This window comes from Nycticebus coucang, chromosome 12, assembly GCF_027406575.1.
Source record: "Nycticebus coucang isolate mNycCou1 chromosome 12, mNycCou1.pri, whole genome shotgun sequence".
NCBI lineage: Eukaryota > Metazoa > Chordata > Mammalia > Primates > Lorisidae > Nycticebus > Nycticebus coucang.
Window position 1 is genome coordinate 20728344 of NC_069791.1, and position 72089 is coordinate 20800432.

At 38.6% G+C, this 72089-nt stretch overlaps 2 protein-coding genes across 3 annotated transcripts; one reads left to right on the forward strand and one right to left on the reverse strand.

Annotated features, from left to right (window-relative positions):
* Positions 1-23237: 23237 nt before the first annotated feature.
* On the reverse strand, positions 23238-24503 carry LOC128561604 (collagen alpha-1(III) chain-like). The gene is made up of 2 exons (XM_053556051.1): positions 24255-24503; positions 23238-23564 (listed from the first exon to the last, which is right to left on the reverse strand). Exons 1-2 carry the CDS (start codon positions 24471-24473, stop codon positions 23238-23240), a joined length of 546 nt encoding a protein of 181 aa, XP_053412026.1. The 5' UTR covers positions 24474-24503.
* Positions 23561-56938, forward strand: DBX2 (developing brain homeobox 2). Of its 2 annotated transcripts, XM_053556049.1 has the most exons (4): positions 23561-24274; positions 40251-40346; positions 49220-49407; positions 56307-56938. In XM_053556049.1, the coding sequence occupies exons 1-4, from the start codon at positions 23860-23862 to the stop codon at positions 56637-56639; spliced, it is 1032 nt and encodes a 343-aa protein (XP_053412024.1). In that variant the 5' UTR covers positions 23561-23859; the 3' UTR covers positions 56640-56938. The 2 variants fall into 2 exon arrangements, with proteins under 2 accessions (XP_053412024.1, XP_053412025.1); XM_053556050.1 differs by lacking the exon at positions 40251-40346.
* Positions 56939-72089: the final 15151 nt, after the last annotated feature.

The following is a 72089-nucleotide window of genomic DNA, read 5'->3' on the forward strand; positions in this document are numbered from 1 at the left end:
GCTTACTTTTAACCACATTTAATAGAAACATCATCAATTCTTAAAAAATGAGTAATAAGGGAAGAAGTTAATTCCTTTTTTTAAAACTAGAGTATTTCATTAAACTATTTATTTTATTTTATTTTTTAGAGAGAGGGTCTTGTTGGTCCCAGCCTAGAGCATAGTGGTGTGATCATAACTCCCCACTGCCTTGAACTCCTCGGCTTAAGCAGTCCTTCCACCTCAGCCTCCTGAGTAGCTGGGACTCTAGGCTAAACTATATACTTTTAGAGAATAAAAGTTGTGTTGTTTTGATGACTGAAGAAATAAGGACTGTGGTTTATGTAGAATAATTTTGAATCTACATTTTAAAATGTATAAAAAATCTGATGCCAATTATTCCTATTATATAAACATATTACTAAGGAGTATGAACAAGCTGTGGTACATGTACACCATGGAATACTATTCAGCCATTAAAAAGATGGAGACTTTACATCTTTTGTATTAACCTGAATTGAACTGGAACACATTCTTCTTAGTAAAGCATCATATAATTGTGCCCACACAATTATAAGAGGGACTTTACGTAACAAATGCAACCTTTGTACCCTCAATGAATTCCATACAATTAAACAAAAAAAGAGTGTGGTATCTTTCAATACTACCTCATACTGCCTAATGGTTGTGGTAGACAAGGTAAGAAAAATCTAGATCAGTGGTTCTAAACCTTCCAAATGCTGTGGCCCTTTAATACAGTTCCTGTGGGTCGCAACCCAGAGGTTGAGAACCGCTGATCTAGATGATTAATAGAGGTGATTAATAGAGGTATCTAAATAAATAATTTAATTGTATTACTAGGAGGATTTGTTATTACTTACCTGAATCAAATATAAGTCCTTATATGATAAAACTGAATCTATTATATCATTATATTTTCTTTTGATTTTACAACCTAGTAGTAGTGCATTTATGTTTTCTTTTTTTTTTTTTTTGCAGTTTTTGGCTGGAGCTGGGTTTGAACACACCACCTCCGGCATATGGGGCCAGCGCCCTACTTCTTTAACCCACAGGCACCACCCTTATGTTTTGATTTTTAATTGATACAGTATTTTCTATGGTTAGGACACTATAGTATATTCTATCACTGTTCAAAATGAATAGCTCCCCTTCCCATGGGAAGATTTTATCTTCCCCACCCCCTTTACTGAACTCAAGACATAGCCATGTTACTTGCTTTGGCCAATGAAATGGCAGCAGAAGTGATATATGCCACTTCTGGGTAGACACTTTAAGAGGCTGTGTGTGTCTTGCTATACTCTCTTTTCCCCTGTACCCAAAGGCCAGAGTGTTTCAGACAGTAATTAATTCATTATCCTTGGGCCAGGAATGAATCCAGTGTGGAGGGAGAGCTGTAGTTGACTCAAGATGGACATAAACTTTTATTGCTTTAAGCCATACAATTTTGGAGTTGTGCGTTACCAGAGCATAACGTAGCCTGTTCTTGTCCCTGAACATTATATACATTTGGAAAAAGTACAGTAAAATCTTCCATCAATCAGGTTTTAACTAGAAGAAGGTCATGTTGAATTAGTAGGAAGGCAAAGCTGTAGAATATTTTAATGAAGTCAAACTTGTTATTTTCAAATATAACAAGAACCTAAAATGGAAGACTAATAAATGGACATTATACCCTAATAGAAAAATAAGGCATTGGGAGAGTCTGTCTATTATAGTTAATTCAATCTGTTGGATGCAAATTGTAATCTAATAACAAGTGAAAGATACTAGTGTCCTATTGAACAAGTTCATTGTTGAACAAATCAAGGTGTTTAGGCTAAAGGAAGAAAGTGTAGTCAGGGCTGAGGTGTTGGATTGGGGCTGGGTGAAGTTAGCAGATGAAATGATGAAGAGGAGGGTGAAAAATATATATATAAAGATAAAACAAGTGAGGATATTTGAGTAACATAAGGAATATCATTTGAAAATTATGTCATGCAAGTTGTATGGGATCCGAAGCTTTGTAATATTACTCTAGTTTCGAACCAAATTGAATTTCCAAATAAATTAAAGCTGCAAAACTCAATAGAGAATTAGGGGACTGGGAAAAAACTGTAGAGAATAATTTTTGTTTATGAACCTGAAATGCCTATTGTATTTCACAAGAGATGAATTCCTACCAGAGAAATGACACTAGTCTAATGAAAAGAGAATAATACAATTCATCGCTTTAGATGCCTACATTCGAAAAACAGAAAGAGAGCGCATCAACAATCTCACAAGCCATCTTATGGATTTGGAAAAAGAAGAACAATCTAAGCCTAAACTCAGTAGAAGAAAAGAAATATCCAAAATCAAATCAGAGATCAATGACATTGAAAACAAAAGAATCATTCAGAAAATTAATGAAACAAGGAGTTGGTTTTTTGAAAAAATAAATAAAATAGATAAACCATTGGCCAGACTTACTAGAAATAGAAAAGTAAAATCTCTAGTAACCTCAATCAGAAACGATAAAGGGGAAATAACAACTGATCCCACAGAGATACAAGAGATCATCTCTGAATAGTACCAGAAACTCTATGCCCAGAAATTTGACAATGTGAAGGAAATGGATCAATATTTGGAATCACACCCTCTCCCTAGACTTAGCCAGGAAGAAATAGACCTCCTGAACAGACCAATTTCAAGCACTGAGATCAAAGAAACAATAAAAAAGCTTCCAACCAAAAAATGCCCTGGTCCAGATGGCTTCACACCAGAATTCTATCAAACCTTCAAGGAAGAGCTTATTCCTGTACTGCAGAAATTATTCCAAAAAATTGAGGAAGAAGGAATCTTCCCCAACACATTCTATGAAGCAAACATCACCCTGATACCAAAACCAGGAAAAGACCCAAACAAAAAGGAGAATTTCAGACCAATCTCACTCATGAATATAGATGCAAAAATTCTCAACAAAATCCTAGCCAATAGATTACAGTTTATCATCAAAAAAGTCATTCATCATGATCAAGTAGGCTTCATCCCAGGGATGCAAGGCTGGTTTAACATACGCAAGTCCATAAACGTTATCCACCATATTAACAGAGGCAAAAATAAAGATCACATGATCCTCTCAATAAATGCAGAAAAAGCATTTGATAAAATCCAACATCCTTTTCTAATTAGAACACTGAAGAGTATAGGCATAGGTGGCACATTTCTAAAACTGATTGAAGCTATCTATGACAAACCCACAGCTAGTATTTACTGAATGGAGTAAAACTGAAAGCTTTTCCTCTTAGAACTGGAACCAGACAAGGTTGTCCTCTGTCACCTTTACTATTCAACGTGGTGCTGGAAGTTCTAGCCAATACAATTAGGCAAGACAAGGAAATAAAGGGAATCCAAATGGGAGCAGAGGAGGTCAAACTCTCCCTCTTTGCTGACGACATGATCTTATACTTAGAGAACCCCAAAGACTCAACCACAAGACTCCTAGAAGTCATCAAAAAATACAGTAATGTTTCAGGATATAAAATCAATGTCCACAAGTCAGTAGCCTTTGTGTACACCAATAACAGTCAAGATGAGAAGCTAATTAAGGACACAACTCCCTTCACCAAAATTTCAAAGAAAATGAAATACCTAGGAATATACCTAACAAAGGAGGTGAAGGAACTCTATAAAGAAAATTATGAAATCCTCAGAAAGGAAATAGCAGAGGATATTAACAAATGGAAGAACATACCATGCTCATGGATGGGAAGAATCAACATTGTTAAAATGTCTACACTTCCCAAAGCAATCTACCTATTCAGTGCCATTCCTATCAAAATACCAACATCATACTTTCAAGATTTGGAGAAAATGATTCTGCATTTTGTATGGAACCAGAAAAAACCCCGTATAGCTAAGGCAGTTCTTAGTAATAAAAATAAAGCTGGGGGCATCAGCCTACCAGATTTTAGTCTGTACTACAAAGCCATAGTGCTCAAGAAAGCATGGTACTGGCACAAAAACAGAGACATAGACACTTGGAATCGAATTGAAAACCAAGAAATGAAACTAACATCTTACAACCACCTAATCTTTGATAAACCAAACAAGAACATACCTTGGGGGAAAGACTCCCTATTCAATAAATGGTGTTGGGAGAACTGGATGTCTACATGTAAAAGACTAAAACTGGACCCACACCTTTCCCCACTCACAAAAATTGATTCAAGATGGATAAAGGACTTAAATTTAAGGCATGAAACAATAAAAATCCTCCAAGAAAGCATAGGAAAAACACTGGAAGATATTGGCCTGGGGAAAGACTTCATGAAGAAGACTGCCATGGCAATTGCAACAACAACAAAAATAAACAAATGGGACTTCATTAAACTGAAAAGCTTCTGTACAGCTAAGGAGACAATAACCAAAGCAAAGAGACAACCTACACAATGGGAAAGGATATTTGCATATTTTCAATCAGACAAAAGCTTGATAACTAGGATCTATAGAGAACTCAAATTAATCCACATGAAAAAAGCCAACAATCCCATATATCAATGGGCAAGAGACATGAATAGAACCTTCTCTAAGGTTACAGATGAATGGCTAACAAACACATGAAAAAATGTTCATCATCTCTACATATTAGAGAAATGCAAATCAAAACAACCCTGAGATATCATCCAACCCCAGTGAGAATGGCCCACATCACAAAATCTCAAAACTGCAGATGCTGGCGTGGATGTGGAGAGAAGGGAACACTTTTACACTGCTGGTGGGACTGCAAACTAGTACAACCTTTCTGGAAGGAAGTATGGAGAAACCTCAAAGCACTCAAGCTAGACCTCCCATTTGATCCTGCAATCCCATTACTGGGCATCTACCCAGAAGGAAAAAAATCCTTTTATCATAAGGACACTTGTACTAGACTGTTTTTTGCAGCTCAATTTACAATCGCCAAAATGTGGAAAGAGCCTACATGCCCACCAACCCAGGAATGGATTAACAAGCTGTGGTATATGTATACCATGGAATACTATTCAGCCATTAAAAAAAATGGGGACTTTACATCCTTCGTATTAACCTGGATGGACGTGGAAGACATTATTCTTAGTAAAGCATCACAAGAATGGAGAAGCATGAATCCTATGTACTCAATTTTGATATGAGGACAATTAATGACAATTAAGGTTATGGGGGGGAGGAAAAGCAGAAAGAGGGACAGAGGGAGGAGGGTGGGGCTTTGGTGTGTGTCACACTTTATGGGGGCAAGACACGATTGCAAGAGGGACATTGCCTAACAAATGCAATCAGTGTAACCTGGCTTATTGTACCCTCAATGAATCCCCAACAATAAAAAAAAAAAGAGAGATTAATACATCCAAATTTGGTTCAGAAAATCGGAATTCATAGCCTTGGAGGAACTTCATGAGGGATTAACTCCTCTGTTTGTGTTTATAATTTTAGCAGTATCTGTAAAATGCTTAGAGTTCATCTGAGGGGACTATTTTGGTATAAATATTGGGGAATACGGCAACATTCATGATGCCGTGTGTAATTCTTGCTTTTGTCCAAAGCTGTCATGCAGGTTGAATTAAGTAGCACTGTCGGATTTCAATGTGCAAGAGAGGCATCTGTGACCTTGAGGACCCTGAGATAAAGAAAAACAGTTGAGAAGATCTCTGCACAGTATTATCAGAACAGTTTCCTCACAATCTTTCAGTAGTCTCACATTTCCCTTCGGGCCAAGCAGAAGTAGAAAAGTGGTTAGAAATAATCAATGAGCAAGTCATGCCAAGGAGATTGAATGGCCTGGAAAGAAACTGGGAAGTCTCCCAGTCACAGAAGAAAGTCAGTAAAATAGAACTTGAAGGTAGAATGCAGGGCACGGAGATGAACAATGCCTAAAACAAGGCAAAATCACGCAAAAAGCCAAACCGGGCTGGCCGGGAAGGACATGTGCAGCAAAGTAGGACCATAAGAGCATGAGTCCTGCCAGGGCAAAATGGAAAATACGTTTATAAATGTCTCTCAGAGGTGAGCCAGGCTGTTAGACTTTCTTTAGAAAACCCAAGAGTATTTGGGGGTTGGGGTAGAGTGGAGGGAGGAGAATGTTTAAAAGTATAGAATTATATAAATTTGATTGAATAATGATTATTTTTATTATTATTTTTTTGAAACAAGAGTCTCAATCTGGCAGACTAGAGTGCCATGGCATCATACCTCACAGCAACCTCAGACTCTTGGGCTCAAGCAATTCTCTTGCCTCAGTTTTACTATTTTTAGTTTAGTGACAGGGTCTTGCTGTTGCTCTGGCTGGTCTCCAACTCCTGACTCAAGCAATCCACTGGCCTTGGCCTCCCACAGTGCTAGGATTACAGGCGTGAGTCACCACGCCCAGCCTGAGTAATGATTATTGAAATGGTTGGATGTACCTTTTCATATGTTATTGAATTTTCTTTAAAATTAAAAAAAAATTCTCTTTGAAGGGAAAAGAACTCTAGCATTAGAATCTAATCTGTCCACAGGTCTGAGTCTTGTGAGAGTGTTGGATTGTGGAGAGAATCCCACAGTCAGCATTGTTGGGAAATGCTTGTTTCTCCTTGAGCAACCATGTACCAGCTGGATTTCCAGCAGGTTACTAAAAAGTCTACAATAATTCTCTTGAACCTTCCCTTTTCAGTTGAGAACAGAGCCTAGCTCCACACAGTCTCATTTTTTTTTTTTTTTTAAAGATGTGTGATTGGTGGAGCAGGTGCCCAGAGGCAGCCAGTGAAAGATCAGTTATTCATTTTTGAAGTTCTGTCCTGAGTCCATATTGCAGAAACCAAAAAACAGAGATGTCTCCTCTTCAAAGAGATGAATTCAGTTGATCATGGAGGAACAGGGAAGAACTTCTTCAGACTCCATTACAGAAGTCAGTTTTTAATGGAACTATTATAACCATGCACTGTTATCAAAAAAAAAAGATCTGCTTGGTGTATTTAAAAAAATTTATATCGGGTGGTGCCTGTGGCTCAGTGATAGGGCGCCGACCCCATATACTGAGGGTGGTGGGTTCAAACCCAGCCCCAGCTGAACTGCAACCAAAAAATAGCCGGGCGTTGTGGCGGGCGCCTGTAGTCCCAGCTGCTTGGGAGGCTGAGGCAGGAGAATCGCTGAAGCCCAAGAGCTAGAGGTTGCTGTGAGTCCTGTGACATCATGGCACTCTACTGAAGGCGGTAAAGTGAGACTCTGTCTCTACAAAAAAAAAAAATTTATATCATTTTTGTTGACACATAAAATGTGTAAAATTCATGGAGCACATCTTATATTTGTTTATTATTTACAGGATTCAGGAGGCACACTACATGGATACGCATATTACAGAATCATTAAAATAAATAGAAAAGATATAAAAGTCAAATAGAGAAAGGATGAAGATGTGAAAAATATAGTCGAGAGTTACTGCAATTGAACTCTAAAATTAATTAGATTTCTTGAAAGCCAAAATAGATCAGGAAATACAATGGGCTTTGTAGTTCTCATGATCTGACAAAGTGAAACACACTAGGTCCTCAGGAACAAAATTTCCTCTGACTCTAAATTCACAGAAGAATGGATTCCATCTTCTTGGAAAGTCTCAAATTCTTCTGTTTCTATCATCAGTGCCACACACCAGTCCAAACTACAAGCATCTCTCGTTCAGATTACTTTTGCAGTCTCTAATCAGTGTCTTCAGATCCCAGCACAGTCTTCACACCACAACAGGAGTGGTCTTTTAAAATTCAAAAATGATCATATTTCATTGCTTTGAAGACAAAGTTCAAAATCCTGAGTGATGTATACGAGACCCAGCATGACCTGGCCCCAGTCTATTTCTCTAGCCTCATGGCAAGATACCTCCCAGCGCATGCTTTGCTTGGCAGGCTCTCTTCTCTCCTCCCTTCCTCTTCACATATGATCCCTCACTACACATAATAGCCAACTCACATTCTTGATTATTTTATACTTGGCCACCCCTGGGTTTGACCCATACGACCCTGAAGGTATTTGACTTTTTTTGAGGTGAGGTCTCCCTCTGTTGCTAGAGTACTCTGGGCTAGAATACAGGCTGTCATTATAGCTCACTGTAACCTCAAACTATTAGGCATCCTCCTGTCTCAAGTTCCAAAGTACGTGGGACTACAGGTGCATGCTACCATGCCTAGCTATTTTATTAAATATATATTTTTCAGAGATGGGGTCTTGCTATGTTGCCCAGGCAGATCTTGAACTCTTAGTCTCAGTCTCCTCAGTCTGCCAAAGTGCTGGGATTTTGTGCCCTCCTGTGGCCTCACATTTGACCTTTTGAGGATGATCTTTTCTGGGGACACATTTTAGCACAGGCCAAAGTAGTTCTTTAGGGAACTGCAGCAAAATGGCCAGAGCCTATTTGGGCATTCTCAATTACTAGGTTCTTTTTCTTAAATAACTCTGACTACTAATTAAGGGATATAGAGCTATCCACATAAACCTACCACGAGGTGTGAAAACAAGCGTCAAACTAAATTCCACAACACATTCAAACATGTATGTGCAAGCAAGCACAACCATCATATATGTTTGGTATGTACAGGGATGTCCTAATTCATGGTTCTTCCAAGTTCCTGCCCTGTGTGCAAGATTCATTTAAGGAAATGTTTCAGTCCTGAGATGCTAAGGCCATTGTTGGTTTTAGGCAGCAATGCTCTATGTCAGTGACTGTATATAGGACTATTTTCAAAGTAAACCTTGGGCTACATTCTAGAAAGTACAGGCTTTTATGTAAAGGGAGGAATGCTTTTTTCCACATCTTAAACACCATTTTTTTTTTTTTTTTTTTTGCAGTTTTTGGCCAGATGTCAGGTTTGAACCTGCCAGCATGTGGGGGCCAGCACCCTACTCCTTTGAGCCACAGGCACCACCCTAAACACTTTTTTTATTCTATGAAAAAATTAGTTATAATGATTGTGGTAACTAAAAAGCTCTCTGGTGTTGAAATACTTATGATAGCCTCTTCTGGATTCTTGGCTGTTAATCAACCACTTCTCAGGTATGTATATATATGTATAATCTAGAACCACATAACACATCTTCACAGATCCCAGATTCTTAGGCTAAAATATTTTAAAGTAAATTACTGACCGCAAGACAGATAACAGAGCATTTGAAAGAGCTAAAACTACTCTGCAAGATAACTAAAATGTAACTTAGAAAATACAGAGAAATGGATTTTTACATTTTAGACATGCTATCAAATACATTTTTTTCTCAACTACATTTTTGACAATTTTTGGAGACATTAGTTTAAGATTGAATTCTCAAGTAGCTATTTCCCTATGGAGGCTGAAAGATGATTATTTTGCTTTATATGTCAAATATGCTGATGGTTACGTTGATACTTAACTCTAAAAATCCAGGAGAATGATGCAAGCTTTTGGGGGAATAGAGTGCTGAATTGCAAGTTCCAGGATTTTCCTAGAGTAGTATGTTGACACTGCTTGAGGCAGCACAGAGATTGGACAGTTCAGGACAGGGATATTTCAAGGGTAAATGTTCTTGCTTTATCTTGATGAGAAAATTTTGCTGTTTCCAGACTGTCTTGTTTTGAACATTGCTTCTAACCAGATGATTTGTTATGAAGTTGATTTTGCCCTTCTGGTTATTACATAAATTATTTAGGACTTAAATTTTAACATCATCAATTTCATCATGACCCACGGCATAGCACATGCAAGGACATATTTATCAAATGATTCCAAGTATAAAGCCATTTATTGATTTATATGAGAGGCCTTCAAGAATTCATGAAAAATGTGTATTATGAAAGAACTATGCATGAATTAAAAATATTTCTTTTGCACCCAAATAAACTCATACTAATTTGCTGTAAAACATCTGAACGGGATCTACTTGGAAGCTAAGACATGAGTTTGAAAAGAGCCCCTATCAGAGAAACAGGAATTCTGCTAAAATGGATGCAAGAACAAACGTCAAAATTATGGTAAATCTTGGGTGGAAGAATGGTGAAATCACTGATCCTTTACAAAAAGTTTCTGGGGAGGATGCCCGAAAACAATCAGTGGTTTATAAGCAGGTAAGTCATTTTAAGAAGGGACAAGACAGTGTTGGAGGTGAAGTATGCAAGTGGCAACAGAACATCCCCATCAATTTGTGAGGAAAAAATTAATCTTGTTTGTGCCTTAAGGACTGATGACTAACAGCAGAAACAATAGCCGACACCATACACACATCAGTTGGGTCAACTTACACTATTCTGAGTGAGGAGTTAAAGTGGAGCAAGCTTTCCACTTGGATGCCAAAACCATTGCACCCAGATAACCTGTAAGTGAAAGCAGGGCTTTCAGTGGGAATTTTAAACAGTGGGATCAAGATCCTGAAGCATTTCTCCAAAGAACTGTCATAGCAGATGATCATTAAATAATTACTTAATGGATGATTTAAATTTCCCCAATTATCTCACATCTTTTGACTACTGATTTGTTCCAATCAGGATCTAAGCCAAGTTTACCTGTTCCATTTGATTAATCTGTCTCTTAGATCTCATTTTAATCCATAACTGTTTCCCCTTCCTCTTTTCTTGAAATTTATTTATCAATGAAATCCATTACTTGTTGTGTACAATGTCTCACATTCTGGATTTTGGAGATTGTGTCCCTAAGGAGCCATTTAACATGTTTCTCTACTTCCTGCAGTTCCTCTACAGGGTTGATCAGATTCAAGTTTTATTTCAATTTTTTGGCAAAAATATTTCCAAGGCTGGGATCTCGCTAGTTCAGGGATGCCTTGGCTGGATCCACTCCATTCTGTTCCATGTGGTCTCTCGTCTTTCAGCAGGTTACTCCAGGTTCATCCTCATAGAGATTTCAGAAGTGCAAGAAGGAAGAAGAAATTCGTAAGTGCCTTTTCAAGCCCCTGCTTACTGTCCACAGGCCAAATTAAGCCACATGATTGAGTTGAAAGAGTGGAGTACATGGATAGGGAGAAGCCCCTCATTGGGGCCTTCGTCAGGAAACATCCAATGTTGTGTTGTTTGTCTTGTGGTATTAAGTTAATCAGTGCACTCAGGTGCTGCCCGCCTCCTATCTTTCAGGTGATGATGATACACTAATTCTATCATTACGTCTCATTCATAGCGCCTCTCTCTCATCCCCCCCTTAAATATTGGCATCTCTTAGCATTTTTCTTTTTTTTACCTTTTTAAGATTTATAATTCTTTTTAATATTGGAAGTCTTTAAAATTAGTCTTTCTGCATGACCATATGATTACCTATTTATTTACCTTTCTCTCATTTTAGTCACTTGTGGACAAAACTAGGGAATGAATGGAATTAGGATTTGTTCTGTTCTAGCAGTTTTTTTTTTTATTGTTTGGAGTTCATTGAAGGTACAGAGAATTGATTCCTTTTATTAGGTAAAGTCCCTCCTTGTGTCCTGCCCCCAAGAGGTGTGCCATACACCGTCACCCTCATTCCCCTCCATCCTCCTCTTTCCCTACTCCCTCGTTCCCACCAATTTGTCCTCCACCTTAAATTGAATTGAGTTTTTCTTCTATGAGGGTATGTCTTAGATAATTACTGCCTTCACATTAGAATTCAGTACATGGATTCTTACTTCTTCACTCTTGTGATACTTTAATAAGAACAATGTTTTCCACCTCCATCCGGGTTAATACAAAAGATGTAACGTCTCCATCTTTTAAATGATAGCATGGAATATACCATAGTTTGTTCATCCATTCCTGGGTTAGTGGGCATTTAGATTGTTCCCACATCTTGGCAATTGTAAATTGAGCTGTGATAAACAGTCTAGTGCAAATGTACTTACGATAAAATGTTTTTTTCTTCTGGGCAGATGCCTAGTAATAGAACTGCAGGATCAAGTGGAAGGTCTAATTTGAGTTCTTTGAGGATTCTTCATATTTCCTTCCAAAAAGGTTGTATTAGTTTGCAGTCCCACCAGCAGTGTAAAAGTGTTCCCTTCTCTCCACATATGTGCCAGCATCTGCAACTTTGAGACTTTACGAGCCATTCTCACTGGGGTTAGGTGCGATCTCAGAGTGGTTTTGATTTGCATTTCTCTGATGATCAGGGACAATGATCATTTTTTTTGTATGTTTGTTAGCCATTCATCTGTCTTCATCAGAGAGGGTTCTGTTCATATCTCTTGCCCAGTGATAGATGGGATTGTTTGCTCTATGTTGATTAATTTGAGTTCTCTGTAGATTCTAGTTATCAACCGTTTGTCAGATTTGTAACATGCAAATATCTTTTCCTATTCTGAAGGTTGTCTATTTGCTTCAATTGTTGTATCCTTAGTTGTACAGAAGCTTTTTAGTTTAATTGTCCCATTTGTTAATTTTTGTTGTTGTTGTGATGGCCCCGAAATCTTTGTCATAAAATCTTTCCCCAGTCCAACATCATTAAGAGTTTTTCCTCACACTTTCCTCTAACATTTTTATTGTTTCGTGTCTTAGATTTGAATCTTTTATCCATCTTGAGTCAATTTTTGTAAGTGGTAAAAGGTGTGGTTCGAGGTTCAGTGTGTTACATGTGGTTATCCAGTTCTCCCAGTATCGTTTATTGAATAGGGATTCTTTTCCCTCGTGTATGCTTTTGTTTATCAAAGATCAGATGGTCAGTAGAGACTGGTTTCACCTCTTGGTTTTCTATTCTGTTCCATATGTCTATGTTTCTATTTTTTTGTGCCAATACCATGCTGTTTTGAGGACTGTGGACTTGTAATATGGCTTGAAGTCTGGTAGCGTGATGCCTCCAGCTTTGTTTTTATTACTAAGAATTGCCTTAGCTATATGTTTTTTTTTTTTTCTTGTTCCATACAAAACGAAGTACTATTTTTTCTAGTTCTTCAAAGTGTGAGCATTTTTTCTTGGTTCATTTCTCTTCTCACTACATACTCTCCCTGGAAAACTCCAAAAACCTGTAGATGTATCTCCCATGTTTTTGTTCAGACCTTCATGGAAATCCTTCTGTCTTCCTTTATGCCCACCCCACCCCCACCCCTCAGTGGGCACCTACAAGTCACCAAAGCAGAAACTGAAGAAATCCTCCATTCCTCCCTTATCCTCTACACATGACATTTTGGGCAAGATCCTTTTTGTTGCAGGAGATGCCTTGTGCACTGTGGGATGTTCAGCAGCATGTCTAGCTTTCTCCTGCTAGATTACAGTAGAACAGCCCTCCCCACGTGTAGACAAAAAACATCTCCCACAGTTGCCACATGTCCCCTGGAGGGGAGGATATTGCCTCTAGTTAAGAACAGCTCTGTGTCATCACCTAGTCCTACAGATTCAACCCTGTCCACAACTGTTTTCTTCATTTAATTCTTTTTGTTATTCAAAATTTCCTATCATTTTTAGTCTGGATGTTTCCAATGGCCTCTTGTTTGTCTGTAGCAGGCAAGTTGTCTGATTCGACAAGTCATTTTTGACTTAACTCTTTCTCGCTACTAGTCATCAAAGAAAAATAGAATACTTGTTTCTCAGCCTCCCTTGCATCAAGATCTAGCCAGGTGACACAATTTAGCATGGAAAATCAGGTTCATGAAGGTGGAGAGTCAAACTTTCAGGTGAAGAGCAAAGCTTTTTTTTTTTAATTTTTGGGTATTCATTGAGGGTACAGAGAACCAGGTTACAGTGATTGCTTTTGTTAGATAAGGACCCTCTTGTAATTGTGTCCTGCCCCAAGAGCAAAGCCTTGTAATCATCCAGCCTGTGTTGCAACTCAGCCTCATCATTCTGACAGTTAGGCAGCCTTAGGAAAGTTACTTAAATTTTGTGTCCTGTCAGCAACACTGGGATAATAGTACTACCAACCTTATATTATTATAAAGATAAATTAGTTACTAAGTATAAAGTGTTTAGGACAAGTATACCTCATTTTAACATGCATCACTTTATTGTGCTTTGCAGATATTGCAATTGCATTTTTTATAATGCAACCCTGCATTAAGCAAGGGTATCAGTGCCATTTTTCCAACAGCATGTGCTCACTTTGTGTCTGTGTCACATTTTGCTAATTCTCACAATATTTCAAAATTTTAAAATTATTACTATATCTTCTGGTGCTATGCGATTAGTGATATATGTATATTTTTTGTGATTAGTGATATTTGATGTTAATTACCATTTTTAATAGTGTTTGGGGGCACCCTAAACAAAGTCTATATAAGATGGCAAACTTAATAAATAAATGTTTTGTTGTTCTGATGGCTCCATAGATTGTTTCCTTGTCTCTCCATCTCTGCCCTTGAGCCTTCATATTCCCTGAGACAAAACAATATTGAAGTTAGGCCAATTAATAATCCTACAATGTCTTTCAGGTGTCCAAGTGAAAAGAAGACCTGCATGGCTTTCACTTTAAATCCAAGCTTCTTTATAAAATAAAGAAGCTTAATGAGAAAGATATATGGACAGTAAAGATAGGCTGAAAGCTAGGCCACATTTTTAAGATCTCAAAGTATTAATTAAGGAGGTATAAGAGTTTCTGTTACATTGATACCTTGTTAAATGTTTGTCAGGCTTTTGGTGTGTCCATCACTAGAAGAGTGTTCACTGTACCTAATAAGCTAGTTTTTATCCAAAACCCTTCCTTCCCCTTTCTTGGTTTCTCATGTCCTTTTCTTATATTGCTCAGTGCCTGGGTGTACCCGTTTATTAGCTCCCACTATTAGTGAGAATATATGGTGTTTGTTTTTTCATTCCTGAGATACTTAGGATAATGGTCTCCAAGTTGCAACAAATAACATTATTTTATTACTTTTTATGGTTGAGTAGTACTTCATAGAGTGTGTGTGTGTGTGTGTGTGTGTGTGTGTAAAATACCACATTTTCTTTATCCACTTGTGAATTTATGGGTATTTAGATTGATTCCATATCTTTGCAATTGTGAAAAGTGCTCCGATAAACATTCAAATACAAGTGTCTTTTTGATAAAATTACTCCCGCTGCCCCCACTTCAGGTAGATACTCAGCAGTGAGACTGCTAGATTAACTCAGATCTACATTTATTTCTTTGAGGCATCTCCAGACTGTTTTCCATAGAGTTTGTACTAATTTGCAGTCTTACCAACTGTGCGTAAGCATTTCCTTCTCTCTGTATCCGTTACAGCATCTATTTTTTTTTTTTTTTTTTTTACTTTTTAATAATGGTCATTCTAGTAGGGGTAAGTTGGCATCTCATTACAGTTTTAATTTGCATTTTCTTGATGATTAGTCATGATAAGCATTTTTTTTCATGTTTGTCTACCTTCTACTGAAAAACTTCTGCTCATTTTTTGATGGGGTTGTTTGTTCTTTTCTCACTGATTTATCTGAGTTCTTTGTAGATTTTGGATAGTAGTGCTTGGTCAGATACATAGTTTGTGAGTATTTTCTCTTACTCTATACGTTGTCTATTCACTCTGTTGATTATTGCCTTAGCTGTGCAGAGGCTTTTTCATTTAATTCTCATTAATTTATTTTTGTTGTTGTATTTGCTTTGGAGTCCTACTCATAAATTCTTTGCCTAGGCTGATGTCTTTGCCCAAGTTTTATTCCAGAATTTTTATGGTCTCATGCCTTACATTTAAGTCTGTTATCCATCTTGAATTAATTTTGTATATGGTGAAAGATAGGGGTCCTCTTTCATGCTTTTGTATGTAGCTATCCAATTTTACCAGCAACATTTTTGAATAGGGCTTCCTTTCATCAGTGTACATTGTTGTGTGCTTTGTCAAAGATCAGTTGGCTGTAGCTGTGTGATTTTATTTCTGGGTTATTTATTCCATTCCAATGGTCTATGTCTCTACATACCAATATCATGTTGTTTGGGTTACTATAGCCTTATAGTATAATTTGAAGTCAGGTAATGTGATGCCTCCAGATTTGTTCTTTTAGGTTAGAATAGCTTTGACTATTTGTGCTGCTCTTTTTTGGCTCCAAATGAAACTAGAGTTATTTTTTCTAGATCAGTGAAATCCGACAGTATATTGATGGGGATTTCATTGAATCTATAAATGACTTTGGGCAGTAATGACATTTTAACAATGTTGATTCTGCCAGTCCATGCGCAAGTGATGTTTTCCCACTTGTTTATTTCCTCTGTGATTTCTTCATCATGTTTTTTTCTAGTTCTTGTACAGATCGTTCAAGGTATATTCCTAGGCCCTTCATTTTCTTTGTAGTATATTCCTTGGTAAAGTATAACTTAGGCACTTTATTTTCTTTGTAGCTCTTGTGAATGGTATTGAGACCTTGATTTAACTCTTAGCTTGACTGTTATAAGTATGGAGAAACACTACTTATTTGTGTATATTGATTTTGTAACTTGAGACTTTACAGAATTTATCAATTCTAGGAATATTTTTGTGGAATCTTTAGGGTTTTCTAAATACAACATCATATGATCACCCAGCAGGGATAGTATGAAATTTTCTCCTGATAGAGATGTCCTTCATTTTTCTTGCCTGATTGCTCTGGCTGGGACTTCCAAGACTATGTAGAACAGAAGTAGTGACAGTGGGCACCCTTGTCTCGTTCCAATTCTTAGGGGGAATGCTTTCAAGTTGTTCCCATTCATTGTAATGTTTGCTGTGGATGTGTTCTATGTAACTTTTATAATTTTGAGGTATGTTCCTTCTATGCCTAGTTTGTTGAGGTTTTTTTTTAATCAACAGAGGGTTCTAGATTTTACAAAATGCTTGTTCTGCACCTACTTAGATAATTATATAATCTTTTTGTTTCTGTTTATGTAGTGAACTACATTTATTGATTTGCATATGTCAAACCATCTTTGCATCCCTTGAATGAAACTCACTTCATCACATAGTGGATTATCTTTTTGTTGTGCTGCTAAATTTGGTTTGCTAGTATTTTGTTGAGAATTTTTGCATCTAATTCATCACGGATATTGGACCCTATTTTTTTTTTTTATTGTCATGTCCTTTCCTGACTTTTTTATCAGGATGATATTGTCTTCACAGAATGAGTTAGAAAAGATTCCCTTCTTGTTGATGTTAGGGAATAACTTCTGTAGAATAGGTACTGTTTCTTTTTTGTACATCTGGAAGAATTCAGCTGTGGGAGATATTTTATTATCACTTCAATCTCTCTGGTCATAATTGGTCTGCTCAGGATTTTTCTTTCTTCCTAATTTGGGTGTAGGACATTATGTTTCCAGAAATTTGTCTATTTCCTCTAGGGTTTTTAGTTTGTATAGATCTTCCTTAAGTATCCACAGATGACATTTTGTTGGTCTGAAGTATCAGTTGTAATGTCTCCTTTTTCATTTCTGCTTGAAGTTATTACAGTCCTTTCTCTTCTATTTCTGTTTAATCTGGTGAGTGATCTATCAATTTTATCTTTTCTTTGTTGATTATATACACACATATATTTTTGTTTGTTGGTTTCTATTTCTTTTGGTTCTATCTGAGCTTTGTTATTTCTTTTGTTCTGCTGGCTTTGGGTTTGGTTCTTTTTCTAATTCCTTTAATTAGCTTCTTAATTTGTGATCTTTCTGTCTTTTTGAAGTAGGCATTTAAGACTATGAATTTTCACCTAAGACTGCTTTTGCTCTATCCCATAGATTTTGAAAGCTTATGTTCCCTTTGTTGTCCAGTTCGAAGAATCTTTTAATTTTCATTTAATTTCATCATTGATCCAAGTAGTAGGTTAATTTCATGACTTTGTGTAGAGTTGAGTGCTTCTGTTGGAATTGATTTCTAATTTTATTTCACTGTGGTCAGAGAAGGTGCATGGTACGATATTTTTTAAAATTTGCTGAGACTTTATTTGTGGCCTATGACACAATCTTGGAATATGTTCCATGTGCTTATGAAAAAAATGTATATTTAGTATTTATTGGATAGAATGTTCTGTTAATGCCTGTTAGGTTCATGTGCTCTAGTGTCCTCTTTAAGTCCAGTGTTCATTCATTTTCTGCTTTAATGATCTGTCCAGTTCCACCAGTGTAGGGTTTAAACACCCAGAAATTAAGATGTCATTATTTATTTAATAGATGTAAAAAATTTTGCTTTATGAAATTGAGAGCTCCTGTTAGGTGCATATATATTTATCTTATGTTTCCTTCTTAAATTGTTACTTTTACCTTTATATAATGACCATCTTTGTCTTTTAAAAAAAATATTGTTGATTTAAAGTCTGTTTTATCTGGTAGGAGAATAGCTACACCTGCTCTCTTTTGGTGTTTGCATGTATGAAATATTTTATTTTTAGTAAGTAGAAAGAGATAGAAGACAGAAGATCAAAGCTGCCATAACATTCCTTTGAGCCAAAGCCTAATCAAGGGCAAGGCTCTAACTCTATTCAATTCTATGAATGCTAAGGGAGGTGAAGAAGCTGCAGAGGAGAAGTTTGAAGGTAGCAGAGACTGGTTCATGAGGTTTAAGGAAAGAAGCCACCTCCATAACATAAAAGTATAAGGTTAAATAGCAAGTGCTGACTTTTTAAAAAATTTCCAATTAACACAAGGATACATACAATTAGGTTATATTGTTTGCATTTGTAAGGTAAAGTCTAAGTTGTAGTTGTTTTCTTCACCCAGGAAGTGTTCCATACACCCCCATGTTGTTACCCCTAGGAAGGAACACTACTGTGGTACTTTAGTTAGAAAACTGTTTTTCAAATCCATTCAAGTTGTAGTAAAAAATCCCAATCTTTTTCATGGCTGAATAGTATTCCACGGTATACATATGCCATGGTTTATTAATCCATTCATGTATTGAAGGACAGTTGGGTTGTTTCTACATCTTTGCTTTGATAAAGAAAACAAAGGCAAAAAAAATGAAAACAAAGGCATACATTGAGGGAAAGAATCACTATTTAACAAATGGTGCTGGGAGAACTGGTTAGCCACATGTAAAAGGCTGAAACTGAACCCATACCTCTTGCCACTTAACAAAACTTAATACAACATGGGTAAAAGATTTATACTAAGACACAAAACTAAAATGTAGAAGAATGTGTGGGAAAAACTCTTAACAATATAGAATTTATGAAGAAGACCCCAAAGGCAATTTCAGAACAACAAAAAAAAGATACCTGATAAAATTAAAGTTTCTGCACAGCTAAGAACACAATCAACAAAGCAAAGAGACAACCTTCAGAATGGGAGGACACATTTACGTGCTACAAATTTAAGAAAGGGCTAAGAACCAGAATCTATAAACAACTCAAGGAAATCTGGAAAAAAAAAAAAAAAAGAGAGCAAAGACAGGAACAGAATCTTTTCTCAGCAAAGGTTGAGTAGCTTTAGCAAGTTATCCAGAAGATCTAGCTAACATCACTGATAAAGGTGGCTACACTAAACAACAGATGTTCCATGTGGACGAAACAGCCTTCTGTTGGAAGATGATGGAATCTAGTGATACAGGTTGCCCCTGTTCACAGCTGGATAAGGATCCCATTTTCTGGGCGTAAACAAGCTCAAAAATCAGCTTAATCACAGACCCTAAACAAAAGAACAAGTATGATCAAGCATCCCACCTAAGCCACCATTCCCAGAGCAGAGACCACACCCTAAATAAGACACAAGGGCAGTTTTAAAATTAACTTCTGCTCATGGGTCCCAGGCACCAAATTGTTGTGACATATTTTGGAAATACATTTCATCTCCCCAAACCCACTTGCCAGCAGGGTAGGAAAATCTACATGTAAGCTCCTAGACAGCAGGCCCAAATGGGCTACTCACTTGGGATCCCCCTACTGCTGCACCTGAGGCTGTTTCTTTCTTCTCACTTTGTCTATCAATGAAATCTATCCTTTCGCTTACTTGTGGTGGTCCATGGAGTCATTCTGCAAATCTGTGAGACCAAGGACTGGCAGAGAGAGAGATTCTGGTTCCACTAGGATGTCTATAGCTAGAAAGGAAAAGTCAGTGCCTGGCTTCAAAGCTTCAAAGGACAAGCAGACTCTTTTGTTGGGGGCTAATGCAGCTGGTGATCTTAAGTTAAAGCTAATGCTCATTTACCATTCCAAAAGTCCATGGCCACTTAAGATACCTTTCAAAATATTATTGCTCATTGACAATGTACCTAGTCACCTAGGAGCTCTGATGGAGATATATAAGGAGATGAATGTTGTTTTCATACTGCTAACACAACATCCATCTACAGGCCATAGATTAAAGAGTCATTAAAACTTTTCAGTCTTATTTAAAAAGATACATTTTGTAAGGTCATAGCTGTCAAAGACAGTGATTCCTCTGATGGATCTGAGGAAAGTAAACTGAAACCCTTCTGGAAAGGATCCACCATTCTAGATGCCAAAGAACATTTGTGATTCATAGGAGGAGGTCAAAATGTAAACATTAATGAGTCTGGAAGAAAGCTGATTCCAATCCTCATAAATGACTTGGAGGGATTGAAGACTTCCATAGAGGAGATTAATTGTGGATGTGGTGGAGACAGCAAGGAACCAGAATTAGAAGTGGAACCTGAATGTGATTGAATTGCTGAAATCTCAGGATCAATTGCTGAGTTGCTTCTAAGGGATGAGCAAAGAAAGGGGTTTCTTGAGATGAAACCTACTTCTGATGAAGATGCTGTGAATATTATGCAAATGACAAAAGGGATTTAGAATAGTATGGAAATTTAGTTGATAAAGCAGTGGAAGAGTTTTGAGAGGATCAGTTCCAATTTTGAAAGAAATTCTGTGCGTAAAATGCTATCAAACAGCATTACAGCTAGAGAAATCTTTTGTGAAAGGAAGAGTCCACAGATGTGGCAAACTTCACTGTTGTCTTATTTTAAGAAATTGTCACAGCTACCCAACCTTCAGTAATCACCACCCTGATCAGTCAGTAGTCATCAACATGGAGGAAAGACCTTCATCAGCAAAAGATTATGACTCACTGATGGCTCAGATGATTAACAGCATTTTTAAGCAATATTTTAAAATTAATGTAGTATGCTTTTTAGACCATACCATTGCACACTTAATAGACCACTGTATAGTGTAAACATAACTTTTATGTGTTCTGAGAAAACAAAAAATTCGAGTGACTCACTTTATTGTGATATTCACTTTAATGTGGTGGGCTGGCACTGAACTGGCAAAACCTCTGAGGTGTGCTGTATTGTGTGTGCGTGGCTGCATGTAAGCATGGGGTAAAAATGGCAGCTGTGATATGGTGATTATGGTGGTCACGTGATATTTCTTTTTCCTGCTTATTTCAAATGTTACTATTTCACATCCTATCCTTAATCCCAGTTCAGCTTTTAAGACTCAGTTCAGGGGAGATGTCCTTTAGGAAGTTTTCTGTCACATTTTCCCTTCCTTAAATAGCCTTCCTCAGATGCTACTTGTTTTTCTCCTATCTCCCCAGTAGGCTGCTACAAGGACCAGATCTTTCTTCTCTCTTACTCTTACCTGAGCAAAAGTGCTCGGTAAATATTTAAACGCCCAGTAAACTTCTGTTGACTAAACCAGTGAATGAATGAATATTGAATTGATGAATGAATAATGAATAAATGAATGAATAATGAATGCCCCTGGCATTTTAGAAGGCAATGACACTGTCTATTGGCTTGGGAAAAATCCCAACTTAAAAAAAAAATTCCAACTTTATTGACTTAGCTACCTTTGCTCATCTTTGAAAAGGGTGGCCCTTTAAAAGCTTTGGATGCAGCTGGTACAAATGAAACATAAATCAACCAATTCCCCAACAGGTGAATTTAAAAAGGAAATTTATCTCCAGCCAGCTTTTAAGTAAATTGAGGACAGAGACCAAATTATTCTTAGGACAAAGAGGAAAATGATGCATGTGACTCCAAACTTTGCAGACATCTTAAAGAAAAACAACCCTAGTCTAAATAAATTCATCTAAATTTGGATGGAAGAGTAGCAATGGTTAAGTGTTAATTGGCAGAGAAGTCAGTTTAACACTCCACTATTCTAGTTCCCAAAATGAGAAGCTTTTAAGGTTGCCTTGTATTAAAAAAGCCTTTTAATATCTCTCTCACACACAGACACACACACAGAGCAATGCTTTTCATTGGTTCAGCTCTCACTTAGCAAACTTAATAAATTTAAAAAGACTTACATTTTCGGGGGCTGGGGAAGAGCAGTTGTCATCCTACATACATAATGCAGTATTTTCTTTTCTTTTTTTTGTAGAGACAGAGTCTCACTTTATGGCCCTCGGTAGAGTGCTGTGGCATCACACAGCTCACAGCAACCTCCAACTCCTGGGCTTAAGCGATTCTCTTGCCTCAGCCTCCCGAGCAGCTGGGACTACAGGCGCCCGCCACAACGACCGGCTATTTTTTGCAGTTCAGCCGGTATTGTCATCCCACTCTCTCTGTAGAGGAGTACCCAACCACAGATGGCTAGGTGGCTTAGTGATGAATTTTCTTCCTGGGGTTTTGGACCAAAACATCTCTCATTTGGCATTTCACCAACTTCTACCATGATCTCCTTCTCTAGATCAAAATTTATCAGATCATGTCTTCGTTTTTTTTGAGCCAGAGTCTCTCACTATGTCACCCTCGGTAGAGTGCTGTGTCGTCACAGCTCACAGCAACCAACTCCTGGGCTTAGGTGATTCTCTTGCCTCAGCCTCCTGAGCAGCTGGGACTACAGGCGCCTGCCACAACACCCGGCTATTTTTTTTGTGGCAGTGTGGCCGGGGTGGGTTCGAACTCGCCATCCTTGGTTTATGCGGCAGGTGCCCTACTCCCTGGGCCACAGGCGCCGCCCTAGATCATGACTTTTTGAGTGAAGAGAGCTGTAGGCAACTTTCTCCACAAGCCTTAAAACAAATCTCATTAAAAGGTAACAGGACACTCTGGGAAGCCAAGGCGGGTAAATTGCCTGAGCTCAGCCTGAGCAAGAGCTAGACCCCATCTCTAATAAAAATAGAAAAGCTAGCCGGGCGTTGGGGTGGGCACCTGTAGTCACTGATACTAGAAGTCTGAGGCAAGAGCCCTAAGCGTTTGAGGTTGCTGTGAGCTATGATGCGACAGCACTCTACCAGGGCAATAGAGATTGTCTCAAAAAGAAAAAAAAAAAGGTGACTGGAAGTGAATCACCGGAAAGTGTGAAATTTGTTTACAAGCGTGCAAGAAAAAAACATCTCCCTTCTCCTTATAACGCTGGTGCTTCATGTAACATGCAACCTACTCTTCAAAAGGTACGTTTTCAATTGTCCAGCCACCACAGTCTCAGTGTCACTTTCGACTTTCCTGGATAACAGCCCCGCAATCCATTAGCGACTCTGTTATTTCCCCACGGATGCCGATCAGCTCCTGCAGAAGTAACCACCGACTACGCCGGAGACCCCGGGCTTAGCAACAGGTGGCCCGCGGGCGCTCTCCTTGCACTGGGGGCGCGCCCCGTCGGCGTCCACCGGACCTCGCGTCGCGGCCACTACGCTGCAGGCCCCATGGCCAGGGCCTCGGCCCGGCACAGCCGCCGGGAAGGGGCCACCACAGCCACCTCCTCTCGCTACGAGTCCCCTCCCCTTGCCACAGCACGGACTCTCGGGGCTGTCCTTATTGTTGGCCGCGTCTGTCACTATGTGGGTCGTGTGACAGGAATGGATGGGCTGGACACACCTTCCGTCCTTCTAGAAAAAAAAAAAAAAACCCGTCCAGATCTGCATAGAAAGCGTGAGAGACTCCCCCGGCGCTCCCAGACCTACGCGGTGGGCCAGGGGAACGCGGGCCTCCTCCTCCCCCCATACACTCCTCCTATCCCAGAAAAAACGCGGAGCGCAAATAAATAATATCGTCCCGAGCCTGTGGCCGTCTCTCCGGTGCCCGCTCCTCCCCTCCCGCCTCGGCGCGCTCCGGCCTCGAGGGAGGCGGCGGCGGGACAGCGGCGGCTCCGACCCGGTGCGGGGTGCGGGCGGGCGCCGCACTATGCTCCCCAGCGCCGTGGCGGCCCACGCCGGCGCCTACTGGGACGTGGTGGCCTCCTCCGCGCTCCTCAACCTGCCCGCAGCGCCAGGCTTTGGGAACCTGGGCAAGAGTTTCCTCATCGAGAACCTGCTGCGCGTTGGCGGCGCCCCGACGCACGAGCCACAGCCGCCGCCGCCGCCGCCCCCCAGCCGGGCGGCCGCCCTGGGCACGACCGCCGCGGGCGCGCAGCTCCGGCCCCTGCCCGCCAGCCCGGTTCCCCTCAAGCTGTGCCCTGCGGCCGAACCCGCCAGCCCCGCCGAGGCGCCCTACGCCACGCGATGGGCTTTCCAAGTGCTCAACCCCTCCGCGGACGGCGCAAGGTTGCCCGGCCGGGCTCCGGGAGACCGAGACTGTACCTTCCAGCCTTCAGCCCCAGGTGAGCCAGCTGCCCCCTCCCCAGCCGCGCCTGCGTCCCCGACCGGTTCCGGGATCCCGGGGCGCGGCGGTGCGCACGGCTCCGAGGGAGCGCGGGCCTGGGACCTTCCCGGAGCGTCTCGAGCTTCTGCGGAGATGCCATTTCGGGAGTAAGGGCGGGGGGCACCACTTTCTGTAATTCCTTTTTTGTCGGGAGCCATCCACCACCTTCTTTCCGGTCTCCTTGTTTCAGCACGTGTTAGGGCGACCGTGACTTTTGGGCCTTAACAGAGAAATCCTGGAGGCACTCCTGGACCGAAAGGGCAGCGCGGTCCCTGGGCTGGCTGGACTAGTTTCTCGGGGTTTCACAAGTTCAGCGTTTCTCACCGGCCGCTTTAGTGCCGAGGCCGCGCGACTCCGGCTCTCGGGAAAGTTCTCGGCAAAGGAGACCTTCGCGCTGCCCGTTTTGGTCCTTTTGCCACCCAAACTGCTAAGGACTGTCGGGGTCAGGGACGCGCGCGAAAGAAGGAAAGTTCCTCAAAATTCTGGCTTTCTCCGCTCAGAGTTTTGAATCACTCAAGGCGCAAGGAAATCTGGGCCGACTTTGCTTGTGCTGAGCTGGAAAACAGCTGGGTTGGCAACTGGGATAGGAAGTTCACAAGTAAATAAGAATTTACCAAAAGTAGGGTAGTTTGGTTTAATTACGTGTAAAAACCTAACTAGTGGGTCTGAGAAAGATGCCGACAATTTAGTAAAATATTAGCTAAAGCTGCTGAAATTGGTGATGATTAAAGGGAAAAGCCTCTTAGAGATTCATAAACTGAGATCCAGTTGGATTAATTTTTTTTTTTTTGGCTGCGTCCTTAGATGATCTTAACTCATTCTTTTAATCCCGATGGGTTTGTCCAGAATGACTAATAGACGCCTTTTCAGCAGTTTCCATTGTCCCGGCAAACTGCTGGATCAAATTTATTGCTAATGGCTTTATAGAATTTAACATGTTTAGAACCTGTCCTGGTCTTTCAGTTTGAAACGATTGCTAACAGAATGGAACAAATATAATTATATGAACACCGGTGCCATTAACCTAGTGTAAAACTTAAATGCTAGGGAGTTTTTTGTACTCTGGGAAAGAAACAAATACAGTTAGGGCAAAGTTTATGTGCCTTGGAAATTTGGGCACTCTGTTCTTTTTGAAGGATTAGGAGAATCATTTATATAGAGAGAAAGCAGGTTCATGTAGACAAGAGTTAGTAAATAATTAATGTCTCATAAAAGTAAATTTTCAAGAAATTCGGTAATATGGCATTGTTTTCATAGACATTTTTGAAGATTCTTAAATTGTTCCTAATAATAAATGGCTATTCAACCATGAAAAGTTACTTAATTTTAACCTCTGTGGATTTTGCAGTTTAAATTTAAGTGCATTACAAAATGAAGATATTTCAATACCCCTTAAAAATAATTTCACATACCTATCCGTTTCATTCAAAATATTGCCAATTTATGTGGTAGTTTCCTAACTATATCCTTTTTTGTTTTTGACAACATAGTCATTCTTACAGTTGTTAAAAACTTATTTTTGGAATAATTAAGAGGATTGTAAGAATTTACATTTCCCTTTGAAGTATTCTAATACAGTGTTTTTTCCTAAATATTTTATTCAATCCTCATTGAAGATTTGATGTTCTTCTAGGTTAATTTTCATTTGAATGAACAACTTTTTGCCTCCAAAAAGTTATTATTGTCAAGAATACATTTAATTATTGAAACAAGAAAAATATCTGAAGAAAATTGAAATAACTATAAATTTGTCCCCACAAATATACTGTAAAACCAGCATTCAGTTAACTTATTTTTATAATTTGACAGAGAATGTAGTTTTATGAACATTTTCCCAGTTTTGTTAAAAGACAGAGTCTTGCCTTACCAAAATGTTATGGGAATTCTATACAGTGTAGAATTACAAAGTTATAATGAATGCCAACAATTTTAGTAGAGAGCATAAAAGAGAGAAAAGTTGTCATTTTCAGGAAGATGACAATTCTATATCCCTTTCTGAAATGTCAGTGAACAACCAGTTTCTGATCCTTTAGACATTAATTTGGGAGTGGATTGCAAATTATGATTTTGATAATTATATTGACTACCCACTTTCCCCTCAACCTTAATTTGTTGAGTGTGTTGTGTTTAATTGTTGAATAAGAAAACCCCAGAGTTATTTTTAAGCAAAATACACCTTAATTTGTTGAGTGTATTGCTATTAATTGTTGAATAAGAGTTATTTTCAAGCAAAATACACTATTTAACTAGGGGATTTATGCCTCTGCATGTATTTTTGCTTCACTATTTTTGTTACCTATTATGAATTATACCACGTATTTCATTCAGCAAATGCTTACTTAGTGTCTCCCATGTGTCAGGCCCCCTTCTAAGCCATTGGCACGATCAGTGAACAAAACAGCTAAGTGCTGTGCTCTTGCAGAGCTTACATTCCATGGTCTATGCTGCCCTGGAGATTGCCAAGCATTTCCACAATTGTTAGCTTTTTTAATCCTCATAATGGACCAGCAAGGTAGCTATTGGAATTGTTGTTTCTATTAATAGGGTGATTATTTCACTTGTTCATTTTGGTTTTGTTACAAGCATCATTCTCTGACTTGCGACAGAGAAAAAAATGCCCCAAACGTTCAGGCTCCTATCTTTAGATTAGCCTTTCCTTGACTGTAAGGAACTAGTAGAGAGATAGTGACATAACTAATTACATAGTATAGGTATCATAATAATGCATCACATTGTGATTTTTGTAACTCATCCCCTAAGAAAGAAATTGACTTTCCCTCATTTCACCTTGTCCTAAGACATGTCTGAAAGGTGGTAACAGATAAATGGTTATGTGAATTTATAGGTCGTGGGGGTCCTCAAACTTTTTATGCAGGGGGCCAGTTCACTGTCCCTCAGACCGTTGGAGGGCAGGACTATAGTTTAAAAAAAAACAACTATGAACAAATTCCTATGCACACTGCACACATCTTATTTTGAAGTAAAAACAAAACGGGAACAAATACAATCACACCACTGCATGTGGCCTGCGGGCTGTAGTTTGAGGACCCCTGCTCAGAGTGTTTCCTGCCAATTGGCAAGTTTGAGTATTTACAGCAAGAAAAGGCACCCTTCACGGGTGTATGTTGGCAAGGTATTTATATAGTTTTAAAACTTTACTTTAAAAATCAAAGGGCATTCCTCAAAGCTTGACAGAGTCATATTTAGCACAATATTGGGTAGTAAGTAGGTCCTGTGTTAGGGTTTATACACATTTATCTGAAAAAAAAAAGTTGTGGATCTGTTATAGTTTCTTAGTAGAAACCAGGACGTTTTGTGAGTACATTTTAATTATTGGAGATACTTCCTTAGAAGTTCACTAATGTCATTATTTAATTATGAAAATATATATTGTGCTAGATGGAAACATCCATGTCTTTGTATATAAAAGAGGGTCTTGAAATGCAAAACGCTGAAAAATTGAAATTTCTCTTGGTTATAGAATGACATCAGTTTTTAGGTGATGGTTATGTTATCAGTTCTCTTCAAAATAAGTGGAACAAAGAGTCTTTTAAAATAGCATTTGTTATTTTAAACATTCTAGAAAATATTTGGCTTAAAATCAATTTCTTAATATCATTTTCTTCATTATTTATTAAATCTACTCCTTGTGCTCCATAAAAAAGAATTGAGAAGCATCCTAGCACTCTGGGAGGCCAAGGCGGGAGGATCACTTGAACCCTGGAGTTTGAGACCAGCCTGAGCAGGAGGAAGACCCTGTCTCTACTAAAAATAGAAAAGCCAGCTTGTGTTGTGGGGGCACCTGTAGTCCCAGCTACTTGGGAAGCTGAGGCAGGAGGATTGCTTGGGCCCCAGGGTTTGAGTTTGCAGTGAACAGTGATGACATTACAGCCCTCTAGCCCAGGTGACAGAGGGAGACTCAGTCTCCAAAAAAAAAAAAAAGTTAGAAAGCAAATGTTTATTCTGGATAGGTGAGTTGAATTGTTCTTTTTTTTTTTTCTTAAGTAGTTTTGCCAAGTAAGTTATATTGTGTAGTACAAAAATGAAAGATACATAATATTTTTTTTTCTCACATCTAGTTAGCGTTGCTTTGAACTTAATACTTAAGGTGAACTCTAGGTTTTTTGGTCTATTACCTAGTCCCAGGTATTGTTTACTCATTAATTGTTGACTCTATCTGAAACTATTTGCATTTATGTTTTGTGCTGCACATGGTAGCTTTTTCCTCCTTCACTGAAATACAATGAAAGTGTGAAATAGAAATGATTCTAAACTTTGAGGCACTTGGGAGAGGGAGGAAAATGGATTTGTGCTCAAAGTGGGGACTTTAGTCTAAGTGAAAACTTTGTGATCTTGTTTATTAAGCCAGTGTTGGACATTTTTGTCCCTAACACTATGCTCTATATTTATTTTGGCAAATTAAAATGACAGAATTTTGAGGATTGTTTCTGTTTCTTCAGAACCAGGATAACAATGGGGAATTCAGAACAGGATAATGATGAGACCTATTCTAAATGGTTCTTTGGTTAGACTATCACCCCAGTCATCCTTTTGTGGAATTTGTGATACCAGAACCATATTTTCTGTGACTTGCTTAACATGTCTTTGTATTTAAATTGACTTTTACATGGTACCTGAGTAATCAGCTTTGAACAGATTGTTCTATGGTTCCAAAGTTAATAAACATTTTCAGGTTCAAGAAGTTATTGCAGTGAATAGAATCCATGGAATTAATAGTCCCTTTACATTTGGCAGTGATTAAGCCACACTCTTTATAAAATAATGTCTGGGGCGGCGCCTGTGGCTCAGTCAGTAAGGTGCCAGCCCCATATACCGAGTGTGGCGGGTTCAAACCCGGCCCTGGCCAAACTGCAACCAAAAATAGCCGGGGGTTGTGGCCGGCGCCTGTAGTCCCAGCTGCTCAGGAGGCTGAGGCAAGAAAATCGCTTAAGCCCAGGAGTTGGAGGTTGCTGTGAGCTGTGTGAGGCCACGGCACTCTATCGAGGGCCATAAAGTGAGACTCTGTCTCTACCAAAAAAAATAAATAAATAAAATAAAATAATGTCTGGATTACAATGGGGTAGTACTTTAAATATACTTCATTTGCCTCTAACTTTAGCACCTAACCCTACCCTAACACAAGCTTCTCTGCTTTGCTGTAACAACAAGAAAATCTTAATCTGGCAGCATGTATTGAAACTATTGAGGTTTAATTAAAAAAACAGAGTACAAGCAATAGGCAAGGAGGATCATTTTACAACTTTCCACTGAACTCTTATTCCTTTTAGGAATTTGAAGGTTACTGTAAGAGGTACATTGGTTTGAATGTCCAGAAATTGACATACAAATTTATGTATGATTCAATTTAGGATTCAGAATGTTCAGGGTTATTCTACATATATCAAAGGATCCATGTTTTATGGGCAATTTAAATGATTGTCAATGGGGATTTTATCTATAATTGGTTGCCATCAGCGTGGTTTAGATGTTGGAACCTAAGCTGGTTGTTAGATTCCTTTTATTCTTCTTTGGGTGTCCTTTGTGTCTACTGGAAGGTAGGTCCCTTTCGCCTGGGCAGAGATCTTTTATGATTAGGTTTGCTGCTGACCAATGATAGAAATGGTAGCGACTTGCAAGTAAAGGACACAACATCCATGGGTAATTTCTGTTTCATAGTTGTGTTCATAAAATGTGAAATGTAAACATTTGAAAAATATTTCAATGTGTATCCTTATATTAGGCTGGGCCATAAATATCTCATGTACTCCTCACTCACCCTGTTTCATGACCATGTTTCTTTTGTCGACAAGGTCCTTTGGCTGACCTTGTTCGTAACTTAGAATCCATCTTGTTTTATCTTTTGAGGGGCTTATTTGTGGCCTTTAATACAGTGTTTGCCCACTTATGCTTGAGTTAGAAGAAGTCTAGATAAAGTTGTTTCTTTTTTTTTTTTTTGAGACAGAGTCTCACTATGTCGCCCTGGGTAGAGTGCCATGGCGTCACAGCTCACAGCGACCTCAAACTCTTGGGCTTAGGCAATTCTCTTGCTTCAGCCTCCCAAGTAGCTGGGACTAGAGGTACCTGCCACCATGCCTGGCTATTTTTTGGTTGCATTTGTCATTGTTGCTTGGCAGGCCTGGCCTGGATTCGAACCTGCCAGCCTTGGTGTATGTGGCCGGTGCCCTAGCTGCTGAGCTACATGCTCTGAGCCCAGATGAAGTTGTTTCTTAATTACAGTGTTTAAAAATATGTATATAATGAAAGTACACACATTTTAAGTCAGTTTATATAATTAAGTTTTCATTCAAATGTGCCTGGAGTCTGCCAAGAATAAAAAAGCAAATTGTAAAATGAAACAATATGATTTTTATCTAGGAATGCTTGTTAGAGTCGTCATTTAAGGCTTCATTAGATTACGTTTCTATTTTATACTTTCTTGGTAAGAAATTGGATTTTTGCCTTAACATATAACATGTTTACCAGACCTTGTGTATTTTATTCCAACATACTTTATTTTACTTTTAGTAATGTTTCCACTTTTTTTTTTTTTTTTTTTTAATTTGGCTGGGGCTGGGTTTGAACCTGCCACCTCCGGCATATGGGACGGGCGCCCTACCCGCTGAGCCACAGGCACCGCCCAATGTTTCCACTTTTAATAAAATCTCTCCCTCTCATTCTTTTTAGCCTCTGGTCCATATTTAACTTAGCAATGGTGAATGATTCATCCCTTTATACAAGGTTACCATAATGGACTTCATTTTTAATAGTGTTATTCATTTTGTCAACCACTTGTTAGTTGGGAATATTTCAGGGGTACACTTTTGTGAGTTATGTGACCAGTAAAATTAAGGCATTAAAATTTTCTATGAAGTCAAAGATCAAAAAGCCTGTGTCAGGTTTTACCTTAGTAAATTTACCTCAGAACCAAAGCATCCAGGAAAAGGAAAGAAAGAAAAAGAGAAAAAGTTCGAGTCTTTCTTCATATATTTCTGAATATTTATTTGTTTTCTTGTTCATCCATATTGCAACGATGAACTAGGTTTTTTACTTCTTTTACGTTTAGACACCATGCTGTAACAGCCTTAATTTTATTAATTCTAAGTGACAATCACAAGTAGAATATTTAATATATTTCTACAAGCCCTCTTGGAGAGACTCAAAATTCTTTAAAACTTTAAATCTCTAATATTTTTTAAATTCGGTTATGTTAAAGAGTTAAGTTATTCTTTGGGAAAATTTATGTACATTTTGGAGGGAATAAAAATGATGATTAATGACAGTTCTTTTAATACACTAACCTAAGGCTGGGTTGAGTTTATGTATTTTGAACCAATCCTGTAATTATTTTGAGTCTGAAGCAATAAGTCTGATTCTTCAAAACAGGAATAGAGTTAGGCCTATTTGTTTACATATCTTGTATAGGTGCTTTTGTTACAAATTAAATGGTCGTAATAGAGACAGCATGGCTCACAAAGCCTAAAGTATTTACTATCTGGCCCTTTGTAATAAAAGTTTGCCAAAGCTTGGTTCAACGAATAAATGGCAAATTGAGTAAATTTTAAACTACCGTATAGTTTTCTGAGCTGGTTTTTAGCAGCATTCCTATAATTTTAAAGTCTACATTCAAGTCTAAGGTCTTTTTATTTTTACTGATTGTATAAACCCAAGCACATAGCCTCATTGAGGCTCGCTCTCCTCATTCCAAAATATGTATAGATGTTAGGGTCAGCATTTGACTTTCAAGCACATGCCATTGGTAAGATACAGGAAAAGATGTGAACGACTCCTTTCCACCGTTTCACCATAAGTCAAGTGTTAATGATAAAAGGGGTATTGCTGTTTAAGAAACCATCCCACAACTTAGTGGTTTAAAAGAGCAACTTAGAATCTTGAGTATGTTAGATGCCAGCTTGGGCCAAAGTCATCTGAAGGCTTGAGAGGGCCCAAAGTCCAGAGTGGCTTACTTAAATGGCAGGTAGTTGATGCTGGCTGTCCACTTGGTGCTTGGCTGGAGCAGTTCATTGTAGCATCTGCACTTGGACTTGCCAAGTGTCTTGACTGTCTTATAACACAGTGGCTATAAGGTTCTGGAAAGAGAGTTCCAAGAGCAATATTCTAAAAACCCACATGGTTTTGGAACGGTGGACATTGTAGACATTTTTGGACTTCCAAGATGTTCTGGGACTTTTTCTGACCTAGTTTTGGAAGTTCCAGAATGTCACTTCTGCCATATCTCTTGATTCAGCAAGTCACCAACACCATCCCAAATTCAAGAGAAGGAGACATAGACCCCACTGCTCAATAGGAGGAGTACCAAGTAATTTTTATAGCCATTTAAAATCTGTCCCAATATCAGAAACAATTCCTGGTAGGTCCATTTTCAGCTGGAATAGACCAGTGAAGGAATTGATCACATGGAATGGGATAGCTGGGAGCTTAGGGAGCCTTCACAAAGAGATACCATCTTCTGTGGCATAGACTTTATAGTAAAAATAAAAAGAGCAGGGCATTTGCTCAGATGTAGTTTGTTTTTCCTGAGCTGTCTCATGGAGACTCCTTAAAAGGTGAGCCAGCAGAGGTGGGAATTCTAGGTATCTGTGGTGGTCATAATGAACCAGTGTCCCACAGCTCGAGGGGAAGCCGACACTTCTCTCCCATCACGAGAAGATGGTGGAAGTGTGCAAATGAATGCTTGTTGTTACCTGTTGGTACAGCATGTCGTGACTGTCATTGGCGCCTTCATATTCAGTCACATGTTGCCCTACCCTGCCAGGTGAGTTTTTCTAAAATGTAGCTTTCATCATATCACCAAGCTACACAGGAAAACCTAAAATATCCCATTTGACTATAGGTCAAATGAAAATATCAATATTCTGGTTTGGCCTTGAAGACCTTAATCTCCTTAACAGCATTTAACTCTTCTAGAGACCTTGCTTAACCTTCACCCATTTGGCCCTGTCTCTGGTGCCAGGCTGGTCTTAGTAACCTGCCCCAAGAGTCCCCCCAGGAGGCACCAATGTCTTTATTTCCTTTCCTTCTTGGAATGCCATCCTTCTCTTCTTTTGCTATTTCAAGTACTTTCCAAATCAGGGTCTTGTTTGAAGCCACCTTTGACACAACCCTTCCTGACAATATTCTTTTCTTTTTACCTACTTCTGTCTTTCCATAATGTGTGGACCATACTTCTTTTTATATATTCTCTTAGTATGGATTTCAGATTATATAACTATGGCCGGAGGAAAGGCTAACATTTATTGAGCGCCTGCTATGTGTCAGGTGTTGTTTTATGTTCTTTTCAATGGTTTCATCATGGCTATATATTATAATCACCTGTAAACTTTTGGAAAAAATGCTATGCTAGGGGGCCCTCTCCTAGCCAGTCTGGTTTAACCCAATTGGTGAGGGGCCCCAAGCGCCTGTGTCTTTCGAGAAGCAGCCTAGATAATTCTAATGTGTATTCAGGTTTGAGAACCACTGGCTAGGGAAATGCAGTTTGAATTTTTTTAGATTGCATCTCCTTCTTGGAGAATGTGTCCGGTCTGACAGAACAAATTTGAATTTGGAGTTCTAAGAAATTTACATTTCATTTCTTTGACTAGAACAGGCATCCTCAAACTTTTTAAACAGGGGGCCAATTCACTGTCCCTCAGACCGTTGGAGGGCTGGACTATAGTTTAAAAAAAACAACTATGAACAAATTCCTATGCACACTGCACATAATCTTATTTTGAAGTAAAAAAAAAAAAAAAAAAACAGAAACAAATACAATCACACCGCTTCATGTGGCCCGCGGGCTGCAGTTTGAGGACGCCTGGACTAGAAGATTCAAATATGTTAAGAAACATTTAAAAATATATATATAGTTTCTAGGAAGGGGAGCTATCCTTTTTTTTCTGTAGACCCAGTACAAAGTGCAACACTTGTCAGTTGATTGATAGGCAATACATGTTATTTGCCCGAATTAAAAGGATAGAATCATACAGGCAGACACTGTGCTGGATTTTTTTCTCATAAGCTATACAAAAACATTAAGACCTTTTTTTTCTTTTGTCTCCAAAATACTCTTGGGGTAAAAATGCTGACTTGCCTTGTTATCTGATAAACAGAAAGGTAAAAGATGAATTTACCTAACTTGCATTCCCTGCTGATTGAAGGTATGATTTGCAGTCGGATCACATGAATGAATTACTTACAGATTGTGTGATAAAATAAATCAAACTTCATTAGCTAATTGATATTTCTTAGGCCTAACTACTGAAGACAGATGTTTGCTATTCTTTGGAATCTTGGTTTGGGATCCACCCTACTTCAGATAATCTTTTCAATTGTGTATTATTTCCAAGTCAGAAGTTGAGATTTCTTTATTTCCAATACCCATGATAATTAAAGCCATTCTTTTGAAATTATGTAATTCCCTGTTATTTTTTCCTAGAGCTTTTTTTTTTTTTTTTTTTTTATCCTTTGGTTACCTTAGTATTTTGGAACTTTCTCTCATGTTTTTTTTCATCCTTCTTAAAATATGTTGCCCGACATGCTGACCATTGCAGCAATTTATTTGAATGTTTTATTACTGGTCTTTAGAAGTCTCCTGGGGATGTCCAACCTTTTTTTTTCTATGGCACATTGGAAGGATAAGAGTTGTTTGGGGGCACACAGTAAATACACGAAGACTAATGAAAGCAGATGAGGCAAAGAAAAGGTCATGCATGCTTTTTGTGATATCCAGCACCACAGATAAGGAAACCAGTTCTCAGATCGTCTGTACGAAGCCCATGGGCCGCAGACTGGACAACCCTGCAAGTTTATTTGAAATGTCAGCTCAAGTCAGTCAGTACCGTGGTTTGCACTGAAAATAAGAATGTCATTTCACACCATTTAGATTCCCATTCTTCTTCATAACAGATCAGAGGAATGAGAAGAACAAAAATCAATTTTAAAAGTTACTTTTTTCTAGATAACAGGAATTTGAGTCTAATTTCTCTGTAGCCAGGCTTGTGACCATCTTTGTCTGTGGGTAGTTATATCACAAGGACCATCTAGTAAGTTAAGTTAAAAAAAAAAATCAGGTTAGTTCACCATTAATTTGGCTGTAAGTTTCCATCTTCACTAAATATTCAAAATATTTAAAAGAGGGGGCAGTACCTGTGGCTTAGTGGGTAGGGCGCCAGCCCCGTGTACCAAGGGTGGCAGGTTCAAACCCGGCCCCGGCCAAACTGCAACACAAAAATAGCTGGGTGTTGTGGTGGGGGCCTGTAGTCCCAGCTACTCGGGAGACTGAGGCAAGAGAATCACATAAGCCCAAGAGCTGGAGGTTGCTGTGAGCTGTGATGCCACAGCACTCTACTTAGAGCGACAAAGTGAGACTCTGTCTCTAAAAAAAAAATTTAGAAGATATCTTAAATTGTTATCTTCAAAAAAGTCAGAAGATCTGATCAAGAAAGAAATATGGGAAGTTCATGAAGTTTTCTGTGAATATATGATTTTGGTCATTTGGACTCAGGTCCCTGTTTAGTTACAAAAATTTTAAGTCATTTTGTTTGTAACTTATAACAGTTTCATACAGAAATTGGAAATTAGATTTGTTGGTGGCTATGAAATTTGGAGTGTCCTGGGAATGTTGTGCTCTGGAACCTAGTGGCAGGTATGGCACCTGACCCATGTGCATTTTTTTTTTTTTCCCAGAGGAAAGGCCATTTGTTTTTCTCTGATGGAAATCTTTAGAAAAATATCCATTTTCCAGGTTCCAGGTCTTACTGAGTAATTGGCAGAGTCACGGTGCATGAAATCTCTATCCCACATGGCCAATAACTAATTATTATATTCAAATTTTTATTCTCTTGTCCTTTAAAAAAACAATTTGCTAAAAGCAGTCATAATCACATTCCAGAAGCTATTTGAGCTTGAATGTTAATGATCAATGTATTAAATTTGTAGCCAGTCCAGTGCCTGCCATCTAGTAAGCACTGCTTAAACATTATCATTATAATTATCACTTGGTAAACCCACAATGAATTATTCCTAATGTGATAAATGATAAAGTAACCTCATACAGATTGATTATATGGAAGGGGTGTGGAGTGCATACATCCAGGATGAAATTGCCTTGTTTTCTGCCCTTTCCAGAGCATTCCAAAGTATTTCTTAAGGGCTTACAAAAGTTCTAACACATCTGTCAATTTGTCACTTTGTTTTCATCAAAGCTGAACTTCTTGTTTTGCTTATTACTTTTAGAAAGTATTGGTTTACACACATTAAAAGCGTAACATACATACTTTTAAGGCACTGCAGTGTTTTGAATGGTTATTTCCTAAAGCCAGGCAGTACTCCTGTGATCACAGGCTCAGCTGGATTAGCAGTTGCCTTATGTCAAGGTAGGAGCGTGTTTTTAAAAAAAGGAGCACTTAATTGGAATTTTATAGTGGTTTCCACATAAACCAGCTTAAACAATTAAACAGTTTATGTATGTACAGCAATTGGGAATTGACTAATCTCCTGTAAATATATGTATGGAAGAGGGGGCTTAAAATGGTGAAGAAATTCTATATGACAGAACTTCAAGCCTGGTCATGTCACAAAATGGGAAAGCCAGTTCTTTAACCCAAAATGGGGTTGTTACTATAGATTTTGATTATATTTTTTGTCATTATAGATGTGACACTGCCATTTTGATTACAGCTTTTAAATTATTAAGATCAGGTTGTGTATGGCAATATAACAAAAGTGTTCAATGAAAACTTTCTCTGGTTGAATTCAATGTGCAGATCACGTATCTCCAATGAATATACTTGATCACTTGTCTCAAACCATCCATTAAAAAAAATCTTTTATTTTTCTACTTTTAAGGACATAGAGTTAGACCGGGAAACAATTTGGCTAGAATAGGAAAAATTGTAATATTTGATAACCATATTACAAACTTGATGTGATATATAAAATATATTAGCTATCACAAATTTTATCTTTATTTATGTAACATATGATGTCCTGTATCATGATTTCAGTGGCATTACAGTGATATGATCTTATTTTCTATGTTCTATGTTGAGCAAAAACAAAAACAAACCCTTTTCTGGACGTTCCCATCTAACATGGTAAATGTTTAAATTTTATGTATATAAAGGCAGCATTTCTGAGTATATTCATTTTTCCTTCTACCTCAAAAACCAAAGAGACATACAGCACAATAGCCATGATTTAATTATCTATAGAGTATTTGGCAGGAGAAATAAGTTTGCTATTATAACTGCTTGAGACTAAAAATAATGAGGCAACTTCTGTACTTAGAAATATTTTTACATTTTCAAAGTATTTCATGTATTCATAATCATGATATAATGTAAATCTGCCTAAAAATGCCATACTCTTATAAAATAATTTCAGATATAAAATTCAAATGAAATTATTTATCATTACTATGATGGTTTCATAGTCAATATTGTAACTGATGATAACAATGAAAATTCAAAAAAAGTTTACAGAAATTTTTGAACACCAAAATGGTTTTCCTTTCCATACTTTTTCTTAGTTGTCATATTTTCAAAACAGCATTAAAGCAAATACCATATTCCTTGAAAATTGAGATATTAATAAAACTAAAAACATCAATATTGATGACTTTCCATTGTACTATAGGAAGAAAAAGGCATTTATAATTAATTTGCAACTTTAAAGAATTCGGAGCCCTGAAATTCTGTAAAATACTTATTAGATAATACACTTATTTTGACACATCCGTCAAATACATTGGTAAAAATAAGCATACACTTAACAGTTGATTTAAACACACGTCTGAAATTATTGTGTTCTTCAAAGAGGTTTGTAGTCATATGAAAACAATATTCGCGGTATGTGATTAAGAAAAAGAAGTTGCTACTTGAATATGAAGGGAGAATAATGAAAATACTTTCAAGTTACGTTTTCTATTTCAAGGTCATCTGTTATGGATGATACCATGTTTTAGGATGTGTCTGGAAACAGGGAAGGGGTTAATTCTTCATCCTTATTCTTTACCTAAGAAAATCAGGGGATTTTTCTATTTCGTTTTCTTTATTTTTGTTTTTGAGATGGAGTCTTACTATGTCACCCTGGGTAGAGTACCCTGGTGTCACAGTTTACAGCAACCTCAAACTCTTGGGGCTTAAGCCGTTTTCTTGCCTCAGCCTTCCAAGTAGCTGGGACTACAGGCACCAGCCACAACGCCCGGCTAGTTTTTGGTTACAGTTGTCATTGTTGTTTTGCAGGCCCTGCCTGGGTTTGAACCTGCCAGCCCTGGTGTATGTGGCTGGCACCCTAACTATTGAGCTACGGGCGCTGAGTCAGAGTTTTCTATTTCTTAATTTGGAAAATCATTTACTCAATTAGTAAAAATTTACTGACTGTTTAGAATTTGCTGGGCACTCTGCTGAGAATGTCATGGTATAAGAAAGTGCTCACTTTCAGGAAATTTTTACCTATATTACACAGTATTAAGCCCATTGTATTAAAGGACATGTTGTATTTAAGGCATAGCATACAGTAAGTGCTCAATAAAGGAGAGTTATTCACATTTTATGACACCATTCATAGCTATATTCATGTATTAAGGTACAGAGTTTACAATTTCACTTACAATTTTAAATTCAAATTAAATGACTTATCATAGTTTATATTTAACATTTCTAATTTATTGTGGTTTTATAATTAAAATATAAACTTATAAAAATATAAACAATAAAACTTCCAAAATAATTTATAGAACTTTTTGCACACCAAAAATAGGTTTCCTTTTCATACTCTTGCTACAGAAGTAATCATAACTATTCCGTGCATATTTCTTAAAAATTTTATGACTAGCATAGTTTAATAAATTGAGCAGAACAGAATTATATGGCAACTCACTGTACTATAAACACTTAACACATGCTTTCAGGTTAACTAGATTTCTTCTGAGATAAAATGTGATTATTCTCAAATACTCTTTAAAACATGTAAATGTGAGAAACACCACTTTTTGTTATGAAATTGCTCAGTAAATTAACTTTCACTAACTTTGGAATCCAACTCACTATCAATTTCAGAGAGCCATTTGGAAATAAACAGGAAAATAATACAAATTCTATAAAAGTTAAACTTGAGCACATGACAGACTCGGCACCCATTGTTCAGTGGTTAGTGCGCTGAAGTTGGTAGGTTCAAGCCCGGCCCAGGCCTGCTAAACAGCAATGACAACTGCAACCCAAATATAGCCGGGTGTTGCGGCAGGCACCTTTAGTCCCAGCTACTTGGGAGGCTGAGGCAAGACAATCGCTAAAGCCCAAGAGTTTGAGGTTGCTGTGACCTGTGACATCACAGCACTCTACCCAGGGTGACATAGTGAGACTCTGTCTCAAAAAAACAAACAAAAAAAAAACTTGGGCACATGACAATTGTTTCTTGGTAAGTAGAATATTCAGAGCTGTCCTACTTAGTATCATAACCCCTAAACACACAAGTCTATTTAAATTTAAATCCATTGAGGTAAACACCTAGTTCCCCAGTTATTCTAGCCACACTTTTAAGTACTCAGCGGCTTCATGTGGATAGTAGATACTGGCTGGATAGTGCAGATACAGACATTTACATCATCACAGAGAGTTCTCTGCATTGCTCTTGGGGGTTTTAAATAAAGCAGTATTTGCTATTTGCTATTTACAATACTGACCACACAGAAAATGAACTAGGAAGCTGAGTGTTTGACAGCCTATCTGAGTCTTCCCCCCACATCCTGATAAAATTCTTTGTCATGCTCTTTGACACATGAAGGTTACCCTAAAAAGACTTTCATTTCAGTGTAAGACATAACCTAAGTAAAGGCTCAGAAAACGAAGTGCATTTACTCAGTGTCTTTTGGGAAACTGGTGTTTCGAGTATTTTCTGAAAGAAATGGCTAATCCATGAGATCAATGCTTTCTCTGCAGCGCCTTCCAAACCTTTTCTTCTGAGCACCCCGTCCTTCTACTCGGCATGTTGCGGTGGGTCCTGTCAGCGCCCTGTGTCCTCTGCTGCTTTTTCAAGTAAGTTTATGCTTCATCAGCGATGCCTCAGTTATTCTGTAAACGAAAGCAGCAGGATTTAATGTGTTCTGGACAACTAATTGGTAATGCAGGGACAAGGAGCTAATTCCTCTCTAAAAATCACAGCACTCCTATTGAGGAGGTTTCCAGAGATTTATCAAGCCTCAGCACACTGAGCAATTGTGAGTGGTTTCTAACGGCATTGAAACCCATGGCGGACACCCCAAGGAGAGCGACTTGTTTCCCATTTGATATAAAAGATGTCAGAGGGTCCAGTTTGGCTCTTTCTGAAACATGTAGCAAAAACATCCTTTGCAGAAGTAAAAAAGAAAGGAAAAAAAAGCAAAAAAAAAAAAAAAAGATTGTGCTGCATGAAATTTCCATTTAGCCTGAAATGTGACCCAGAAAGTCACTAGGCATCTACAGAAAATAATTAAAAATGGTCACGATCATAAAAGGGATTAAGTCTATCCTTTTTATCTTCTTGAAGGAAACCAACCAGGGTTGCGGGAAATAATAGTATTTTCTTTTTCTTTTTTTTTTTCCCCTTTCTCTTTCTCCTATTCTTTTTTTTTGAAATACAGTATTTTCAAGAGAGCGCTGAACATTATAAAAACAAACTTCCAATAGTGTCTGTGGGAGGCATGAGAATGACAGACTTTTTTAAAACTTGTAGTGTGCACCACACACACTGTCACATGCGAGAAATGTCTAACTAAAAGTAAAGCTCACCGCGGTCTTGAGATTTGGGGGATCAGAAGAGAATGTGTAGGCAGAGAATTTGAGTTTGTGGTAAAGAAGTCTAGTGGAGGGGGGCATGTCTTTCAGCTGCTCGACAGAAAGCCTTTACTTTGGCTAACCACTTCGCCAGGTGAAAAGTGAAAGCCTTGAGTCAGGCTGAAGCCCTGAGCTCAATCACACTTGGATTCAGGTCTCTGCTCTCTGTGCTGTGTTTTATGAAGGTTTCAGGAGACCGGTGGCTGGATAGAATGATTCCTGACAAGTGAGGCAGCAAATGCTGGCCATTTAATGAGCTGCAAGCTCTCAGCATCTCTTTAGGGGGCTGATACTTTCCCACAGAGCATTTTACATGCCTGGGACCCAGCCACAAAGGGTGACAGAGCCGTGACCAATCGTCACTTTCACTTGACTCATCCACACGCGACCTCACCACGATTTTTCACTCTGCAGATGAACTTTAGGAACCATTTCACATGGAAAAGGCCTGGGCAAGGGTCACTTGCCCTTTTGTATGGACATAAAGCAGGGCTCTGTGTGTCGGTCTTTTCTCCTGTCTCACATTCCAAGTGAGTTTCTGGACACCATTTAAAGCACTTGACTGAAAAATAAGGCAGTGAATGAAACTGACTTTTATAGACTCATTCTAGCTCATCTTCCCATAGCACCCTGTCTACCTGAAAAGGGATTTAGTGGATGAGCTGAGTGTATACAGGGGCTTGCTGAATACATAGGACCCATTATCAACTGGGGGGATTGTTTATTAACCAGGACTGATACACTACTATTTTGGAAGTGACCTATTAATTGTCCATTTAACTAGAATGTATTGAATTCAAATAGAAAAATAGAAACCATGACTAAACCTTTTACTCGCTCCTTCAAGGTGGTCTCCTATGTGGGCAATTGAGGAGTGTTGTGCAAATTAAGGAGACATTTATCTCCTTATATTGGGAAAGACTTCTGAGTAGATCCTTAAAACCCAAATATCTGATACTATATCTTAGTAGTATCTCTGTGGAATTAAGTCTTCAATGTTGGATTTTGGAAGTGGAGATTAAAAGAGACCCCACCCTTTGTCTCAGTTATTTCACACTAGTGTAATAGTGGCTTTTACTTTAGCACGTCTCTGGCAGTTCAGGGAAATGGAAATGGATGAAAGAATTCCATGTAACAGGTGGACGTTCATGTATGCATGTGTGAATGTGCTGTTTTATAGTAGTATTTGAAGAGTCTCTAAGCCATAAAAGTTGAGCCAGTTCAGTAAACAGAGCACATAAAAGTAATTCTAAAGACAATTTCCAGATAACTTTATCTTCTCGACTGCTTGAAACATTGCAGGTCTCATTTTCCTCTGTCTGCTTCTTAGTCTTCCTCACTCTGTGCCTTTCACACGAGTGTTGTAAATGATGGTGTTTATCCCAAGAGGTTTATTAAGGCCTGTGTTTATCTATTTTAAAAAATAAACACATAAGCTGAAACTCAGCACAGCTCAGATTGAGGCTAGAAAACGCTGCATTTGGTTTTTCTGCATTTCTAAAGTTGGCATTTTAAAATAGTTTGGTGATGCCGCAAGTGTTTTTAATGAACAGTGGTGTCTCGTGTTATTACAATAGTTATAACTCCAAAATGAATTTCCTATTTTCTTATTTATGGTACGGACAGAAAATAATAATGAAATGGTGGAATTAAGCTGTCAGTAAAGAATTCTACACAAATAACCGTGATACCAAAGAACAGTTAATAAGGTTTCTATCTGTACAGTAATCTTTTTATTTAGGCATTTACTAGATTTCCTTTTTTCTTCTTTTTTAATAATAAGAATCGTTTTTACACCCAACCTTTCATATTCATTCAAAGGAGAATGAACTGTCCAAGAAAACTTGTATTAGTTTCAGCTTCGACAGCCAAGATTAAGGTTTATATTAAAAATTTTAATAATTGGTGCAATCAGTGGCCCTCATCATTGTTTCACAATATTAACTTCACTCTTTCCAAAAGAGTAGAATCAGATCAACACATTTCCAACTATACAAGTGAGATATCATTTCAACTCTTTTAATATGATTTTTGTTTAATATTGATTTGGTTGTAGTTGTTACCTTCTCAGATTTGCAGCCGACTTCTTGTTGCAATGTGGAAACGATCATTCAGCCAGTGCCCTTCTCACATATAGTTAAATAGTTTAATAAGTTATTTAAGCACAACCTTAAGAGTGGGGAAAAATTAAAAGGCAGAGGTAAAAGTTCTCCCATCCCCCAAAACAGTGTATGGAAAACTGATTACATCCATAAGGCTCCTTTCAAAATAACACATTTCACAAACAACATTAAATGAAAGTTATGGAAATTATGTAAATAGTGACTTTTTAAAAATGCTTGAAAAAAATATAAGCCTCTTAATTAGGTAGACTAGCTAATTGAATTAATCAGCTAATATTTTGCTTTGTCTTCGAGTACCCAACTTGAGTTCAACCTTTTGAGGGTTTTAGCCTTAAAAGATAAAGCTTAAATTCAGAGCAACATTATAAAAATCTATGCAGGGAAAATATTCTTTTGGGACAAAATGCTCTGCCTTTTTCTTGGGAAATGAATGTGTGTTGTGTATTTTGAGGTCATCATACTGTCTTCGTTTTCTTGTTAAGACTTGCAAGAACATAATATACTCTCCAAGTCTGAATTTAAGAATTTGTTGAAGGTGTTAGGGAAGAGATATTACCTTTCTTGCTGTGAATGTAGATTGGTTCTGTGAATTTCATGGTTGATGATGGGTAATTCATTGATTATTATTCTTGCCACCTGACCTGGCTGTGTTCTTTTTTTTTTTTTTTTTTACTGCTGTCGGCAGGAGTGGCCGGTAGGCTGACGAAACTGACCAGACCTATGGAAATTCACAAAAGGCTACATACAAATTTTTTAAAATAAGGATTCAACACTATAAGATCTTCAGAGTGATGTAATGTTTTTCTTTTTCTAATAGAGAAAGAAGCTTATTATATTGTCTAAAACATAAAAGAGTTTGTGCAATAAGTTGAATATATGTATTGACTTCTCAAAAGTGAAGGGAAGAGTGTCCCATAGATAAATGACATTTGGTCAACTAGGAAAAATGTTTAAAGGGATTAGAGACGGAAAGACAATAGATTGTCCAAGTTGGTGGCTCTGTGCAGCAGCTCTCAAGAAGGCAGTGACAGTATGGAGCAGCACTCCTGGCATGGAGACCTTTTCTTCCCAAATGTTCTTCAGCAGTCAGCGGGGTGGGGAAAGGGGTGGGTGATGGGTGGGGGAGGGGAGCTGCTGAGCATTATGGAGCATTTGTTCTTGATCTTACCTATAGCCCTGGCCTGGACGTAACATGAAATGTGAAAGGGCTGCTTGTGAAGTCCTGATTTTAGGTTTCCAAAAACAAGTGCACAAGTATGGAACAGGAGAGGGGGAGAATGGACGGAACAGAACAAAGTTGGAAAGAGGGGTCTGTTTGTGTCTGCAGAATGATGTGGAGATGCTGGAATGTGATTTTGGAAATGGGCTATGCAGAACAAGAGTCCTGCTGGGCTCTGAAATGGTCAGACTGTCTACCCCTGGACAGTTCTGGAGGCCACTTAGAAGTTATATTGAATGAACTCTCACATAAAACCAGGTGAAGAGGTTGGGAGCAACTAAAATAGTGAAGGAGCTATATGAATAGTCGGGAATCGCAAAAGAAATTGGCCTAGATGAGAGAAATGGTAGGGATAATATGAGAGTTATTTTTAAATTAGATCTACTGTGTGCTAAATAAAGGGTAGCATTGGGACCAATGAGTGGAGTTCAGAGGAAGTTAAATTTTGCGTTGATATAAGGGAAATATTTTCTAGTAAATTAAGATTTATGTTAAGTAGTGTTATATAGCATTTTCCAATAATATATTTTGTAGAGATTGGAGGATAGATTTTTTTAATCTGCTTGTATCTTCTCTTTCCAAACTTCAAATCTTCAGAAATTGCCTAAGACATACATACAGTTGAAAATAAGGAGGTAAGGAAGTTCTTCATGGAAGAGAAAATCCTGGGAGAAATCCCTTCCACTGAAGAATAGGAGTCAGAAGTTTCAGTTCCGAGGAATGTGGAGCAGGAAAACATGTGCTCACAGAAAGAAAGCATCCCCCATTTGAGGAAAGCTGGCTCCATGAGGGAGAGGCACAGCTTCAGGGCTACAAAGAACTTACTTTTGAGGAAATAGTTAATGGAGGCTGATGGCATTTCAGCTGGCCTGTTGGAGAGGCCTGGATTAAACAAATGCTTCCCTGTTTCTTCCATCTCTTAGAAGCCATTGACTGTATATTAAAGGATGAAAGAATTCTGTTTTTGAAACCATTATTGGTAGCCTCTGGCTTGAGTTCTCCTGAAATAATCTTATATGTATGTGGGTGTATTTTTTTACTAAAAACTTTGAGAGGTCTAGATTCAGTGGTGCTTCATAGACTTGTGCTGTCACTTTGCTTACAAAGTCAGAGGGATACTAGGTTAGGAATTAAGGTTTTTTTTTTTTTTGCAGTTTTTGGCCAGGGCTGGGTTTGAACCTGCCACCTCCGTCATATAGGGCTGTATATATGTAGGCGCCCTACTCCTTTGAGCCACAGGCACCGCCCAGGAAATAGTTTTTAATATGGAAAACTGTTAGAAAGCAAAGCTTAAACAAATGACCTGGCTTATTAGAAGTGGCTTTTATAGAGCACATCTTGGCCCCCTGTGACCTCAGGTTAGCCTGGATTGGAAATAGAGGCTGGGATGTAACAGGAAAAAGAGCAAGGCCAGGACCAGAGCAGGAGCTAGAAGCCACAGTGGGGCAGAGGGCAGCCCCTGGACATGCTTTCCAGGGCTTCTTGGAGCAATAGGTGAAATAATATGGGACAAAGGGAGCTGGCTAAAATGAGACCAGTAGTCCTGAGTCCAGGTGAGTCTAAACATCATACAAGTTATTGGTGTGCTGTTTACAGGATGGGATTCTGTTGGAGTGCAGTAGTGGAAAGGCGGGACAGAGCTGCAGCTATTTGCTGTTGGGCTGGGTATGGAAAGTGACTGTGTAGGGTCACTTTTTGTCCTGTAGTGCTTATTGACTGCTATAACTGGCACTGTCCTGTCTTCGGACTTGGGACGTGTTTTCTAGAGGTTGAGGTGTAGAGAGAGGCAGTGGTACTTCTGGGTTATCTAATGCCTGTCTCTGTCTTCCCTTGTCTTGCTTCCCCCACGGAATCCAGCACACACTGCACCCTCCACTGGCAGTGGCCTTTTTCTAACCCTTCCTACAGAGTTTCCTGGAGGAGGGCGGCTCGCGAGTGTCTCAGGATCATCACAGGGAGTTCCTCCCCCAGGCGATTCTGCCCTTTGAAAATGACTCTCCTCATCCACCTACCTCTTTTCCTGCCCACTCCTGACTTTGACCATCTTTTGACAATCGTTGGTATAATTTTAAAGAGCATTGATTTGCCTCACTTTGATTTGATGTTTGGCTTCAATTGCACAATTTAACTTTCAGGAGCTTTAGTTTTTTCCTGTGGAAAATGGGAATGGTAATGTCTACTTCTGGAGATTGTTGTGAAGATTATGTGACACGATGTGTGTAGTTGGCGTATATGTCAGCCCAGATTGAACCCCAAGTATATATGGAAGCTGCATCATAAAATTGTGGTAGTAATATGAGAATGATATCCCCAAATTGATAGAGCCTGTGGCACTTTGCATTGGTGGCCCTAGCTTTCAAAGCCTCATTTCTGCTACATGCATGATATGCCATAGCTGTTTATTTTTATTTTATTTGTTATTTTTTTTGTCATATGGCTCAGGTCTCTATACAAGTCACACATTTGTCATACTTATCTGTTGTTTGGAGCTTTTCTATAGCTTCTGAGAGATTTTTGTGTCACCAACGAGTTCTTAAAGTCCACATGTATGTTATGAAGGCATAAATTTGGATACTTACTGGTATGCTTAGAAGGTATCGAATGGGGTAAGTTCATCAGCGTGGTTTATGGTGAGACCCAGAGATAGCCCATGAAAGACTCGTGGGTGAGCCATGGGAAGAGCATCGATGGTCGTCATAGCAGCATTGCTTTCTGTAGGAACCCGAGGCACATCACCTTACAAGCATGATTTGTGTATTGAGACCAACACTAGGAGAAGCAGGGAAAGGAAGAATGCCATATTCTTTATCTTTTTCATATTTTTTGCTTACCCATTGGTTGGTTGTATTTGTGGTTGTTATAGGGCACAGAAGCCTGAGGACTAGACCCAGGAGTTAACTCTTTGACTCTCACAACCACTCCTGGTCTCTCTCCTTTCAAGACTGAGTGCTGGATTGAGCTCATGACCCACAAAATGTTAGTATTTTGTGTGATGGAGAGAATAATTTATTCATAGGAAAACATTTAGGTTTCTTTATTAAAAGATTAAAGGAATTAAATGAGCTCTATGTCCCCATCATTTTAAGATGTGGATATTGGTGAAGATGGGGCTAAAAAAGTTGAATCATGAGCTTTACCTGTAAAAACTCCACTTAGTAAAAATAAGTAATGTAGGTATTTTTTCTACTACATTTTTAGGGCCATAAATTCTTTTTGGATTGTGTATGATATAAGAAGTTTTATTAACGCAGGCAGCAACTGTGGCTCAAGGAATAGGGCGCTGGCCCATATACTGGGGTGGCAGGTTCAAGCCTGGCCCCGGCCAAAACTGCAAAAAAAAAAAGTTTTATTAGCATAAAAATATTTTCCTTTTTAGAATGCACTCAGTAGAGATTAGAAGCCTTAAATGGGCCCACGTCAGCAGGGCTGTGTTCTCAACCTGTGGATTGCGACCCCTTTGGGGGTCAAAGGACCCTTTCACAGGAGTCGCCGAAGACCATTGGAAAACACACATTTCTGATGGTCTTAGGAACCGGGACACCGCTTCTCTATCTGAAAGTAATTTTATGGTTGGGGGTCACCACAACATGAGGAATTATATTAAAGGGTGCGGCATTATGAAGGTTGAGAACCACTGTTCTAGAGGCTCTGCCGAGAATCTGCTTCTTGCTTTTGGCAGCTTCTCCAGCTGCCTGCATTCCATGGCTCATAGCCCCTTCCTCCCTACTCAGAGCAAGAAGTGTAGCATCTTCAAATCTCCCCCTGACTCTGACCCCCTAATTTTCATCCTTCTTTCACTTACAGAGACCCTTGTGATTATTTTGAGCCTACACCTGGTAATCTAGGCTACTCTCCTCATCTCAAGATCAGTTGACTAGCTACCTTAACTCCATTTCCACCCTTGATTACCCCTTGCCGTGCAGTGTAACATATTCACAGGTAGGGCATTTCTGAGAGGGCTGTTCTGTCTGCTACCTTGGGGAAGCAGAACAAGTGAGTGAGTGATGGATGAATGCATGTAAACTCTCCAAGGGTGGAAGAGTATTGTGCTGGTCACAAAGGCAGAAAAAACAATGTTTCTTGCCTGAAGGAGTTGATAATCAGTGGACTTGGTGGAGAGTGCACAAGAAGTTCTCCAACTCCCCTTTCGATTCTCAGATTGAACATCTCTGACTCTTGTGAGCTTTCCCTGACTTTGCAGATGGAGATCAGACCCCTCTTTAGAATGCTTCATCACACGTGTGATGCTAGTTCAAGAATTTCCCCACTATTAGATTTTATAGGTAATGAGGGCAGCGAAACGTGTCACTTTAATTCCTCAACATGTAATATTGAGTAGGTGCCTGACATAGGGCAAGTGTTCAAAAATTTGTTTAAAAAATGGATACACTTATGTAAAAAAAATAAAAAATAAAAATGGATAGAAAAATAAATGAAGAAGGAAAGAAAAACAAATTATCTACTCCGTTCTTGCGCTGGGGCTTTGTTAAGTCGGGCCCATGGCATGCAAAACTGAGGGGGCAACCATGTATTTAACACCCCCTCGCCCCCCAGTGGGGGAGCAAAGAGCATTTATCAGATTCTCAGAGGAGCCCATAACCACAAAGAGGTTGAGAAGCACTGCTCTAAGTGTGCGGAGTTGAGAGGAGATAATTCGGCCATAAAACAAAGTAGAAGGGTACGATATTATCGTGGAAAAACCGACTCCTCTCTAAAGCTAACTGGGCCTTTTGTATCTTTCCCTCCACTGCTAGGAGAAGAGAGTGTGCTGCCTCTCTTGACACAGGACTCTAATTCCAAAGCGCGGAGGGGCATTTTAAGAAGAGCTGTCTTTTCTGAGGACCAGAGAAAGGCTTTGGAGAAAATGTTTCAGAAGCAGAAATACATCAGCAAAACAGACCGAAAGAAGCTTGCCGTCAACTTGGGACTAAAGGAATCACAGGTATTAACGAGCAGGAAGATGTCTGCTGTTCTAGATTTCTGAAGGAATAGCATGAAATCCATTTATTTGACAAATGTTTCTTGTACTAGGCATGGCGCTGGACTTTGAGGAGTTTGTGAAATGCCTTTCATAATTTCTTTTTTTTTTGGTGGGTGGAAATACACGTCACAATTCTAGTCGGAAATAGGCCCATTTGCTGAGAGATCTAGGCTTTTGCGTTGGGCTGAAGAATGAAGAGAAATGCTAAGGATGTGGCATTTGCATTATAAATTGTTCGCTCTGTGTTCAGAGAAACAGGGTAAATAATTCCTTACAAGAGCAGGGATCAGTTTTCCTGTCTTTCTTTTCATTTCCAATCTGAAATGAAAGCATGAATGAGTGACTCATGAATAACTCTCAATGGGTCTCATTATTTTCCACTTGGGGTTTATGTCAAGGACGGTTAAGAAATTTCACATTTCAGCACTCGCATACCTTTCTTGTGCATTGATGTTTTAAGGTAATTATCAGTGAAACTTTCTGGCCTTTTGGAGCTACACATTATTTAATGATTGGCCTACTTATTTTGTAAATAATTAACACCACAAGGCACTAGCATTTTCTTATTTAATCTTCCTTATAATCACCATATAGAATAAGCACTATAATCATCCTCATTTTCTAAATGAAAAAAATGTAGAGAATTGAACACAGGTCCAATGTCATGCAGCAAAGCTATTTTGGAGCTAGACTTTCATCCCAGGCAGCCTGAATCTGGGAGTGTGTTTTCCTTAACCTGGAATCACCATGTACAGTCGTGCAGGGTAATCATCGGGCAAGGGCATCTGGCCCAAAGGGATGGTGGCAACTGGAAGGCAGCAGGAGCTCTGCTTGCCAAGCTGAGCCTCCTGGTGCAGCCCTCCATCCACCTGGTTCTTGCTGAAATAGCACACAGAGACAACAGGGCTAACAGAGGCTTCTTTTCAACTACCGCGCTCTACTATGATTCCTTACTGCAAATGACCTGGTGTTTAACATAGAACCTTATAAAACCAGTTATTATTGGACGAAACTCTCCTTAACTTTGCTTCCTTTCCCTGGGTAAGTGATCTGTCTACAAACCTCCATGCATACACCCTAGCTTTTTAGAGCGATGGAAAGAAAAATGTGGTATAGTTGAGGGTACTTGGCCTGGGTCGGTCAGTCTGTGCTCTCCTTGCCATGAGGTACTAATGAATCTGTGACCTTAATTGGTTGCTCTGTGCCTCAGTTTCTCACTTAAAAATAGGAATGAATATAGGAATTCTATCTGTAACACAGAGCAATTTTATGATATAACATATAAATCAGTAGCTGTATCTTGACGGTCTGTTATGTGCAAGATACTATGGTAGGTAGACAGTAAAAGGGAATATTGATAAATATTGATTTGTACCCCAGGAACATCCACACCTGGTAGAAACTTGTGAAAAGTGAGGTAACAACGTATAAGTTCTGACAATTAAGTTTTCAAACTCTTCCTAGAAAAAGTACTACATACCTCATTGCTGAATATCACCATGGTCACCAGATGGCCAAGGGAAGGACTTCAAAGACAGCTGTAGTGCTATTCAGCAATGAGGTCTGTAGCACTTTTTCTAGGGTGAGTTCATGAACTTTATTGTCAGGCCTTGTACGACGATAGCTCCAATGGCCGTTCCAGAAAAAGAATTCCAAAATCACTTTGAAGGATGGTTTAGGGACTGCATAGCTGCCTAGCTTCCGAAGGGGAGTACCTCAAAAGTGACTGTGGTGATATTCAGCAATGAGATCTGTGGCAATAGGGCATCAGTAATTCCCAAAGTTATGCACCTCTCTGCAACTTTATGTTAATCTCCATCTCTGGAAAGGGCAGCCTTATGGCTGGTCCATGTACCCCTAGGAAGTCTAGTGATAGAACGAGGCTGTTAGCCTGAGGACTGCATGGGGGTTCAGTAGGCCTGGCCTGTATCTGTCTCATTGGTATGAAGTCCCCATAGTCAGAGGGAGAAAATATGCAGGTTTGGAAGATTGGAGAGCCTCTGATTGAGTTGGAACTTGATGTAGGTGTTAAAAGATGGAAGGTAGCTGGGTTCCATCTGACGGTGCTCTGAGAAATTGTAGAAACCTCTGATCATACATATGTTCATAAAAGAGAGACTTTTGAAAAGAAAATGCAACAGCCATATTAAAAAAATATTTGTAGTGGGGGACGACCATAATTTCTTTTTTTTTTTTTTTTTTTTGTAGAGACAGAGTCTCACTTTACTGCCCTCGGTAGAGTGCCGTGGCGTCACACAGCTCACAGCAACCTCCAGCTCTTGGGCTTATGTGATTCTCTTGCCTCAGCCTCCCAACCAGCTGGGACTACAGGCGCCTGCCACAACACCTGGCTATTTTTTTGTTGTTGCAGTTTGGCCGGGGCTGGGTTTGAACCCACCACCCTCAGCATATGGGGCCGGCGCCCTACTCACTGAGCCACAGGCGCCACCTGACCATAATTTCTAGTCCAATTCGTATTCTGTCTTCTGATTCTCATCCATAGGTACATAGTTCTAAAATCAGTGGTTCTCAACCTTCCTAATGCCACAGCCCTTTAATACAGTTCCTGTGAGTCACGACCCACAGGTTGAGAACCGCTGTTCTAAATATTATTATTAATAAACTTTAATTATATTGTTTTTAAAATTCAGATGGCTCTGGAATAAATGTTTTTCTCATATCAAATTGGGTGAAACATCTTTGAAGCAATTTAAAATTTTCCTTTTTGCATATAGAGAGAGTACCAAAAATGTATACACATTTTTAAGAACATAAAAGCTACATTAAATTTGTAATACTCAAGTCACATTTGGCTTCTGCAGTTACAAGAGGTGCTTAGCATGACTTATATTCATCTCTCATTGTTGATATATATTATTACAATTTTAATAGTTTTTTTTCCCTTTCTTAAAATGTGCATACATTTTTTTGGTACCGTCTGCATATCAATTACACAATTATACATGGTATTTATTATGGTAAACTCAGACAAAAGGGAAATTAGTAAATTTACAAATGAAAACTCATCTTACTCCCCTCCAGTTCAACTACATGATTTTATAAATGGCTTTCATTTGAATTTATTGACATATCATGTATTATTTAAAATAATTTTATCTGTCTGTTGTATATGCACAAATGTAACACAAACACTTGCACGCTTGCCATGTGTTCTTATAGTTGATGTTACTCAGTCCTTACAAAGAGCCATGAAGTAGCAGTGTCTGTTATCCCTGTTTTATAAACGAAGATGCTGTATATATATTTTAAAATAAAACTGAGATCATACTGTGCATATACTTTGGCTTTTTCTGAAGAAGAGTACAAATCACCTGTATAACTAGCTTACAAATCGAGTTGTAGAAGCCAGGACTCTCCGTGCCCCTAAATATCCCTCCTGAAGGGTAGCTACTATTCTGACTTCTGCCAACATAGATTACTTACTTTATATAAAAAACATTCAGAATGATTTACATAAATAGAATCATACCGATGCTTTTGTATATGGCTTCTTTTACTTGACAGTATATTTGCGAGATTTTTTTTTTTGCAGTTTTTGGCTGGGGCTGGGCTCAAACCCACCACCTGCAGCATATGGGGCTGGCACCCTACTCCTTTGAGCCACAGGCACCTATTTGCGAGATTTTTTTATGTTGTCATAAAACATACTCATTCATACTTACTGCTGTCTGGTGTGACCATTACTTGGTGTACCATAATTTACCCGTTTACTCATGGTAGACAGATGTCCGTAATTTTTGGCTATTATGCATAATGCTGCTGACACTATGTATTATTTTGTGCTTTGAGTTTTTTTCTTACCAAATGTGGGATGCATCCTTCTGTGGCAGTACAGACGGATGTGCTTCATCTTGTATCTTGTGCTTACTAGCAGACTGTGGTATAGATATCCTCAACTTTAACTCACTTTCAGTTTTCACTACTGGGTATCTTTACACATTTTAAAAATATTTTTGTAAGATAGGGAACTAGGAGTAGGATTGATGTATTGAAGAGTAGGTACTTTTAAAATTGTAATAAATTAAAAATTCCTTTCCAAACACAGTATAGTATCAAATTAGATACAAAATTATATTACATTTTCACTCATATTAACAAATAAAACCTTTTTGCAAAGACTCCGTCATTTATCATTTTTTTTTTTTTTTTTTTTATTGTTGGGGATTCATTGAGGGTACAATAAGCCAGTTACACTGATTGCAATTGTTAGGTAAAGTCCCTCTTGCAATCATGTCTTGTGTCACATTTATCATTTTTTTAAAAAATGGCCTCCCTACCCTCGTAAGCAATGGTGTTTGTTATTTTTTAATTTGAATTTTTCTATCAGACCTAGAAGAGCTTTTTATTATTGTACTGGCTATTCGTCACCTGTGAATTTGGCTTTTCATGGCTCATCATTTTTCCATCATATTTTATTGTTCATATGTTGTGATTACCTTGTTAATCAAAAATTTTGGAATGTTATGGTTAGTAAGATTTTCCTATTACAGATGTTGCAGAAGTCCTCTCCAAGTTTGTAGTAAAATACACATAACATAAAATTTAGCATTTCGACCTCTAAGTGTTCAGTTCTGTGGCATTAGGTACATTTACAGTGTTGTGCAGCCATCACCACTATCCATCTCCAGAATATATTTTTAATCTTGTGAAACTGAAATTCTGTATCCCCTAAACAGGGACTCCTCTTTTCTCTCTACCCTCAGTCCCTGGAAACCACCGCTCTACTTGGCTTCTGTGAATGCCTCTTCTAAGGATCTCATAGGAGTGGAATCATATAGCATTTGTCCTTTGTGACTGACTGGCTTATCTCTGTTGTCAGAATTTCCTTCCTTTGAAAGCTTTTAATATTGTACCTATAATTTTGTATGTGCATACCACACTTTGTTTATCCATTAGTCTGTCCATGGACATGTGATTGCTTCCACTTTTTTGGTGATTGCGAATAACCCTGCTATGAACATGGGCTAAATGTCTTTTTAAGACTCTGCTTTTAATTCCTTTGGGTAGTTTCTGGCTTTTTCATATGTGTATGAGATGTTGATTTGTGCAGAAATTTCTCATTTTTATGTATTCAGCTACTGTCTATCTTTTCCTTTGTGGCTTCTTCTGTTTTATGTCATAGTAAGAAAATGTTCATCTCCCAGGACTGTAATGATAACTTCTTATATTTTCTTCTAGAACTTTTATAGTTTTCTGTTTAGTGATTTTATCCACCTGTACTTTGTTTTGTGTATTTTCTGAGAGGTATACAAATGTATACATTTGTCCCAGCACCATTGATTGTGAAGAAACTCAGTTTTGTTTTGTTTTTTTTGCATGGAGATATCACTTAACAAATAGTTCTAGAAATACAGAGAAGCTAAGGGAAGAAGAAAATAATGAATGTGATGATAAAGGAAAGAATCACTAGTGGGAATAAATAGCTTTCTCAGTGAAAACCCATTAGAAATACTTGGCATGCTTTCTAAGAGTAAATGCCCACTGCAGATAATAAATGAGTTTATAAATAGAACCAAACGCATTGCTATGTATGCGTTAGTACTGTTTTCTTATGAAAAGCCTTAATCACAGGATTGTAACAGAGATAGCAGTCTTTTGCACTAAATTGCCTGGGGTAGATTTCCTTTTGCAGCCATTTTGAACATTGCCAGTCAAGTCAAAAGAACGAACAAATTGTTTTACCAATCTGAAAAGACAATCCCAGAATATTTTCCTTCATTCAGAGAAATATTTGGTTGGTATGCTTTCATAATTGTTTCTTCAGGTAAAAATTTTCCCATTTTTGTTTTAAAAACAGAAATCTAATACATTGTCACAGTAAAGGTACGATGTCATACACAAGAATAGGATGTGAGTGGCTTCTAAGATACCAGGAAACCAATTGTGAAGTTTTCTACTCAGACACAGCTGACTACACAGTGGATAAAGAGGAAAGTTAATAAAAAAAGAGAGACTCAAGTGAAATGGGAGGGGGTATGGCTCAAATTAGGAGCCACCATCCTAAGTGCTTTTAACTTAATTACATACAATTAATTGTTATTTATGGAGCGTAATTCTTAGGTTTTTGATGAATCCTGGGAGTAATCAACTTGGAAACTGTATAAAGCCTGCAGTTCATCCAAACATTATAAAATGTATTCTTCATTTAGTCTCAAAAAGCTCCCGATGAGGTCTGAACATTAACAAGCTCCTGAGCACTGGAGTCAGATAGTCATGGATTCCATTTTACTAATTGAATGACCTTGAGTTGGTTAATCTTTCCAGACTTGAGGTTTTTTTCACATGTGAAGTGAGGAGTTCTTTCAGCTATGGGGAGAATCACATTATAAATGCACCTTGTGGGCGGCGCCTGTGGCTCAAGGAGTAGGGCGCTGGTCCCATATGCCGGAGGTGGCGGGTTCAAACCCAGCCCCGGCCAAAAGAAAAAAAAAAATAAATGCACCTTGTGTGCATAGCCTGATGCCTGGCTCAGAGTCAACACTCAGAGGCTATCGTGAGCCATTACATTTCCTTTGAATAAATAATTTAGCACATGCTAAGTGATGTTTTTAAATATCTAAGAGCTAAATCAGTTTCAGAAGATTTTAAACGTACAGCATGTAACCAATTTACCTCCATCTTTTTGTTTCAGAAGTAGGTATGGGGGTATCAGATTGAAGTTAATTTTCCAGCTATTTTTTTTTTAAGGCATCTAAGTGAAAATCCACAAGGACTTTGCCAAGTTGGCTTTCAGACTGAGCTATCTGGTAGAAGGGATAGTAGAAGCAATTACTGTTTAAAATGCTGAAGTGAAATAACTTGGAATAAGTGATCATTTTGTCCAATTATTTTGTCAATAGGTGAAAATTTGGTTTCAGAACAGAAGAATGAAATGGCGGAATTCCAAAGAAAAGGAAGTTCTTTCTAACAGGTGTATCCAAGAAGTAGGCCTTCAAGAGGATCCCCTCTCACGATCGGCTTTGGGGTTTCCTGCTTCATGTCCTTCAATGTGGGAAGTCTCCCAGCCACACTCAAGTCCAAGAAGGAGGGAGAATTCTCCAGAACCTTCAGAAAGACTACTCCAGGGAAGTTCAGGGGCACCGCTCCCAGAAGGAAAGTCAATGCAAGGTGCCTTATATTTATGTTCTGAAGAAGAAGCTGGAAGCAAGGGTGTACTTACGGGGGCCATCTGAGTGGACTATACTAATAACATTTGGACTCTAAAGCCAGCTAGCAGGTACCTCATCAGTGCCTAAAACCTAACAGCTTTGGTTCGATGTATGAACTAATGCTTTAGGATATCCACTCGTGTGGATTTAGCCCTAGACTCAGCTTAATTTGTAAGTGGATGCAACTGAAGAGACTAAGAGCCGCTGGCTCAGTCACTGCTCTGAGTATGTGTATATGTGCTTCTGTCTCCGTGTCTGTATACATATAGAAATCATTGTTAAGATACATTAGTAGAAAGTAGTTCCTCTTAAAAACATTGCATTGAGGGTGGCGCCTGTGGCTCAGTGAGTAGGGCCCCGGGCCCCATACGCCGAGGGTGGTGGGTTCAAACCCAGCCCCGGCCAAACTGCAACAAAAAATAGCCGGGCGTTGTGGCGGGCGCCTGTAGTCCCAGCTGCTCCGGAGGCTGAGGCAAGAGAATCGCTTAAGCCCAAGAGTTAGAGGTTGCTGTGAGCCGTGTGACGCCACGGCACTCTACCGGAGGGCAGTATAGTGAGACTCTGTCTCTACAAAAAAAAAAAAAGAAACATTTCATTGAGCAAATTCATTTGGAGAAAAATAAACCATTGGTAGAATATTATTAATTTTTGGAGAGCAATGGAAAGTTTAGAATTCAGTCCAAACTTTTATCCACAGAACATGTGTTTAAAAATTCTCTGTTTTCTGGGGTTTTTTGGTATCCAATTGTAAGTGAATTCTAACAGCTCTACTCAGCAGTTGTAATCAGCTGAGCCACTATTAGATACAGACACTGAAAAGATACATTAAAATGAACCCAAAGGCAAATTAGACAAAGTTCTGAATACAACTACTAAGTATCTTCAATTTCCAAATCTCTGAACTTTTTCCAGGTCATGGCTGAGGGACGGAGGTTCTCATTGAAATAATAGTAATTTTTTGATCACTTCTTTGTAAGGATGGTTCTAGAATAGGGTTTGCAAAATAAAATGCCTTTAAGGGCCTGTATAGGTAAATAGAAGGCATAACCCACTGAAGATATTTGAGTTCAATAATCTTTCAAATACTGTGTTGACAAAACAAAACGTGTGCCAAGCAGTTTGTGACTTCTGGTCCAGATTAAAGAAAGCTGGTGTCACCATTCTTAAAACATTCCTTATTGGACTTAAAAACACTACGCAGATAGCATCTAGGATGGTTTCTGTTTGTGGTTCTGGTTATAGACTTGATTTTTCACTTAAGTGGCATACGCTATACACGTTAGATTATTTTTATGTATTAACAAACATCACATAGATGTTTTATGTTTTTCGACTACCCTAAATTAGTATTTTCCTAAAACTGTGTTTCTGGTAACGATTTACTTAATCCAGAAATTTTTACTCAAGGTCCAAGAAAAAATTGTTTCACTTTGAAGGAAATGAAGCAGAAACAGGAAATGATGTGGTTTTGAATTAAGCTGTTATTAATCTGTGGACAAGAAACATTATTAGAAGTTTATTATGTGGCATTTTGATAGTGAGCAAGGAACGATGGTGACTTGTAATATACATAACTTCTCAGCTATAGACTTTTGAGTGGTGAGAAAAGGTAATATTCCAGAAGATAATGGTTTTAATCAACATCAGGAAATTATTTTTCATGAATGGAATTTGAACTGATGTGTGTTAACCCTTGTCTTTGTCCACAATCTTTTACTTACGTGTAAAAGTCATCTTAGAAGCTTGTCTCAGTGCCTCATTGTGGGGAATGGGGGCAGGGATCTCCTGACAGCAATTTAAATTTTAAAACCTGTCTTAAAATGATTTATAGTATGGTTTCTTTTCTTAATATAATGTTAACCTCATTTACTATTATAGAGTACTTTCCATATGCTAGAGACTGTGCTAAGCATTGAGGGTGGGTTAATTCATTTAATCCTCATAGCGATAACCCTAGGATGTAAACAGTATTACTATCAGGATTTCTGTTACCCAGACCGGGGAATTGAGGCAGAGTATGGTCGGGGTAATTATCTGAGGTCATGAGGTTAATAAATGGGAATGAGACCCTGGCAGTCAAATTTCAAGTCTTAACCAACCATATGGGATGCCTACCAATGTGGAATGTATTTGCCCAGCAATGAGAAGCCTTGTTAAAGACACGTTTTGGGGATTTTAGTGAGATTTATTAAAGAAATTAAGAAGCACATTGTACTTTAACAATCTCTTACTTGGGAAGTGATTTTTCTCTTCATTGTTCTCTTTTCTATTAGATTTTGAAGTTTAGGGAAAGTAAGTAATTGCCACAGGCTTCAACCATGAAGCTTCTATGGAGAATAGTCCCATAGGAATGAGTATTTAAGTGTGAAATAGAAATGTATTTTTTTATTACTCACTGCTAAGAAACATAAAGTGCTTATCTCCGGTCAATGTCTCCTGAGAATAACTTGAAAATCAAATGAGAAAAACCTATGTCGTGGCCATCTGATTACCCGCATTGTAGAAATGGGCTAATTGGGTCTTAAATGATTTTTCCTTCAGGGTTTTACCTGGGCGCTTTCCAAAAGATTGGCCTGATGTTTGAAAATACAAATCAGTCTTTTAATTGTCTTCCAATTTGAAATGCCTTAAGGTTTAAGGGAGGCATGCTTGGATGGATATATTATTGGTACTTACGAGACATAATTAGATACACACAGTACAGACTTTCAGACCTATTGTGTTTTTTCTTTGCCCTCATTTGCCTGAATTGGTGGAGAGTGGCCGAGCCTCATGTCCTGTTGATAAGGTCTCCCCTCTGTCTTAACTTGTGCTCTGCTAACCAGTTGTAGTTGTGTATTTTTTCTCTGTTATCTATAGAGTCCTTCAGGTAATTGCATATTAGTATATTTATTGTCTGCTTTCCAGACATATATCCCTCTAATAAGCACCGGGGCCATAGAAGCCAGGAGGCTGAACATTTAAGAAAAAAATTAAAGAAATTGTCAAGTGGATCTTAAACAGATGAGAAGAAAAAAATGGGAGCATTATCTGCTAAGCTTTTATAAAATAAATTAGGGTTAGAATATGTGATGTAAACAAATTTGGGATGATCACTGGCTCTGGAGACAATGAAGGCGAGGGTCAGCAATGTTTAAAGGGCAGCTCTTTTCTTAGCAATAATGGGGTTTGCGAGCCAGGTGTGGTAGTGCACACCGGTAATCTCAGCTACTGGGGAGGTTGAGGCAAGAAGATTGCCTGAGCCCAGGAGTTTGAGACTGCAGTGATGTGTTAAGATTGTGCCTGGGAACAAAGGGAAATACTGTCTCTAAAAAAAAAAAAAGTGGCTTGAGTGGGATGAGGAGCCCAATTATTTAGTCCAGTGGTTCTCAGACTTATCCACACTTAACGAACATGCCATACCTTCAAACCAGCCTTGGGGTGCTTTATACACCTTCCTTCAACATCCATACCTCTCACCCTATCCCCCAAGAATCATTAATACACATATATTCCCTTTTCAGATACAAAGTCATGATGAAATACGCTTGTCCAAAGCACACAGGTTCTTCCTGGTGCCTTTCACTCCCTTTCCTGCCGCATCCCTTTAAAAGCTATACTACATACTCCTTAACGTGCTTCATGACCCACCCTGGATGACAGAGGATCCCGTCAGGTTCCACTGCCCTTTTACGCCCTGAGGCTCATTCTGCTGTGTTCGCATCTAGTTAGATCCTCACTGTCTTCGGCGGCCATCTTTCTTTCCAGATTTCAACACTTACTGGGCACTATGTGTGAAGCACTGTTCTGACCTCTATGTAAGCAAATAATGAGGAAGAGACTGTCCTTGCCCTCTAGGAGCTTATAATCTAGTCTTCCAAATAACTTGTGAAATTTTCCACGGATCTACCAACTTCGGGGCCAGGATCTACCGACTTCGGGGCAAAAGCTCATCTTCTGACATCCTCTAAAAAACTTCATCTCTCCCTTTTCAGTGGGAGGGGTCTTAAGTGCTCCACTATTCAGAAACATACAAGCTCCCTAACATTTGCTGGTTTTTTTATTCTGTCCCTCCTCCATTCAGGCCATGGGGTCACAAGAGGAGTCAGAAAGTTTTGTTCATAGTACCCTGTATTTTTTCTTTCTACCGTCTCAGCTTCAGATCAACCTGGGCAGAGAGAAGATAAATAATACAGATCAGGATGAGTGTCCCTGGATACATGGAGAAAATTTTGCAGAAATAATTTAAATCTGAACAATCTAAGCAATTTAAATCTAAGCAATCACCCTAAGGACATAGTACTTGTCACACAAGGATGGCGCCTAGCTTACAGCTATTGTTTGGGTTACATTATTATTTGGGTTATAAAGAAACATGCCTGAAAATAGAACTAACAAAGTAAAATTCATGCTTAATCCCACCATCGGGAGGTAGCCAATTTAGCTCTTTTGTGAAAATTGTTAGTCATTTATAAATGTATGTATATGTAAATATGTGTGTCTAAACAAATTTAGACCGTAGTGTATATCTAGTTTTTGCTGCTTTTTTATTCAACTTTGTATACAGAACATTCTCATTAAAAATTACTGGAAACTATTATATAATTCCCACTGTAGCTTCTTCACTTCTGGAGGTGGGCCAGGGCATGGACCAGAAGATGACAGGGCGTGGAAGGAATGAGCACGGACTCCTATACCATGGGATGTAGTAGATTTTTATCATTAAAAAAAAAATATTCTGATGTTTACTTTTAACTGAATGGAGTCAACAAACATTAAGGACCTTGAATGACAATTGAGGAAGTTTGAAGTTACACTTTTGGTGGGGCTGAATATCCAATGAATAGCAAAGAAACCAAAGGGAGAGAGACTCTTTTGTAAAAAGCCATCAAAAGCTTATCAAGACATATTCCATTTATTCAAAATCCAAGGGAGCAAACAAACTTGGATTTCAGTCCACAGTCAGGAGCAAACATAAAAATATAGGGTAATATTCCACCTCCCTCCCTAACACCGCTCTGCAGTTAGATTGGTACATTACCCAGCTTTTATGAGTTGATATTACCCACAAAGTGGGCAGGAATCAAGAAAACTCATGACAGTCTGACATTTGTCACCACTGTGAAGGCTGAGATGATAAGTCCAGTTTGCTTGTTTAGTTTAGAATCTCCTAGTTCTACTTTATATATATATTTGAGGGTATCATGAATCATTTTTAAAATTTCAGAATATTATGGGGATACAATTGCTTTGGTTACGTGATTTTCTTTTGTGCATTTTGAGTGAGTTGTAAGTGTGCCCATCACCCAGATAGTGTGCACTGTACCTGATAGGTGTGAATTTACCTGTCCCTTCCTCCACCATCATCCTACATCCATGGAGTTTTAGTACCATGTGTGCACATGGGTTTGGAACGGTTCCAATTTAATAGTGAGTGCATGTGGTGTTTGTTTTTCCATTTTTGTGATACTCCACTTAGAAGAATGGTCTCCAGTTCCATCTAAGTTGTTCCCAAAGGTATTAGTGTACCATTTTTTTAATGGCTGAAATAATATTCAGTAATATACATATGCCACATATTATTAATCCACTCATGTGGGTTTATTCTATATCTTTGAGATTATGAATTGTGTTGCAATTCGAGTACATGTGTCTTTTTGGTAAAATGACTTGTGACTTTTTTTTCCTCTGGGTAAATACCCAATAGTATTGCCAGATCAAATGGAGGGTCAACTTTTAGTTCTTTGAGGTATCTCCATATTATTTTCCATAGAATTTGTACTAGTTTGCAGTCCCACCTGTATCAGTCTTCCGTTCTCTCTGCCTCCACACTGGCACTTATTGTTGGGGGTCTTTTTGATAAACGCTATTCTCACTGGAGGTACGTGTGATACCTCCTTGTGATTTTGATTTGTATTTCCCTAATGATTAGAGACAGTTTTTGATGTTTATTGGCCATCAGTCTATCTTCTTTTGAAAAGATTCTGTTCATTACTTTTGCCCACTTTTTCATGGGGTTTGATTTTTTTCCTTGCAGATTTATTTGAGCATGTAGATTCTGATGAGAGTTTTCCAGATCTTGTAAATTTATGTTTATGCTCTTCAAGTTGCTTAAAAGACAGAAATAATGGGGAGAAATTTTGGGGATCAGAACATTCCAAGGTTAAGAGGAAGCTGGGAAATCTTTTATATTATTTAAACCCAAAGCAGAACCATAAAGTCCTTGATGTTAATCAAAATAAGTCAAAAAATCAGGCATGTCAAATTTGAATAAAATACAGTGATATAATTAACTCATAAAGCATGTCATCTAATCTTATTATTCTAGATTCTATTTCAATCAAATGCTGACTAGTCATTGTATGTTCCTAGGGCTGCCATAACTATTACCACAAACCGAGTGGCTTAAAACAACAGAAATGCATTCTCTTGCAGTAGTGGAGGACAGATGTCCAAAATGAAGATGTCAGCAGGGCCCTGTTTCCTCCAGAGTATGCAGGAAGCTGCTGCTTCCAGCTTCTGGTGGTTCCAGCTCCAGGCCTTCTTTGGCTTAGGGCCACATGACTCCAGTGTCCACCTCTGTCTTCATATGGTCTTCTCTGCTCCATGTATCTGTGTCTCAAATATTCCTCTGCCTTTCTCTTATAAAGACGGCTGCCATTGGATTTAGGGCCAACCCTAAATCAGGATGATCATGTTTTAAGATTCTCTATAACATCTGCAAAGCCTCTTTACACAAATGCGATCACATTCCACAGGTTCCAGGGTGTTCCAGGGTGTCCTATATTTGGGGGTACTGCAATCCAACCCATTACAGTAACACTGTATGGCATCAGAGAAGAAGACCTAGAGTAAACAAAAGCAAAACACTTAGACTCCTTTGGCCTGCCTTGTAATGGAATTTGACTTACCTTGCCTTGACTTAGGCTTTTGTACCAATCAAGTGATGCACTACTTGCAAAAGTATTTGGGGGCAGGGATATTTTGTAAAAATGGCCTCCATTTTGGATTTTGTTCTACACTGAGAAAATTTAAGAAAATACAATGCTAATTTTTTAAAGCACTCACATGGATTCCAGATGTTGACCATTTAATCCAAGAAGGTGTTTCCTTAATATCCAAATGTGGTGCACATCAAAAAATTGGCATTATTTAATTTATGACTCACACGTGAACCATTGTTTTTTTGTGATGCAGTTATTTTAAGCAATTCATAAACTAACTGATGCCAATATTTTTGGACACATACCATATTTGTATAATGAGGAAACATTTTCTCACATTAAATGGTCAACATCTGGGGTCCATGTGAGAATGTCTTTGAAATTTTAAGACAAATTAGCATGGCATCCATGGCATACATTTTCTCAGAGATGCAACTCAAAAGACGGCAGACTTGTACTAGGTTGTGGTTAAGAAAATGGGGATGTTGTTGATAGAAACATCCAATAATGTTTTTAGAGTATTATTTTAAAGATGGGGTAAATGGATGTGTGGAGTGAAATGCAATATGGGCAGTATGGAGTCAGGGATCAAACATTAACTCAAAGTGTACTCTCTTAGTAGGAGAGTAAGTTATTAAAATATTTCTGGAGGGCAATTTGGTAACATAAGCAACTTGTTAAATGCACATACCCTTTGACCAGACAACTCCACTTACTAGAATTTACCTTAAGGAACTAAGAAATATGCAAACAGTAAGTATGTGTGCTCTCTTTCCCTCTCTCTCTCTCTCCACACATAGAGACACACGGACACACACATACACACCAGACTTTATTTTTACAGCAATTTTAGGTTCATTGAAAAACTGAATGGAAGGTACAGAGATTTCTCATATATCCTGCATGATTACAGCCTCCCCCACCTATCAACATTTCAAATCAGGGTGGTATATTTGTTACAATCAACAAACCTACATCAGGATACCATTATCACCCCAAATCCATAGTTTACATCAGAGTTCACAGGTGCTATATACTCTGAGTTTTGATAAATGTATAATGACATACAGAATAGTTTCTTTGTCCTAAATATTCTCTCATAACGTATTTTTATAACAATAGGGGATCAGTTAAATCAATTTTAGCAAATTATACATGAAATCCCATGTGGCCATTGAAAATAATGTGGAAGAATGATATCTGTAATAATAGCCACGATTCACTGTTAAGGGGAAAATAGATTACAAAATGTTAATAGCCTAATATTTTATATGTGGATGTGTGTGTGTGTAGATGAAAGACTATATACTTACATATTAACTATGACTATTTCTGGGTAGTGGTGTTAAAAGAGGTGTTTGCTTTCTTTTCCATTATTTGGAAAATAATAGAGAACATGGAAAAGAAAGCAAACATCTCCTTTTGGAAAACACATGTCTTGACTCGGATGTCTCACAGACATCTCAAATTCAAATGAGTTCTTCTTTCATCTTAAATCATCACCAGTATTTCCTTCTTTCAATAAAGAGCAAAATAGGCTAACCAGTGGCTGAATTCAGCAGCATGTCAGTCAGCTTGGTGCTTTCCTCCCTCCCTCCTCTCATGTATAATTAATTCCTGAGGCGTGTCTATGCATAAGTATCTCTTCAGTCTGTTCCTAAATTCTCTACAACCACTAAATTCTCTCACCCCAGCACTTCCTGTTCCCTAGAAGTCTCTTTGGATTCCTTCTAGTTTTTCTTCCAACTCCTGCTCCAGTCTGTAGTTGGAACGATCCTTCTAAAATGCAAATCTGATTGTATTAGTCAGGGTTCTCCAGAGAAACAGAACCAATAGGACATATCTATATCTATTTATCTAGATATGTAGATTTACAGGAGAACCTCTGTAAGTTGACTACCCAAGGGACTGTAACAAACTGGTCAACATATGGAAGTGGTCAACATAAGGAACTAGGCCTACTGAACTGATACATACATGTGGTACATGTCTGCTCTATGAAAATTAGGTCAACTTAGGGAGGTGGTCAATGTAGGGAGGTGGTCCACTGTGGAGGTTCTACTGTACAGGAGGAGATTGATTATGGGAATTGGCTCACATGATTAAGGAGGTTTGGGAGTCCCACCAAATGCTCTCCAAGCTGGGAACCAGGAAAACTGGTGGTATAGTTTTGTCTGTGTCCAAAGGCCTAAGAACCAGTGGAGCTCCTAGTCTAAGTCTGAAGACCTAAGAAGGGAGGAGGATTCACAGTGGTTCAAGTCCCAGAGTTTAAAGGCCAAGAACCAGGGGATCTGATGTCTGAGGGCAGGAGAAGAGAAAATGGATGTCCCAGATCTAGGAGAGAGAGTAAATTCACTTTTTCTCTGCCTTGCAATTCCATTCAGGCCCTTGGGGTAATAGATGATGCTCACTGACCTTAGCCAGGGAGAGGGCAATCTTTGTGACTCAGTATACCAGTTCAAATGCTAATCTCTTCTGGAAATACCCTCACAGACATACCCAGAAATAATATTTTACCAGATAACTTGGCATCCCTTAGTCCAGTCAAATTGACATATAAAATTAACCATAACACTGATCATGCCAGTCCTGTGATTAAAATCTTTCTATTACTTTTGATCCTTAGACCAAGACCAGTCTCCCCCATATAGTTTACAATGTCTTCTGGGATCACTCTCTCCTTGCTTTCTGAATTTCAGGCACACTGATTTTTTTCAGTTCCTTAGATGTTTCAAGCTCTCATAACTCTCTCAAGGGTTTGTAGCAACTAATCTTGGATTGTTCTCCTTCTGTATATCCCCTAACTAACTATTACCCAAAAGATCTTTCCTGGTCTGGGTTAAATCCCCATACTGTCTTCCCATAGCCACCTGAAATTCTCTTTTCCCAACACTTTCACCACCCTTATAATTACCTGTTTATTTTTTTGTCTTCTTGGCCTTATGAATCTAGATAGATTTTAAGCTTTGTAAGGCAGGAAACATGTGCATATTTTTGCCCTCTCTATCATTAACAACTGGCAGGGAGCCTGTTATTTAGCAATCTCATAATGAATGGGATTTGAAATTAAGTAGTACTCCCATATGCTCCAGGCATACATCTCTTATACAGCTTTCTTGTTAAATAAAAGATGAGGAAAAGGCAGGGGAGTCACAATGCCACAAAGAACACCTGCTCAGTCATCCTAGGTACGGTTGTGACAATTGACAAAATATGGCAGGCTTAGTGTGAAAAGGTTATAGTTTTTTACAATACAGTGTTCCTATGTTGTACAACTTTAAGAACAAATTCAAATTATGTAGGGCAGGAAAAGAAATTGGTAATGAACTAAGGCAAGGTGGCTTGTTTTTTTTAAAAAAATAAATAAAATAGATAAACCTTTAGAACAGTAAAATCTCTAGTAACCTCCATCAGAAATGATAAAGGGGAAATAACAACAGATGCCATAGGGATACAAGAGGTTATCTCTGAACACTACAAAAAACTTGATGCCCAGAAATTTGACAATGTGAAGAAAATGGATCAGTATTTGGAATCACACCCTCTCCCTAGACTTAGCCAGGAAGAAATAGATGTCCGGAACAGACCAGTTTCAAGCACTGAAATCAAAGAAACAAAAAAATCTCCCAACAAAAAAATGCTGTGGTTCGGACGGCTTCACACCAGAATTCTATCAAACCTTCAAAGAAGAGCTTATTCCCGTACTTCAGAAATTATTCCAAAAAATTGAGGAGGAAGGAATCTTCCCCCAACACGTTCTACAAAGCAAACAACACCCTGATCCAGAACCAGGAAAAGACCCAACTAAAAAGGAGGACTTCAGACCAATTTCACTAATGAATATAGATGCAAAAATTCTCAATAAAATCCTAGCCAATAGACTACAGCTTCTCATCAAAAAAGTCATACTTCATGATCAAATAGGTTTCATTCCAGTGATGCAAGGCTGGTTTAACATACACAAGTCCCTAAACATAATTCACCATATCAACAGAAGCAAAACCAAAGACCATATGATCCTCTCAATAGATGCAGAAAAAGCATTTGATAAAATTCAGCATCCTTTTTTAATTAGAACACTGAAGAGTATAGGCACAGGTGGTGCACTTCTTAAACTGATTGAAGCCATCTACGGCAAACCCACAGCTAATATTTTACTGAATGGAGTAAAACTGAAAGACAGAGTAAAAAGCCTATCTGTATTAGTCATATGAGGCTGCCATAACAAAAAACCACAGACTGGCTGAACCAACAAAAATTTATTTTCTCACAGTTTTGGAAGCTGGAAGTCCAAGATCAAGATGTGAGCAGAGTTGGCTTCTGGTGAAGGCTCTCTTCTTGACTTGCAGATGGCTGCCTCTTCACATGTCCTTTCCTCTGGGCAGGTTCAGAGAGAGACAGATCTCTGGTGTCTCCTCTTCTTATAAGGGTACCAGTCCTATCAGATTAGGGCCCCACCCCTATGACCTCATTTAACCTTAATTACATCTTTCAATGCCCTATCTTCAAATATAGTCACCTCAGAAGTTAGGGTTTCAACATATGAATTTTGGAGGGGCACATTTTGGACTAGAACAATTTTATCCATATTCTATTCTATGTTGTTAAATTTGAAACGTACAAATATTAGCTTTCTATGGCTGTTTTCATAACAAATGGCCACAAACTCGGTAGCTTGAAACAACAGAAATATGTTTTTTCACAGTTCTGGAGGCCAAGAGTCTGAAGTCAGTATTACTGGGCTGATATCAAGGTGTTGGAAGGATGTGGTGGGAGAGATGCTGCTTCTTGTCTCCTCCACCTTTTGCTGGCTGCCAGCATTCCTTGGTTTGTGGAAACATCACTCTAATGTTGGTCTCTGCAGTCATGTGGCCCCCTCTTCTGTCTCTGCCTCCCTCTTCTAAGATGTATTTAGGGTCCATCCAGATAACCCAGGATAATCTTCCATCTCAAGATCTGTAAGTTATTCACATCTGCAAAGTCCTTTCTTCCAAGAGGTATCATTTATAGGTTCTAGGGATTAGAACCCGATATCTTAAGGAGCCTTTTTTTTCCAGCTACAATTAATACATTATTTAAAAATTTCCTAGTCTTTTACAGCTGAGCCTTGCGCTTAAAGTACACTTTCCATTTGTTGAAAGTATCTTTTCAAGATTTAAACTTAAGACATGAAACTATAAAAATACTTGAAGAAAGTACAGGGAAAACTCTTGAAGGAATCTGCCTGGGTGAATATTTTATGAGGAGGATTCCCCAGGCAATTGAAGCAGTATCAAAAATACACCACTGGGACCTGATCAAACTAAAAAGCTTCTGTACAGCCAAGAACCTAGTAAAGCAAGCAGACAGCCCTCAGAATGGGAGAAAATATTTGCAGGTTATGCCTCTGATAAAGGTCTAATAACTAGAATCCACAGAGAACTCAAACATATTAGCAAGAAAAGAACACATGATCCTATCTCAGGGTGGGCAAGGGACTTGAAGAGAAACTTCTCTAAAGAAGACAGACACACGATCTACAAACACATGAAAAAAAGCTCATCATCCTTAATCATCAGAGAAATGCCATCAGAGCTTTCATCATATGCTGCAGTCTCACAGGTTTGTGAAATCATTCTAGAAAAAGTGTTCTATACCTCATTGCTAAATATAAGTAGAGTCACCAGACAGCCTTTTTACCCTGTTACTCTCTTGCCTTTCCTTTTATGAGATGTACACTATTTAATTCATGCCATGTTGCTTTTACCTTTACAAGATTTGTGTTGATTTATCTCTGAGGACTTATATGTTAGGCTTTTACTTTAGCAATTGAATTTGTTGAGTTTGTATTATGAGTTCCACCACCATTTATTAACTTCGTGTTTAATTCAAAACTGATTGCATCTTCCTCTCTAGATAAGCTCTATTTCTCTGTCTTTAGATTCACGTAATGCATTACCTTCATCTAGATATCTAAAGCAGAAGCCTGGGAATAATCTCAAATATCTTCATCTGTTTGTCTGTCTCCTCCCCCCCCCCCCCATATAATTTGTCAAAAAGTACAATCAGCTCAACATCTCATGCACCATTCCGGGCCATCTCCTCTCACTGGAGATGACCCATTGCCAATTGAAAAAGAGACTAAGTAGCAATAATATATTTTTTAAACTCTATCCTGATGTCTCTAAAGTAGTGTTCCTTAGCCTCAGTGCTGTTGGTGTTTTGGGCCAGATAATTCTTTGTGGTTGTTCTTGTTCACTGCTGGATGCTTAGCAGGATCCTTGGCCTCTATCCATCATCAAATTCACCTTAACCCCAGTTCTGACAATAACAAATGTTTCCATATACTGCTAAGTGTCCCTGGGAGAATGGAGAGGATATCCCCAAGTTGAGAACCACTGCCTTGAAACATACATTTGATCATGTCACTCCCCTTCTGCTATTTCAGTGATTGCTTTCTTAATTCATTGAAAAAATATTTTTTGTACAAAATTCTCTGCTAGGCTATTAGGAATATGATGATGCAAGTTAGATGTGGCCATTCCTCACACAACTTACATTCTACTTTTATAAAGTAGACAATCTAAGTCCACAGAAAAGTACAAATTTATAATAAGCTCTACAGAAGAACAAGGTGGGGATGGGGCCAAATTTGCTTCAAGTGTTAACATTTCAGGTCCATCTTAAAGATGAGAAGAAGATAGATATGCCAAGAGTGGTGGGAGGAAGGTTCCAGAGAGAGGAAACATCACGTGCATATGCTTTCAAGAAGAAGAGCATGACGTGTTTGCGGAACTGAGGCCTATGGGGGTCAGCATTGGTCAGCAAGGGGAGAACAGTCTACGGACTCTGGCAGTCCTGGATCAGGCCAGTTGTGTAAGATATGGTAAGGGGTTTGGATTTTATTCTAAGAGAAATAGGAAGCCATGGATGGATAAGGGAACGATCTTATTTTCTAAAACACTTCCTGCTTTGTAGGTAATGGAATAAGAAGGGATAGTATCCTTTTCATAGGAGACCAAAATGGGAAATGATGGTGGCCTGGACAAAGATGGTGGCATTGTACATGGAAAGAAATGGACATATTTGAGAGGGGTTTTGGAGCTAGAATCAGTAGGGCTTTCTGATGGATTAAATGGATGAGGGAAATAAAGAGATTAAGAAGATTGTGAAGCCTCTGAGTTGGGCAATGTGATGAAAAATGAAGGAATTTATTGAGCTGATGAAGGTATGGGTAATTGGTTTGTGTTGGAAACTCAACTTTGGATGGTGAGTGAGACATTCAACTGGGCAGTGCTTAAGGTTGGTCACAATGATCTGTACCCCTTGTTATCTGACCTCATCTCTTACTATGCTTTTTGTTGTTGATATCCCTCCAGTAACCCATCACCAATGTTCAGATCCAATTGTATATGTGAGGAAGGCATATTAACAACGGGGGTTTTGCTGAGAGGGTAGTATGGAGAGATAAAATAGTAAGGAAGCTGAGGGTCGTTGGCAAGGGTGTGATTATGACAGTGGACTGTGGGATATAGACTAGACAAGGGAAGAGTTAGGCAGTTTATTAGTGAGAAAGTGATGGGATCAGTGTAGTAAGTGTCGTGGTGAAGGTTTTCAGCTGTGGGAATGCATAAACAAGTGATAGAGTGGTTAGAAAGTGTACTCTTTGAAATTAAGATTTTAGAAGTAATGCAATGTCTAGGATAGGGCCATAGGGGTAAGTGGCTGATGTGGTTGAGAGAAAGGTCATTGATGATAAAGAGGTCAAGGAACTGGGAGACTTCTTTTGCTTTTCTGATGGAGTCTAAATTCTTTAAGAGAGACTATACAGATCTTTGTGAAATGGTCCATATTAATTCTCAATCTACTGCATCATTGACCACCATCTCCCCACTGCAAACATTTTTCAGTGTGTCTTGCTCTTTCTACTTTTTTTATTGCCACCATGTTTTTGCCTATGTTTATTCATTCTGCCTAAAACACTCTAACCTCACTGCACCCCACCCCAGTAGTCCTGTAAGTATCTGGTGCGAGAGAATTTCAAGCAGAGAGAATAGCCAGTGTGAAGAATCTAAGTGGGAAGCCCAAATATATGCAGATGTTGGTAGGTGGGAGTTTGGTTATATTGAAAGGACAGTACGGAGACAGTGTGACTGGAGGAGAGTGGAAAAAAGAGCAGAGTAAGAGATGAAGAGATGAAGAGGTGCAGTTTATTGTAAGGTCTTTGGTTTTTATTCTGAGTAAGAGAGAAAGTGGGGAAGTGACATAATATGTTTACATCTTCAAAGGGTCACTGTGGACATGGATAGAAGGAGGAAGCACAGATAGAAGGGTAGTGTGACAATTCACGGAAGAAATAATGGTGGCTTGGACCATGGGAGCAGAGGGGCAAGTAGAGAGAAGTGGTTGGATTCTGGGTACATTTTAAAGATAGAGAAGCACAGATAGTTAACTATGTGGCATATGCAGGAAGCCACAGCATGGGTGCACATACTGGCAAGTGTGTAAATGTGTGGTAAATTCTTATTGCTACAAATTTCTCATTGTAATACCAAGGAAATTTATCTGCTGG

Coding starts and splice junctions, on each gene's coding strand:
- DBX2 (XM_053556049.1), top strand. CDS start 23,860: ATGCTCCCCAGCGCCGTGGCGGCCCACGCCGGCGCCTACTGGGACGTG. Junction 24,275..40,250: donor CTTCCAGCCTTCAGCCCCAG/GTGAGCCAGCTG, acceptor CTTTCTCTGCAG/CGCCTTCCAAACCTTTTCTT. Junction 40,347..49,219: donor GTCCTCTGCTGCTTTTTCAA/GTAAGTTTATGC, acceptor CTCCACTGCTAG/GAGAAGAGAGTGTGCTGCCT.
- LOC128561604 (XM_053556051.1), bottom strand. CDS start 24,473: ATGGCTCCCGACAAAAAAGGAATTACAGAAAGTGGTGCCCCCCGCCCT. Junction 23,565..24,254: donor CTGGGGCTGAAGGCTGGAAG/GTACAGTCTCGG, acceptor TTTTTTTTCTAG/AAGGACGGAAGGTGTGTCCA.